Below are 72089 nucleotides of genomic sequence, written 5' to 3'. Positions count from 1 at the left end.
CGTATGTGCAGTTGACGGACTTTGAGCGAGGGCGTATAGTGGGCATGCGGGAGGCCGGGTGGACGTACCGCCGAATTGCTCAACACGTGGGGCGTGAGGTCTCCACAGTACATCGATGTTGTCGCCAGTGGTCGGCGGAAGGTGCACGTGCCCGTCGACCTGGGACCGGACCGCAGCGACGCACGGATGCACGCCAAGACCGTAGGATCCTACGCAGTGCCGTAGGGGACCGCACCGCCACTTCCCAGCAAATTAGGGACACTGTTGCTCCTGGGGTATCGGCGAGGACCATTCGCAACCGTCTCCATGAAGCTGGGCTACGGTCCCGCACACCATTAGGCCGTCTTCCGCTCACGCCCCAACATCGTGCAGCCCGCCTCCAGTGGTGTCGCGACAGGCGTGAATGGAGGGACGAATGGAGACGTGTCGTCTTCAGCGATGAGAGTCGCTTCTGCCTTGGTGCCAATGATGGTCGTATGCGTGTTTGGCGCCGTGCAGATGAGCGCCACAATCAGGACTGCATACGACCGAGGCACACAGGCCCAACACCCGGCATCATGGTGTGGGGAGCGATCTCCTACACTGGCCGTACACCACTGGTGATCGTCGAGGGACACTGAATAGTGCACGGTACATCCAAACCGTCATCGAACCCATCGTTCTACCATTCCTAGACCGGCAAGGGAACTTGCTGTTCCAACAGGACAATGCACGTCCGCATGTATCCCGTGCCACCCAACGTGCTCTAGAAGGTGTAAGTCAACTACCCTGGCCAGCAAGATCTCCGGATCTGTCCCCCATTGAGCATGTTTGGGACTGGATGAAGCGTCGTCTCACGCGGTCTGCACGTCCAGCACGAACGCTGGTCCAACTGAGGCGCCAGGTGGAAATGGCATGGCAAGCCGTTCCACAGGACTACATCCAGCATCTCTACGATCGTCTCCATGGGAGAATAGCAGCCTGCATTGCTGCGAAAGGTGGATATACACTGTACTAGTGCCGACATTGTGCATGCTCTGTTGCCTGTGTCTATGTGCCTGTGGTTCTGTCAGTGTGATCATGTGATGTATCTGACCCCAGGAATGTGTCAATAAAGTTTCCCCTTCCTGGGACAATGAATTCACGGTGTTCTTATTTCAATTTCCAGGAGTGTATGTAATAGTAGTGAGAAATTCGTAGTTGACGTAAAGACGAAACTTCTTATTGTATCCCAAAAGCTAGGTATAAAGCCAAATCAGTCAGATTTCGTGCAAACCGCAATTTATCATTTCGAGCGAAAAAGATATAGAGTCGCTTGTGTTGTCTATGTGTGCTATGTCTCATTCGTATACAACATTGCCAGTGAGAATTAACAGTGAGTTACTGCTACCGCTGCTTTATCTCTCTCTTCAGGAACATGAAGTCAAATTAAAACCAAAAATTAAGAAAAAGGACAGTTTACTTGAAAAATTCGTCGAATCGACGTAGAAAAATCTGGAAAAATAGGAGAGAATAATTTTCAATGTTACGTCCGAAACGTCTTCTTACCATCTGCAGAAAATAATTCATTGCTTTTGCTGGGCAGTCGGCCCGCCCATAATGGCACCCCTGTGTTTAGGAGTGCGACGAACCGTAATTCAAATTCCACACTAAATAAAAAAAATTCAACCCTGTTACTTATTTTTCAGAAAATTATCGGACAGTTTAATTTCCGACAGCTCTTTATCATTTGAGGTTTGTAAGCGGGACACCATTTTTAAACTTCAGTCATTTCTTCATTGTCAGCTTGCATGACCACATTTTACGAATTTGATCAAGCACGCCCGAAACGGACACCGTTTGCTGAACACCAGCCACGGCCAATTCTGATTCCATTCTAGTTCTGTCTAAATAAAACAACAATGTGCCTGGTGTGGGGAAAATATTTTGTCATCCAAAAGTCACTTCACATTATTGTAATAAGTACATGGAATAAACAAAGAACTGTTTCACTGTCAGCAAAATATGCAAATTCAAAAATTATCAAGTGGTTCAAATAGCACTGAGCACTATGGGATTTAACTGCTGAGGTCATCAGTCCCCTAGAACTTAGAACTACTTAAACCTAACTAACCTAAGGACAACACACACATCCATGCCCGAGGCAGGATTCGAAACTGCGACCGTTGCGGTCGCGCCGTTTCAGACTGCAGCGCCTAGAACCGCTCGTCCACCCTGGCCGGCCAAAAATTATCATAATAACTGTACTATTGGAATTGTTATAAAATATTTAATGTCAAAAAATTAAAGTATCGGTTGATGGAAGGCGACTGTAGGGTAACATCATCCACTGCCCTCATTTTCCTTCCTCTGTAAATCGCTTGTGTAATAATTACATTTCCGCAACAGTTTAGCTGTCGATATGAACTGCAAGTCAATAAAAAAATTATTCATTGGAGCATTTTTGGTATTATTTAAGTGCTTATAATTCACGTGTGTGCACTTTGGACTTCCTCTTGTCACGGCAGCTTCTGGTTATTCGCCGATTCGAGGAAGAACTGTACAAAACATTGTTATAAGCGGCAAAATGAGTTAAGTTTTACATTTTTATTTAAATATTCGCACTGCACCTTAGCAGCTAAAATACTGACGGTGCAATTCTTTCGGTGTATTCTTCCTAAGTGAAAAATATTAGAATAGGTTTCGGCGTGTAGAACTGGACCATTTCCTTGTCAGCATAATGGCCTTCTCGAAATCCATACTGTAATTAACTGAGTTTACCATTACCACACAAGAAGTGACAACTCAACCTGTCAAAAATATTCGGAAATGATGTAAGAAGTGACACTGTGTGGTAGTTACTGATACCTGTAGAGAGTCCGCCTCAATAGCTGAGTGGTCAGCGTGACGGATTGCCGTCCTATGGGCCGGGCTTCGATTTCCGTCTGGGTCGGGGATTTTCTCCGCTCAGGGATTGGGTGTTGTGCTATTTTCATCATGATTTCATACCCATCCGGCGCGCAGGTCGCCCAGTGTGGTGTCAAATGTAATAAGACCTGCTCCACGGCGGCCGGACCTGCCCCGTAACGGGCCTCCCGGCCAATGACGCCAAACGCTCATTTCCACTTCCTGTGGCGTCACCCTTGTTTCAGTGTTTCCGTGTAAATACCTTGAGTTAGTGATACATTACATAAATGACTAACGACATTACATATTATAAGGCCACAACTCTTTAGTGTCTTATTGAAGGAGCGGTCTCAGGCGCTGCAGTCATGGTCTGTGCGGCTGGTCCCGGTGGAGGTTCGAGTCCTCCCTCGGGCATGGGTGTGTGCGTTTGTCCTTAGGATAATTTAGTTTAAGTAGTGTATAAGTTTAGGCACTGATGACCTTAGCAGTTAAGTCCCATAAGATTTCACACACATTTTAACATTTTCTTATTGAAGATACTATCCATCACAAGTGAACTCTTACTTTTTAGAGTCATTTTTCTTCTTCTTTAGCGTTCTGCCTTACGGCAGATCTTGTCATGGGGCAAGCCTCGTCAGAGAGGTCCACCGCATGAGCGTCTAGGGAAGTGATTGCAGTGGTGGTTTCACGTTGCCTTCCACTGATGATGATGAAATGATTATAGGGCAACACAACACCCAGTCCATGAGCAGAGAAAATTGCCGACCCAGCCGGGGATCGAACCCGCGCCGCCGGCCGGAGTGGCCGAGGGGTTCTAGGCGCTACAGTCTGGAACCGCGCGACTGCTACGGTCGCAGGTTCGAATCCTGCCTCGGGCATGGATGTGTGTGATGTCCTTACGTTAGTTAGGTTTAAGTAGTTCTAAGTTCTAGGGGACTGATGACCGCAGCAGTTGAGTCGCATAGTGCTCAGAGCCATTTGAACCCGGGCCCCTTGGCGTGACAGACCGCCACGCTGACCACTCAGCTATCGGGGCGGACTTTAGAGTCATAATGATCTTCCTTGTATCAGATGGTTATGTGAGATTAATTCACCAAATGTCCTCTGTATTGCTTCTTCAGTTTACTGTTTTACTTTCTCTTCTTAACTGCTTTCTCCATTTCCACACCTCTTTTAAAAAGAAGTTATTAAAAATATGTACTACACTTGGACTTTCTTTTACTATGCTCCCTTTCTCTTTAATAGAAATGATGTGATTTCTATGGTTTCTGTTCTTGCATGTCGTTTACCAATATTTCATACTGAATCAATTTTATAAACCGATACATCAAATTCAGATAGGATATGTATACTCCTAGATTTTTTTACAACTTTTCTTAATATATTACTGCGCCGTTCATGATAAGAAAGAGATTCTCGGTCATTACTTGTTCTGGATATTCTATACAAGTCAGCTTATCGCTGCGAAAGGACTCTGATACAACTACGGATCGAAGATTTCTGAAATGACTATGCGTTATTACATTTAATTATCTTTTTAGGAAGGCTATTTCCAGAAACTCATTAAAAAGTGTGTTGGATTTAGAGTTGGCATTAGGCTCACTGCAAATGCCACCCACTCAAAGTTTTTAATCTTTCTTTAAAATCCTGAGCAGCTTTGTCGTTAAGCAGCCACACTCTTTTCTTAGAGTTTCCGTGGACTGTACTTGTAACTCAGTTATATAACGTGAATAGCTCTGCATCGTGATCTGACAATCCGTTTATAAGCACTAGACATGCATCTCGTTAACTTCTGCTTGCTGAATAACTCCTACAGAAAAATTTATGACTGAACCCAAATTATAAGTGGTCAGTAGCACTTCTAGATCACGTTTCCTACCAGATTTTTTCAATAATTTGTCATTAAAATCACCAAAAATTAATAATCCCTTCCTTCTGTTGACAGACAGCACAAGGGTTCATCAAAATTTTTTATGAAAATTTCCCACAGTTGTCCGGTAGAGGTCTGTAAGGCGTAACAGTTACAAGTGTTAGATTTCCCACTACCACCTCACAAGCACAAGCTTCTGGATTCTGATCAATACGGAATTTACTTATCTTCACATTTTTCTACTGATATACCTTTTTGTGAATGTGACAGCTCACCTTTTACCATACTGGATCTACATAAATATGTTGCTGTCCCTGTGGTTATATAGTGTTCAGACAGTAACTGACATCAATTTGTTTTCAGCTAATGAGACATTACAAATTTTTGAACTCATTTATATTCCCCACCCCCCATCCTGTTGGAGCAACTTTATTTCACGTTTTCCTTTACTAGAACTATTACTAGAACTAGGAATCTACTTTAAGTTAATTTCCTTTAATGCTGTCCGACCGAATTTCGAATTTGACCTAACGGCAGTGTTTCACCTGACTCCAGTAACCCAATAACCACAGGGATTTGTCTTTGTGTGCTAGTAGCCTCCCTTACTTTTTCTGTTAACAGATCCGTTAATTCGTCTTCACTCCTTCCATTCAGTTGTAGTCAAAGAGAAGTACATCCTCATATTCCCATTGTAACTACTGGAACGCCATCAATGAGAGATTATGCATTCATCTGAAGAAGTTGTCTCGGTTCCATGTTTACTCGCTTTGCAACAGAATTAACCAAAAGATGGCCAGGACGCCACAGATCCTCCACACAACCCACATTTCTGTGCTCAGTAGCTGCTCCTATTTATTTTCAGTTCCTTTATGTTCTTATAGACAGGCACAATTCTGCGTCTATAAATACAAGTTAGAGGAGAGGAACGTAAAGCAAGAATTATCATTCATAGAATCAACTTGAACAGAGTCTACAGGAGTTGTTTTCAATTTCAATGAAACGCCTTATGTTTCTTGTCATCGAATGGAAAATTTTGAATTGTTGTTAAGTTTCAATTTTTCCCAGACAAACAGAAGTTTTCTTTCAGATAAACATTCTGTGAGAACAGGTGGACGGTGTTAGTTGATGGCTTTTCTAGCTTGTGTATCGAATAGTGTTGATCGGGAGCTTTTTTTTTTTGCTGAAATAAAATAACTGTTGTATGAAGCAACGTTGAATGGTTAAATACGTGCTATGTAGAGTCAATTAACTCACATGTAAATTCGTTTCTTTTCATCTCTAATTACTTAAGAGACACTTCACCATTTCCCAGTGAAATATCAAGAAGTCATTCCACCGTTGTGAGTGAATATGAGATAGTAAATTATTACCTGAGCATTAAAATTGTTTTCTAAGGCGGCTTCTGCGAGATCGATTGCAATTGCCGCGCACTTCGGCGTTCAGCAATTTCCTGAATCTATCCCATCTTAACCGCAAATCCTCTTACGACATTTACTGGAACAAGCTGCTTATAAACTTTCTGGCGGCTTAAGAGATTAATTCTGAAACTGCACTGGCCGCCTGGGGGCAAATCTAACCACTTCTGCTGTATGCACCGGAGGAGCGCCGAGCAACTTCTTCGATAATAGTAAGCCAGGCCACGGCACAAGTCTGATTACCGTACAGCAAACACCGAAAGTTGTAGTCATGACAGACGAGTGTGCTGTTAAGTCTCTCACCAAATTATACCGGCAGATGGCGACGAACTACGGAGGGTATGAACATAACATAACGGAACGTTAACAAATGAAGAATCCATTTCTAGGGTCATTAATTGTGAACTAATACCGTCTTTATGAGGAACTGCAGATGTTTGTGGTTATCATCACGTTTTCCTAAGAGAGTTTTCCTGGGAGACTAAAATAAGACAATACGTAGTACAAAAATGCTTCGCTTTCTTGTCATTACTGTAACATTAAAAAGGCAGTCACATTATCAATCTATAGCTGGCAGTTAAGCTATGTACCAGATTCATTTCACATCATGTACTGGATTTTCCCCAAATTCTTTGTTCAGCTTCCCAGGTCTCTATTGCCACTCATCTTCGCTTTATTTATTCTTAACCCAAATATTGGGTTAAACAGTCTACTCCACTCAACACTTCTTCAACGCCATTCTTCCTTTCTGTTGGAAGAGCTATTTCTTCTACCAACTTTAATATTTTTATCTGTTATCTACGCACTTTCATTATTCTTCATCATTAATATTTTATTTCCTTTACTTTTTTTGCGACAAACAAGTATCGGTACGCTTGAAACCTATATTAACGTTTCTTAATAAAGTATGAAAACTGATGGGTGCATGTACAACAGATGTCCAGGTCATTTTCACGACTGTCGTAATCATATCTTCCACTTCAGTCTCGCTGCAAGATCCATTCACTGTTTTCCCGTCTTTCACAACAAAATCCTTGATGCGTTCCTCCACTGTTACTGTTAATTCATTTTTTTACATGTATTTTCATTTTAAAATTGCAGTCTCAATGCCTTAAGTCAAATTTCGCAATTCAAATTGAAATCCAATTTTCTGCTGGAGGTACACTGAAAGCTAACTTTATTAAAAGCACTCTCCAAATACTCCACACCATATTTGCTGTTCTGTTTGTGCCTCACGCAGATATTGTCCTAAACAGTAATATCTGGTACTTTGGTACTTCCATTACAACGTCGTAGGTACTTAATCTTTTAGCAACCAATATCGGAAATATACAATGAAATATTTGCGAGTGTATAAAACACTGTTAGTCAAATAAAAGAATTATTGCTTGGTGCGTGAAATCCTAATTCACATAGAAGCAGTCACATATAAGAAAATCTTTCTCAAGTTGCCCACAACTACAGGTCGTATATAACGTTCAGGTAAGAAGTAACAAGGAAGATCTATAATCTTTGCTCGAAAGGGCTGTCCATAGGTCAACTGGATGCTTTCTTCAAAAAGGAAAGAACGTTAAACTACGATGTATAAAACCTCATAACACTAGGCCTTAGGTATCTTGTGAAAGGAAAAGGGAAATTCATATGTTGGCAACAACAATCAGAGATCCGGCATTAGCTGCACACTACAAAAATCATTAGAAAAGTTATTCAAAAATCAAGAAACATGCATATTACATAAAAAATCATTCATGTGGACAACAGACTTAAGTCTGCTTCGAATGTAGTGAAAAGAGTGACACGTAAATAGTGCACATAAGAGAATAATGTAGACAGAATGCTATAAAGGAACAGTCACATGTAGCAGGTAGGTCTAATAATCATTTCTTATGTTGTACAAAAGGTAGGAAAATCAACGCAGTATGTTGGAAAACCAACATAAAATTCAGTCAAATGGATGTCTCACCCACTTTTCCTCCTCAAATCCAGTCAAATACAAAAGGTGGATTTGATGCTGTCTCCAACAAATCCTGTTCTGACATATCTAGCTCATCACTAACTCGTAGCATTTTTCTTGAAAGACTAACATATGCCATTGTCAAACACTTCTGTAAGAAAGATAAGGGGGGGGGGGGTAGGATATTAATATCTGCCTACCTGTTTCATTACTGATATTATTTTCCAGAATTTTTCAGAAGGTGATATACTCTGGATCAGTATCCCACCGAAGCAACACCAGTGCTACACCATGGCTACCAGTGCTGCACCATGGCTACGCCAGGGGTGATGAACTGGTGCTGCGTCGATTCAGCAGAACAGCGTTGTAGTGGGAGAAGTGCCCGTGAGCTCGATGACCAGGCGCTATGAAGGAAATGAGGACATTCAGGATGCAACTCATTCACTGCGCTGGCGCTGCGCAGTAGGCCGGCTAGCATCTTTTAAAGCCGAAGCAGTGACATCTCACAGCTCCGGTAGGGCCTCTGAAAGAGCTGACAGGACTGGAAAACCAAACCAAGTGACGTAATCGTTGCAATGGTGAGTCCGGTCCACTGCAGCCTGTTATGATTTCTGAGCTGGGCAGGCCGGCATTTGAGTAACACTAGCTAACCTGGCTCCCATACGTATGTACGTCCTAATCCCTACACTAGTATCCTTAGTAGAACATAGTTTGGATTGCAGAAGAGCTAGTCAACTTAAAATGCCTTTTACGTATTATCTCACGAAATTTTACACGCATTAAATAACAAAACACCACCAGTTGATATCTTCCGTGATCTTTCTAAGGTATCTGACTAAGTCCTCCAAGATAAACAGAGGTTCTTTGGAACTGAAGGTATTACGAACGAATGTATAACAGCGTACATTGAGCTGACAAAAGTCACGAAATAGCAATGTGCACCAATACAGGTGGTGGTAGTATCGCGTACACAAGATGTACAAGGACAGTACATTAGCGCAACTGTCATTTGTACTCAGATGATTCATGTGGAAAGGTTTTCGACGTGGTTACGGCCGCATGGCGGGAATTAACATACTTTGAACGCGCGATGGTAGTAGGAGCTGGATATATGGGACAATCCATTTCAGAAATCGTTAGAGAATTCAATATTCGGAGAGCCACAGTATGCAGAGAATCCCAAATTTCAGGTATTACCTCTCATCACGGACCGAGAGCAGCGACTTGTGCGTATTGTTGTCAGTGCTAACAGACGAGCAACGCTGTGTGAAATAATCACGGAAATCAATGTGGATTTACGACGAATGTATCTGTGCTCTGAAATTAGACGTTAGTAGGCTGTGGCATCAAACGACTGATGCAAGTGCCTTTGCTACCGGCAAAGACATATGTAGCACCTCTCCTGTCTCCGTGACAATATCGGTTGGGCTCTAGACGACTGAAATACCGTGACCTGGTCAGATGAGTCCCGATTTCAGTTGGTAACAGCTGATGATAGGGTTTGAGTGTTGAGCACACCCCACGAAGCCATGGATCCAAGTTGTCAACAAGACACTGTGCAAGATGGTGGTGGCTCCATAATGGTGTGGCCTGTGTTTACATGAATAGACTGGGTTCTCTGATCAAACTGAGCCTATCAAAGACTGGAAATGGTTATGTTCAGCTACTTGCAGACCACTTGCAGCCATTGATGGACTTCATGTTCTCAAACAGCGATAAAATTTTTATGAATGACAATGCTTCATGTCTCTGTGACACAATTGTTTGTCATTGGTTTGTAGAACATTCTGGGCGGTTCAGGCGAATGATTCTGCCACTCAGATCGCCCGACACAAATCCTACCAAACGTTTATGGGACATAATCGAGAACTCAATTCGCGCACAAAAGATGCACCAGCAACACTTTCGTAATTACGGAAGGTTGTGGAAGCAACATGGCTCACTGTCTCTGCAGGGGACTTTCAACGATTTGTTGAGCTCGTGCCACGTCGAGCTACTGCACTACGGCAGGCAAAACGAAGTCCGATGCATTATTAGGAGGTATCCCGTAACCCTTGTCACCTCAGTGCATATAACCGTAAGAATACAGAAAGGTATCTAGTGGATTCTGTTAAATAAGCATGAGACATTCTGTTACCAGGGAGATTTAATCTTACGTCCATCACTGTTCGTCATACTACTTCCCATCTAATATAAAACGAAGACCACACGGAAAGAAGTCAATTTTATAGATTTTTCAGGAGGGCAATTTTAAAGTTTAAAACGTTACATTTTCATTGGTTATTGAAATATGCTTTTGTAATTTATACAGTACATTCAGCTACCTTTTCTTTGGGATTCCTTAAAAGTGGAAAAAAATATTATTAAAAATTGGACCCTGTATGTCTTTTTATCTACATGTCTAGTTTTTAATTTCTTTGTATAATGAACTAATTATATTGTAAAAGTCATAATGTAATGTGCTATTGGGATGATATTTCACTATAAAACTTACCTGCAACTCCCTTTGTAACACCTATTTTTGACCTATTTTGTATCTGCATCGATATTTCTATGTCAATTTGTAGTGATGCTTATGTATGATGTATCTGTCATGGAAATTCTATGACCATGTATACATGTTTCTGTAATGTGAAACTTTTGAAAGATGTTGTTTAAAATGCGTTTGTGAATTTAAATAACTAGTGGAATTATTGTTATGTAATGTACTGTAAATGATTGGTCCATAGTTACGGAACGTAGTGTTGAATGTAAAAGATGTGGGGAAGCCTCGCAGCTTTGGAAGTATCCTGTCAGAGTGGTAAGGGTGTGGTTGGCGCACAAGTGGTAAGTCGTCCTTTGTGGCGGGTAACGAGTCTGGGCTGAGAAGTGCTGTGGTTAGGCACCTCGCTAGGAGGAGTGAATCATTGTGGCTCATATTACTGGCGTTCTGAGACCACAAGAGCTTTAAGAGAGTACTTATGGGCCTCGGATGTTGCATTTGGTGATACCATTATCATGGCATGGTTTTTGGCCCTGTAAAAATATAATTCCGAATCCAAGAAGATATGTAACAGGGTGAGGCCAGCAGTATTGCTATGATTGCATCGCCGCCAGGTTAATAGCCATTGCAAATTAAGCCACCAGTGCCACCAGCCTTCCACTAAATTGTTTATATTTGGCACTCTGTAAATGTACCAGGCATTTGTGAAATTTGGTTGATTTTATAATAATAATTGTGATGTTGCTGAAAACTCTATCTTACGCCCGTGGTTATCCCAAGTCGGTTACAACACATACATTACAAGATATTAATAGGTAATAGGACGTAATTCCAGTAATCAGCATAAATCACAGTTTTTATAAACCACAGTCTTCATTTCTCACTTTTTACTTATTAGAAACAAATAACACAAGACGTGTTTGTAATTCGCTGCCGGAAGGGAATATTTGTGTAGCACCCTCGGGCCTCTGTGTCACAGAACGCCTTCAGTCTGACATATCACGATACTTTTCCTTGGTGATAGGAAGCAGTCCCGAAATATGTGACATGCGAACTCTTATTAGCATGGTATCTCAAGAGATTTGTTATAATAAAGGAGGACCTGCTAGTTCCATACAGTGATATAATCTAGTTTCATTTAATTACTGTGACTAAAGCCTTTACCAGCCTACTTTCCTCACAGGGTGTTCTAGTTCCTCTTCCATTCGTCCAGCAGGAGCACTAATAACTGATGTAAGCCAATATCCTTTGTTTAGCGTCACGATATATGATAAGCCTTGGATGGTGACGTTCTATCTCCATCTCCGTAATAGCTTGCGATGGGAATGGATAAAAAATGGTTCAAATGGCTCTGAGCACTATGGGACCTAACATGTAAGGTCATCAGTCCCGTAGAACGTAGAACTACTTAAACCTAGCTAATCTAAGGACATCACACACATCCATGCACGAGGCAGGATTCGAACCTGCGACCGTAGTGGTCGCGCGGTTCCAGACTGAAGCGCCTAGAACCGCTCGGCCACCCCGGCCGGCGGGAATGGACATTTTGGTCGGTTGCAAGAAATTAGTCCAGTCACGTATCATTGTGCCATCAACTTCAACAACCTGAAAGGGAGTGGGTTTCGCACGCGCATCTTTGGGAGCTCAGCTTTTGTTTTACATCTGATGAGACCCATGGCTTTGTCACTTTCCAGGTATGAGTGTCCTCTTACTGGGAATATCACACGAATTGATTCAAATCGCTTTGCATGATGGACAAGATAATGGATGAACCTGAAAAGGGTATAGTTTTTGTTTCGATCACCACATGAGTCTCAGAAAATTGCCACATTTTTAACCTCTGGGTCTAGAAACGAAGTAACATAATGAAGCAGGAAAGAAACTACTTCATTTGAACCTTTCTTTCTTATAGTTTCATGATAAACATAAAACACTACATTACTATCTGAGAGTTGCTGCCACTGTCACTGACGCCTTTGTCTCGCAATCTTCACAGGGTCGGCGCGGTTAAAATCTGATTTAGTTTGAAGGGGTGGCCAGATGCCCTTGCTGCCGCCACCCCATACCCCCCAGGAGGAGTCAGTGCACCCCAGCTCTCTGCGTCGAGTGTAAATCATGAAGTAGTGTAAACGCATATCAGATGTCTGCGAATCGTGTAACGGAGGTGGGACGTGGGGACCAGCCCGGTATTCACCTAGTGGGATGTGGAAAACCTCCTAAAAACCACATCCAGGGTGGCCAGCAACCGGCCTACGTCGTTAATCCGCCGAGCGGATACAGTCTGGGACCTGAGTCCAGGAAGCAGCGTATTAGCGCTCTCGGCTAACTGGGTGGGTCATCTGAGAGTCGATCTGTGTGAAACGGATATAGACAAAGCTGTCGCTTGTGATAGACAACGCTGGTGCTGATGTTTGGACATGGAAGATTTCGTTGGAAATCCATACATATCAATTCTGTGTTTGTAAACTTTCTGCTTCTCAGTCGAGATTGTCTATTACGCTGATAGAATGCATCAGCTTTACGGCGGTGCAGTTCGTATTCAATCTTCTCTCTCTTAACATCACTTTGAACGTCTGATCTTCCCTTTCCATCTGTTGCAAGTGTGAGTTGTGCCTCCATAGCTTTGAAAGTTACTGAAAACTTATCACAAGTACTGCATGTATCACTTCGATAGAAACCAAATAACATATTAAATTTTGTATTAAATATTTTACGTCAAGTTTCATATGATATGGAACAAGTAGAATGTGCCTCTTGAAACGTCTTGAACATCTTCTTGATATGTGAGTTCTTCATTTATGCTGTAATGACTGGACCATCCTTTAAATGACTTGATATTTTGCTCTGTTTCTGTTGAAAGTTGAACTTGGTTTCCGTGTTCCCTCGCTTATCAACTGGCGCCATGCCTTCATTTTTGAAGGAATTCCTGAGTGTCTAATATTTTCTTTGAAATACCATGCAGTGCTAGAAAGGCCTTTTGACACACAGACAATTCTGTCACAGTCTTGTCCCTTATTATTCTGACCTTATAATGAAATGTATAATCACGTAAAGTAGCTACTGTGTCATCTCTGCGAGGTCTTCGGCGTTGTACATTGTCAACATAAATCAGTCGTATCAGGTGACAACTTTGCTCATTCCAGTCCTTCAGCAAACTGAAACTAGATATTAATGTAGACTCCTCTACATCAGTTAGTATATCAGTACAATTCTTCTTGCAGTGACAATACTCTCCTGTTCCATGTGACATTTTTCTTAGCTTTTTAGATACTTCAAATTGTCCACCGTAGCTCTGTCTTTTTCTAGACTTGCCACTGCAGCTTGACTCTGGATATTCCAACACCAGTTGAAACACCGACCTCAGCTGGTTTTACACGAAATTCAGTTCTATGTACCAAGTCACGGAAGCTGTAGTGAGCAAATATGCAAATTCCCTGCGAACACTTCCGCCCAACTGCTGGTTGCACGATATGTTGAGACGAAGTAATTTTTTCTATTTTCTTCATTTTTCTATATTTCAACATTGTGCAGCATACTCTGGTGTCTGATACACTTAACGATTTGTGGCTGATGGTATGATCTGATGTTTCCATGAAATAAATGTGTTCTCTTTAGATCTTTCGTGAATCATTTATAAAGAGCCCAACTTTAAGCTCTGGTCCGTCGAAGTTTCAGTAATTCATCGTGAATATTATGCCTTTAGTACTGAGTAACCGTTCAGATAAAAAGATTGGAGTAAATTATAATAGTCTTTTGAAACGAAGTTGTATCTGATGCGCTTTTTTGTAAAGTCGGCAGATTTTCTGATTTAGAAAACCCGTACAGACCATTTATTAATTGAACTAAATGAAACCCACCAATTTAGCAACCACACTTCATTGTTTCGGTAGATGCAAAGAAAAACAACAAAGTTTTGGCTCCCGCTGAAGACACCATTTTGCATTCCTTTTCATGCAACTGAATTGAGAATAAAACCCAAATGGAAATCGAATAAGCAGAAACGAATTCGAGATCGACACGGGGCACGGAGGAATGAAGACGGTGGAGCAAAGTATTTACGCAAGTACTATTTACATTTCTTTTTTCAGAGTAGCTTGCTCGTATCAAGCAGCAAGAATTTCCTCACCATTTTGCAGTACAATCTGTGGTAATTATTGTTGGTATTGGTGTTAGAATTCTTGTAGCCTGGGACAACAATCACCCCAGGGCACAGAGCTTGCTTGTGATGTTAATTCATAATCACGCCACTAGTAACATTGCTTCATACAATGATTTGCATTTGTAGTATAATTATTAAATGTTCATTCTAGGTAAGTGTGACTGAGGTAATATTCATTGATCGGGATATAGTGATAAGGAAGAACCCGATACTGTGGGGGAAGGCGGGTACAACTAATAGTAATCCCTGTGAATGCATCATTGTTGATGTTTAGAAAATTGGATACCATGTTAGGTAGGGTAAAGGACTTTACTACTAAACCAGATATTATGTCTGCTAAACACGAGGCTATAGCCTTTAAACAGGCTACTATGCAAATGAATTGTCTGATTTACAGAAAAATAATGATGCGATGTCCACCGCATTTGCTGAACTATCCAGTTAGCAGAATGCTATGGCAATTGCATTTAATGAACTATCTCATTATCAGGATGCTATAGCAACTACATTCACTGAATTATCCAATAAGTAGGATGCTATGGAAAATGTAATCATTGGGTTATCTGATAAGCAAGATGCTATGGCAATTAAACTAGAGGAGGTTCAGTCCGTATAACTCAGTCAATTTTAGTAAGTCGTTGCTAAAGGAGTAATTTATCTCGTGGACTGCTATGAAAGAAGGACAGCTTGTACAACTATCAGAGGTTAAGGAGCAGGGAGTTACAAAGAAGCTTTCTAACAGTCCAGCAGGTGAAAGCAACTCACGTAACTCAATTGTGGACAAGCTATGCAGAGACATTACCGAAGAATAAAATTAAGGTCTATCGCTACTTAGCCGTGGCGACAGCTCCTTATCGATTCTTCCCTGCCTCCTGTAATCGTATGTGTCTATGTCGCCACATTTCCCTCTGTGTGTCTATTCTCCCTGTGAAGCAACATTCCTGGTGGTGCATCGAGGAAGCGGCGGAACGCGGAGGGAGGCGGTACGACGAGGGCAACCGAACAGCTGGGTACGGTGGACCAGGACGACCAGCGGCCCCGACTACCACCGGCAGCTATATTTCTCGCATGCTCGTTTTGGTCGCCGTCTTACCGTTTCTCGCCTGCTGCAATTTTTAGGAAGACGGCTTCCTGTTGAATGCAATCCATACGTTTTGAAGTCTGTTGGTTTGTGATTCAGGCGATTCAGTGCTATGCGCGACTGGGTATTTAATGCTGCCCTTACAATACTCAACTTGGCTTCGCCTTTTGCACCTTTCACGCACAGCGATCGTACTACGAGAGCGTCTAGCTTTGTCTGGTCTAGGTGACTTCCTGAAGGATTGAATTTAATGTGATTACTGAGTAAGCCCCCTTTTTTATTTATTGGTATTTTTATTAATTGCGTATTTGTGCCTTTCGGTGCCTCTCTAAGAGTAGTTTTCTGAGTTATTTATTCCATGCATAATTTGGTATCTTAAGGTCATTTACTGTGGCTGAAGGCAGTTATTTAACTAGTGTTATTTATCTTTGTATTATGTTACCGATTACTTTGAGAATTGCCATGTTTTATTAAAATGTTGGTGGCCACCCTTCTTTTAATAAGAGTGTTGTTAATTTAATTTTAGTCCTTTAGCATTCTTTACACAATTTTGTGATGCTGCTGGGTCAGAGTTTCTTATAGATGGTTATATAAAATTCTGATACATCTGAAATGTTTAATTTTCCATGTGAATACCTGAGTCTGAAATCAATTAAATTTTCTTTTTGTATTTTCTGCTGCTAGTTACTTCAGCAGTTGCCTTTTTTTATTTGTGTGGGAGTGGATGCAAATCTTGTGTGTCTAATATTCTGTTATAGATTTCCTTGCTTAGTGTTGCGTAAGCATCTAATGGGCTTCAGAATATACTGTAATATACGCTGACAAACGGCTTGGTGACTTGACAGTTATTGGCTCTATTTGTTGCTGAGTCTCTGATTATAATTGTGGCTAGCCAGTTGATTAAAGCTTGAGGCTGCCTTTAATTCTTATGCTCTCTTTTCTTGAATAGACATCTTTGTTACGAGAGTTAAAGGTAAGTTGCTACTCTTTTCTACGTTTTTGCAAGGGCTGCATTTAAAATTTTTAAAACGATTCTTTGGTCCTCACTTATTAAGTTCTTTTTTTTACAGCACTAAGTTGCCTCAGCTTGTGGCCGACTTCTCTTCACCTCACGGGCACGGGGACCTGTTGATGTTATACACCGCCTTGTTGTTTGTTAACTTGTGTCATGGCGCGGGAGATTGGCCGAAGCACAGAAATTCAGGCCACCTGTTGGAACGAGTAACTTAAGTTCTCTTGTGTATCTTAAGCCCTGTATTCCTAATCGAAACCGTACCCTTTCCCTCACAACACCTTGCTTATTAGAGTTTTAGTTTTAAGTTAGTGTACTGTACCAACTTTATCTCAACCATTAGGGACTCATAGTTTATCTGAAGGTGTTTGTCTTAACTGGCTTTAGCCTGATCTGCCAATGTACTGCTTTCACCTTGTATCCTCTAGAGGCACTTAAGCGTTATTTATTTAACAAAAAAATTTATAACAAAATGGGCGCGGGAATATTCTGCTTAAACAATATATACGATTCTTTTTTGTGTAAACAACTGTTAATGCTAGTATGAAATAACATGTTGCCTTTTGTGAAATAACTGTTTGTACTATAATTGTAGCAGTTTCTGCAGTTAGGAGCATAGCTTGGTCGTGTGCAGACTGAATGTGGGTATAGGCCTCGAGTCCTCATTTTTACCATTTTCTTAATGTGATATTCTAATGTTATTTGTTGTGTGTATGAAATCTGTTATACATTTTTGGCATATTTGCTCTTTGGTTGTTGTTTGTTAAGACCGAATCTGATCATTACTGTATTTAATATTATTTGTTGTTATTTGAATGAATGTAATTAAACGACAAATGACATTACTACTCTGGGGTACCCTCTCACGCTTTCTTATTCTTCCATCCTGTGTAAAGGGGTTATCAGCTATGTCATAGAACAGTGAGTGATCAACTGAACGAACTACGAAAAGAACTGACTGAAGATAACACACCGGTAAACGATAATAACTCTATTACATAAGTGTTGGTGGAAGACTATGCCCGATATAGTGCTTAACCAGAGGCACCGTGTTCAGCCAGAAGCGACAGCTTTTGTGACGCATAGGATGATGTCTGATACGCAAGCTGTGCCTTGGCTAACGAATGTAATGATGGAAGAGAAGCACATTCAACATCGAAAAATCCAAGCATTTACGCCTGATACAAAGCATACCCCACCATTGTCTTTACATGAGATTTCTGTGAAGCCATGTAGAAATCTTACTCTGAAGCACAAAATATCGCTTTCACGATAGGTTATACACAGTGACTGAAAAGTAACTGCACACACTTCGTGTATACATCAAATTAAAAGTTAAACGTTAAATAAAGTTTTGTCTGGAACGGCTTTATTTCAGAGCTATGCAGTAGAATAAGTATCACAAGTGCAACACAATCAACTCAGAATTAATTCTTCTCAGAAAGCAACGACACGAAGGGGCCCAAAATTCAACTCAACTACATACAGTACTTTTATCACAGGACATGTTCAAAATAATGTCAGTATAGACGAAGACAGAGACGTGCTCGACCCCTTACCGCTCTCGGAATGTTGCAGGCTCTGTTGATCTGATTGTGCATAGTTGCACAGCTATTTTCAGTTCGCTGCTGTAGTTCTGTTACATTCTCGGTTGTAACACCACACACGATCTCTAGGAGACTGTCTCAAACGCAGATACCCAGACGTTGGGATCTGAAGATCTGGCGGGCCAAGCAACTGGTCCTGCATGATCTGCCCACTAATCCGGATAACTAGCTTTGAGATACTCTCTTGCCTCCCAGCTGAAACGTCCAGGGGCACTGTCGACAAAGCAACATCAGTCGTTGCGCAGGTGAAAACGACGCGCCAAACGCCTATACTGGCCTATGATGTAATGCCTACCACAAGCGACATTATACATCATGACTCCGAAACAAAGCAGTTTCAGTCAAAACTTTAACATTTTACTCTCATTTTGATTCATACGCTACAGCCATGAAGTGTGTACAGTTATTTTTGAACCACCCTAAGTATTGGGGATGCATCGTTGTGGGCAACAGAAATTGCTGAGAACTGTCAGAGATATAGTCATTCTGACAAGCCATTTTTAGTGAATTATTGGTACTCGGACATACAAAAGAGAATGAGGAAGGGACTGTTTCATTCGGGATATTTCCAACTACCAAAAGGGGAACTTAAGGAAATACACTCCTGGAAATTGAAATAAGAACACCGTGAATTCATTGTCCCAGGAAGGGGAAACTTTATTGACACATTCCTGGGGTCAGATACATCACATGATCACACTGACAGAACCACAGGCACATAGACACAGGCAACAGAGCATGCACAATGTCGGCACTAGTACAGTGTATATCCACCTTTCGCAGCAATGCAGGCTGCTATTCTCCCATGGAGACGATCGTAGAGATGCTGGATGTAGTCCTGTGGAACGGCTTGCCATGCCATTCCCACCTGGCGCCTCAGTTGGACCAGCGTTCGTGCTGGACGTGCAGACCGCGTGAGACGACGCTTCATCCAGTCCCAAACATGCTCAATGGGGGACAGATCCGGAGATCTTGCTGGCCAGGGTAGTTGACTTACACCTTCTAGAGCACGTTGGGTGGCACGGGATACATGCGGACGTGCATTGTCCTGTTGGAACAGCAAGTTCCCTTGCCGGTCTAGGAATGGTAGAACGATGGGTTCGATGACGGTTTGGATGTACCGTGCACTATTCAGTGTCCCCTCGACGATCACCAGTGGTGTACGGCCAGTGTAGGAGATCGCTCCCCGCACCATGATGTCGGGTGTTGGCCCTGTGTGCCTCGGTCGTATGCAGTCCTGATTGTGGCGCTCACCTGCACAGCGCCAAACACGCATACGACCATCATTGGCACCAAGGCAGAAGCGACTCTCATCGCTGAAGACGACACGTCTCCATTCGTCCCTCCATTCAGGCCTGTCGCGACACCACTGGAGGCGGGCTGCACGATGTTGGGGCGTGAGCGGAAGACGGCCTAACGGTGTGCGGGACCGTAGCCCAGCTTCATGGAGACGGTTGCGAATGGTCCTCGCCGATACCCCAGGAGCAACAGTGTCCCTAATTTGCTGGGAAGTGGCGGTGCGGTCCCCTACGGCACTGCGTAGGATCCTTCGGTCTTGGCGTGCATCCGTGCGTCGCTGCGGTCCGGTCCCAGGTCGACGGGCACGTGCACCTTCCGCCGACCACTGGCGACAACATCGATGTACTGTGGAGACCTCACGCCCCACGTGTTGAGCAATTCGGCGGTACGTCCACCCGGCCTCCCGCATGCCCACTATACGCCCTCGCTCAAAGTCCGTCAACTGCACATACGGTTCACGTCCACGCTGTCGCGGCATGCTACCAGTGTTAAAGACTGCGATGGAGCTCCGTATGCCACGGCAAACTGGCTGACACTGACGGCGGCGGTGCACAAATGCTGCGCAGCTAGCGCCATTCGACGGCCAACACCGCGGTTCCTGGTGTGTCCGCTGTGCCGTGCGTGTGATCATTGCTTGTACAGCCCTCTCGCAGTGTCCGGAGCAAGTATGGTGGGTCTGACACACCGGTGTCTATGTGTTCTTTTTTCCATTTCCAGGAGTGTATTTCGAAAAATATTTCAATAAGACCATGTACTGGGATAATCAGTACCTCAAAGAAATATTGTTCGGATTTCTAAAGCTAAATTACCTATTGCAGTCAATGTATCTGAACCTAAGATTGAAGAAATCCTTTCAATGTTAGATTCCATTGATTTGATAAATGAAGAGGATAAGGTATTTTACTGAGTGAAAAGCTCCGTAAGAGCAATAGAAGCAATGAGAATGGGGAATTCGATCATGTGATTGTGAATGCACGACCTAATGGACAGTAGTTGCACGTTCCAACAATGGCAATAGAAATACGGGTAGAAATGGCAGTAACGTTAAGCAGTTCTTTAGGAGAAAACCTAAATGGCATGATGATAGGTTTCAACCTGGCTGTTCTACTTTTAACAGTAGCAATAGTCAGTGACAAAACTAATCATGTGATCAAACTACATCACAAAACACGGTGAGAGCTGAGGCTGAGAGGACGGGAGCTGATCAAGTAACTCAACTGCCCACCACACAATCTGAAAACTGAATCGGACCCTATTAAGCACCGACAGAGTGGTCATGGAATGGGACAGAGGTGTAACAGAATATATACAACTTATCCGGTGCGAGAGGGACTTGGACACAAAGGAAGAGTTATAACACTCGACAGTGTAAAGTAACACAGAATACTGTATATCAAGCAGCATTTGAGGCCTACACAGAGAATATCTCTACGAGGATTATTTTATATACAGTGGCTACTCCGAGCGTGATATCTGCAGACATTTATCGAAGATTACTTACGTGAGAAAACTGAAGTGCCCACCTTGCCTGTTAGCAACTGTTCTGGTAGCTTTTGCCACTAGACCACGGGATATTAAATGGTAGGTCCACCTACCAGTAAGGCTGTAGCAATAGTAGACACTTAACTAGTTGTAAGTGCATTAATAGAAAATGTCTTATCATGATTGATTTCCTTCAAGATAGGCGGACTAAAATTGACCTCTCTGTGGGCATTCGCTTATCTATACTGGACGGCAAGGAAGCGTCGGTGAAATTACTGAAATCTCAGAAAAACCGTGACAGGTATTGCCAAGGCATAAAAATTTAGTACAGAAAACACAAACCGCACAGCAACGAGTGGTCAACCGTGGTATTGATTTAAATGGACAAATTAAAATTAAAATGTTAGTGTTGTATTACAATATATTAAAGTGTTTGAAGAGAATCTGGGAGTGATAAGAGGCTATATTTACCATTTGAGCATGAAGCCATATGAACCTTTCTGTTATCCATGGTATCCCATTCCTCAAAATAAAAGGGCTAAGCGTTCATCAGGCTCTTAAAAAATATTTTGAGTAATGTAATAGACTCAAAGTAACTGCAAGATGAAAAGCTATGTGGTTCTTGATCTATATATTTGCATATATAGTTGAGTCTGTAAGATGTCTGTTTCTTCCAGAAATGGTTCTTAGTATTATAGCAATTTTAGTTTGTATAAATATCAAAATAAGTTCTGACTTGCAAACCAGTACTCACATGTATGCAAGTGCTGTACAGTTTTTTGTATTAACGCCACATACCTCTATAAAGATCAAATGTCAGTTTTCATCTACAGATTAATGACAAAGAGAAATAATGTGCCAAAGGATTGACATACAGACAGCAAAGAAAAAATAATGTATTGCAGCGTACACAGAATCTTAGGTCTTTCGTTACACTCGAATAATATATAAGGTTGTATTAATCTGTTTTATTGTTAGACAGAGAATAATTTTTGCCAAGCAATATTTTGTGTGTCAGTTGCAAGAAAGACTTGTTCCTCGTAGATATACACCATGAGCTACCATTATGGAAGTTACCAGTGATTTAACATGAACAATGATACAGTAGTAAAAAGCATATTGAAAACTTAATTCACAGCAAATTTCCAATCTTGAAGCTAGTTGAATACTGCAAGTTGTGAGTGAAATTCTATAACGTTAACGAGAAAATAGAAGGTATCCACTTAACCCTGTTTTGGAAGATCCTTTTAGCCCTAAGCCACCAGGATGACAGCATAAGAAAACATTTATAGTGAAAAAAAGCAATATGAATCAGCAGGTTTGCTATGTACTTCACGCTTTTATGAACAAAACATTGTGTAAAATATAAGAAACTTTACACATATTAACTGACAAAGTGACACGAAACAAAATTAGTTACGTAGACAGCGCACAGAACATTGTGCAATAGATACTTTCAGTACACTGTAGTGTCAAATTGTAATGAAAAAATATTGAAATTTGGGCTTGTATGGATGAGGGAAGCCCATTTCAGAAAAGAACACTATTGAACTGTCGGTCTCCTGTGAAATTCTTTCATTCATTCTTTCATTCTGGATCACAAATTGAGTGAAACCGAATAATTATGTTACACTCGGATTGCATTGTTGGCAACACGCACCAAATCAGTTGACAGTGTGATCCGACGCGAGGCAGCAGAGATAGCAACGTAACTCATACTGGTGCTCTTAAAGTGACTGTTGTAACAGAGTAGTAGTAAAAATTGCAGAGCAAAGTGTATATGAAACTTTAAATCAAGGAATGTAGTAACAAGAATGTCAGTTAAAATCCAGAGGGGTACCTAATCATGATTAACCTCATGGTAGACTTTGTTTTTAGTTATATTAGTTAGTCTTTAGGAATGCCTCTACATCCTTTCGTGAATGAACTAAGTGATGTTTTTGACCACAGGAAGATTAAGTTATAATATTTCATTGATTCCACGTTTGTTTGACTCTTTCATGTAGCTCGCCCCACACGATGCGGGATGGCGACTCCAAATATACCTTCAGCTACAACGCAACCCTCCGTTTAACAACAACTCCCATTACGTGAAACTTCACGCTCCATTCAATCCTCCCTGTCATCCGTTAAACAAGATAGAAAAATGTACTGTACTGTCTGCTCCGTCAGTCAGTTAGAAAGAATATCTGATACCCTATTTTATATGCAGACCACGTATGCTATTTGTGAGCACCACTACTGTGAAGGTGAAAGACACGAGCATTGCATACATTCTATAGATACGACAAATTTAAGGGAAAATTGTACACGATACATTTAAAAAAAACCTATACACCGAATCAAACGAGTATTTTAATCCAAACGTACCAATTACTGAAAGTAATAACCCATCAAAATATAGTTCATTTATATTGTATCAGTGTATATTAACCACTACTGGATATTCATTCTCATGGTTTACCTGAAACTGATTTACATATTTAAATGAAATGTAAACGTTTAACTGGAAACTTTTAATTAAATTCAAATATTGTATATCCTGATCCAATGAAATATTTATTGGAGTTTTAGGCCTATCCCATGGTTTTCAGGTCAATTTCTCATACTATCGCACACAAATGGATAGGCAAAGCAATAGAGATCCAACCTACGAACAGTAAAAGAAGAAATTGTCAGAGCACCAAGTTACGTAAATAAAGATTACTGTCATTATCTGAAATATTGAAAAATTAGATAATACGAAAAACTATGTGTTCTGGGAAGAGATTATAAAAGTAAACTCTGACATTGTTACTACAAAAACGTCTATGTAAAAAGAACATTTTTAACGAAAACTTTTCTGCTAAACGAAAATGAAAACTGTTGAAAGTTCGACGTAATCCTTTTAAAAAAAGGACATTTTCAAAGAGAACTTTTGTATCAAAAGCAAGTGAAGACTGTTGAACTTCTGACGTCACTGATGTCTAAAGCATTTTCAAAGCACATTCTTTATCATCAACGAATTAAAACTGTCCTGTTTATGAAGAAATCCCTTATATTACGCGCTCTTAAAGAGCATTGTTATGGGACACACACAAAATAATTATTGTATCCAAATAAATCATATTTATCAAATGGTGTTAAAACATGAAAATCTCTCAAGTCCTATTGAAAACAATGTATAAAGAAAGTAAATATTTCTGTTTAATTATAAGAATGGATAGATATCTGTAATATAGACTATTACACATACCTCACCACAGGGGGCATATAATAGAACGCATATGAATAACTGAAAAGTAATTAATTACAGAGACTGTTTTACGCTGATAGCTGCTATGTCAGGAAAGCTATATTGACCAAACGTGCATGACTTCGTGCGAGCACTTCTGTCTACTCGTTGATATATTTCCACTCTGCACAATCTGCTGTGATGTCCGATGTACTTTACGATGTGGTGCTGAAGATGTTATCTCGTGCTTTCATGAAGTAAATATGTCGTCTCTAGAGCTTTCTTAAATCGTCTATAAAGAACACAACTTTAACCTAAGGTACGTGGAAGTATATGTTGTATGCCTTCAGTGTTGAATAACCTTTTAGACAACAACAATGGAGTAAATTATAGTAGACTTATTAACTACACCATACAGAACGCACACTGTAGTCATCTCACTTCTTTGGTTCAGTAAATGAAAAAAAAAAAAAAAATAACATAGGCTATAGGTGGAAAATCTGAAGATCTTAGGTCTCCAAATTGACTTAAATTTAAACTGGAAAAACATTCTTCAGATCTTAGAGCAAATCCTTTAAGCAACATTTATATGTCGAAATATTGAAAATCTTGGGGAGAAACAAACAGTAACTTTCATCTTGTTTTTTCATTCAATAACGTCTCATGGAATAAATGTCTGTCGGGACCCAACTTCAAGAAAGGTTTCCATTGCTCTAAGCGTGCTATACGAATAATGTTTGATGATAACTCATAGCCACCTTCTAAACAGATGTTTAAGGAGTTACACCTGTTGACTACTGCTTGACATTATAGGCATTCCCCCATGAAGCTTGTCGTAATGCACCCACTGCAGTTCAAAAGATACATTGAGTTAAATAATTAAAATAAAAAAAGAAACACTGACATTCATTATTCCGTATTAAGGCTTCCTTAATCCAAAAAGGGATGCACAACGCCAGCACCAAAATTTTTGGTCACCTATTTCAATGATATAAATTTTTTACAGACAGCGTTGATAAATTCCAAACAAACTGCTGAAGTTTCTCATAGACAAAGCCTATTCTGGAGACGAATTTCTGTTTATGTAATATTCAAATCGTGGTGTGTAGGAATTACTAATGTTCATCTATGAAAACGATTTAAATGGTCACCATGTAGTCGTAATGACATATGAAGGTAAAATAACTTCCCACACCACTAAAATTAATTGTACGAATGATTCGTGGAACATGAAACTAATGAACACAAAGAAAACTGAATATGTGATAGTGGCTGCTGATGAACAGGTTCATCTACTAGTGTATACTTGCTTGTTCCTCTTTCAAGTATCTAAGTTAACTATAGCTGTAACTGGAGAAGGCACAGAAGATAAGGAAAAATAATACTGAACAAAGGAAACGTGTTATTCAGAATGAAACTCAGTCCTTTGGAGAAATAAATTCACAAACAAAACGAAAATATTAAACATTTTTAGAAAGTCTTCTATACACTACAAGCATACTATTTCCACTAAGTCTTTTATTTAAAATTTCCTGGATACTCCAAGCACAAGATCGTTTTACTTTTTGTGTTACGGCAGGAGAAATGAAATGCTGGCTTATTGTTATTTCATTTAATTCTGACCTCACTCTACATGAGGTACCTAATCGTAGAGGTCTAGGTACTATTATTCACGAGTAGTAACACTGGCTGTCATGTAACCATAGACTTTGAAGCGAGGAAGAAAGTTGTTTGTTGCGATCTTCAACCCTGAGACTGGTTTGATGCAGCTCTCCATGCTGCTCTATCCTGTGCAAGCTTCTTCATCCCCCAGTACTTACTGCAACCTACATCCTTCTGAATCTGCTTAGTGTATTCATCTGTTGGTCTCCCTCTACGATTTTTACCCTCCACGCTGCCCTCCAATGCTAAATTGGTGATCCCTTGATGCCTCAAAACATGTCCTACCAACCGATCCCTTCTTCTAGTCAAGTTGTGCCACAAACTTCCCTTCTCCCCATTCCTATTCAATACCTCCTCATTAGTTACGTGATCTACCCACCTTATCTTCAGCATTCTTCTGTAGCACCACATTTCGAAAGCTTCTATTCTCTTCTTGTCCAAACTAGTTATCATCCATGTTTCACTTCCATACACGGCTACACTCTATACAAATACTTTCAGAAACGACTTCCTGACACTTAAATCTATACCCGATCTTAACAAATTTCTCTTCTTGAGAAACGCTTTCCTTGCCATTGCCAGTCTACATTTTATATCCTCTCTACTTCGAACATCATCGGTTATTTTACTCCCTAAATAACTCCTTTACTACTTTAAGTGTCTCATTTCCTAATCTAATTCCCTCAGCATCACCCGACTTACTTTGACTACATTCCATTCTCCTCGTTTTGCTTTTGTTGATGTTCATCTTATATCCTCCTTTCAAGACACTGTCCATACCGTTCAACTGCTCTTCCCAGTCCTTTGCTGTCTCTGACAGAATTACAATGTCATCGGCGAACCTCAAAGTTTTTATTTCTTCTCCATGAATTTTAATACCTACTCCGAATTTTTCTTTTGTTTCCTTTACTGCTTGCTCAATATACAGATTGAATAACATCGGGGAGAGGCTACAACCCTGTCTCACTCCTTTCGCAACCACTGCTTCCCTTTCCTGCCCCTCGACTCTTATAACTGCCATCTGGTTTCTGTACAAATTGTAAATAGCCTTTCGCTCCCTGTATTTTACCCCTGCCACCTTCAGAATTTGAGAGAGAGTATTCCTGTTAACATTGTCAAAAGCTTACTCTAAGTCTACAAATGCTAGAAACGTAGGTTTGCCTTTTCTTACTCTTTCTTCTAAGATAAGTCGTAAGGTCAGTATTGCCTCACGTGATCCAACATTTCTACGGAATCCAAACTGATCTTCCCCAAGGTAGGCTTCTACCAGTTTTTCCATTCGTCTGTAAAGAATTCGCGTTAGTATTTTGCAGCTGTGACTTATTAAACTGATAGTTCGGTAATTTTCACATCTGTCAACACCTGCTTTCTTTGGGATTGGAATTATTATATTCTTCTTGAAGTCTGAGGGTATTTCGCCTGTCTCATACATCGTGCTCACCAGATGGTAGAGTTTTGTCATGACTGGCTCTCCCGAGGCCATCAGTAGTTCTAATGGAATGTTGTCTACTCCCGGGGCCTTGTTTCGACTCAGGTCTTTCAGTGCTCTGTCAAACTCTTCACGCAGTATCTTATCTCCCATTTCGTCTTCATCTACATCCTCTTCCATTTCCATAATATTGTCCTGAAGTACATTGCCCTTGTCTAAACCCTCTATATACTCCTTCCACCTTTCTGCCTTCCCTTCTTTGCTTAGAACTGGGTTGCCATCTGAGCTCTTGATATTCATACAAGTGGTTCTCTTCTCTCCAAAGGTCTCTTTAATTTTCCTGTAGGCAGTATCTATCTTACCCCTAGTGGGATAAGCCTCTACATCTTTACATTTGTCCTCTAGCCATCCCTGCTTAGCCATTTTGCACTTCCTGTCGATATAATTTTTGAGACGCTTGTATTCCTTTTTGCCTGCTTCATTTACTGCATTTTTATATTTTCTCCTTTCATCAATTAAATTCAATATTTCTTCTGTTACCCAAGGATTTCTATTAGCCCTTGTCTTTTTACCTACTTGATCGTCTGCTGCCTTCACTACTTCATCCCTCAGAGCTACCCATTCTTCTTCTACTGTATTTCCTTCCCCCATTCCTGTCAATTGTTCCCTTATGCTCTCCCTGAAACACTCTACAACCTCTGGTTCTTTCAGTTTATCCAGGTCCCATCTCCTTAAATTCCCACCGTTTTGCAGCTTCTTCAGTTTCAATCTGCAGTTCATAACCAATAGATTGTGGTCAGAATCCACATCTGCCCCAGGCGTATTACAATTTAAAACCTGGTTCCTAAATCTCTGTCTTACCATTATATAATCTATCTGATACCTTTTAGTATCTCCAGGATTCTTCCAGGTATACAACCTTCTTTTATGGTTTTTGAACCAAGTGTTAGCTATGATTAAGTTATGCTCTGTGCAAAATTCTACAAGGCGGCTTCCTCTTTCATTCCTTCCCCCCAATCCATATTCACCTACTATGTTTCCTTCTCTCCCTTTTCCTACTGACGAATTCCAGTCACCCATGACTATTAAATTTTCGTCTCCCTTCACTACCTGAATAATTTCTTTTATCTCGTCATACATTTCATCTATTTCTTCATCATCTGCAGAGCTAGTTGGCATATAAACTTGTACTACTGTAGTTGGCATGGGCGTTGTGTCTATCTTGGCCACAATAATGCGTTCACTATGCTGTTTGTAGTAGCTAACCCGCACTCCTATTTTTTTATTCATTATTAAACCTACTCCTGCATTACCCCTATTTGATTTTGTATTTATAACCCTGTAATCACCTGACCAAAGGTCTTGTTCCTCCTGCCACCGAACTTCACTAATTCCAACTATATCTAACTTTAACCTATCCATTTCCCTTTTTAAATTTTCGAACCTACCTGCCCGATTAAGGTATCTGACATTCCACGCTCCGATCCGTTTTACGCCAGTTTTCTTTCTCCTGATAACGACGTCCTCCTGAGTAGTCGTCGCCCGGAGATCCGAATGGGGGACTATTTTACCTCCGGAACATTTTACCCAAGAGGACGCCATCATCATTTAATCATACAGTAAAGCTGCATGTCCTCGGGAAAAATTACGGCTGTAGTTTCCCCTTGCTTTCAGCCGTTCGCAGTACCAGCACAGCAAGGCCGTTTTGGTTAATGTTACAAGGCCAGATCAGTCAATCATCCAGACTGTTGCCCCTGCAACTACTGAAAAGACTGCTGCCACTCTTTAGGAACCACATGTTTGTCTGGCCTCTCAACAGATACCCCTCCATTGTGGTTGCACCTACGGTACGGCCATCTGTATCGCTGAGGCACGCAAGCCTCCCCACCAACGGCAAGGTCCATGGTTCATGGGAAAGAGGAAGAAAGTAATTAAAGTAACTAACGTAAATTTCACCTCACTCTTCGTCACTCGCCATGCGATGTCGACCACCTGGGACTATTCTCAGACTTTATAAAGGCCCTGATATCATATCGCACAGCTCTTAGGTCCCTCTAATACAGTTCAATTACAAGGCGACGACATGCACATCACATAAACACTCGTTATGCGTAAAAACTTGATTATAAATGATTCTGACAAGTGTAAATAAACGGTACTGATGGAACTTGGCGGGTGTGTACAGGGGCAATACGTGTTTTTTTTTTTTTTTTGTGCCCAATTTCACTTTTGAGAGGTAAAAAACACCCCAGAAGGTATGTTCGAATCTTAGATTTGGAGAGAAAATCTTAGAAACGATGATTTATTAGAAATGTTTCTCATGTAAAAGTTGATATGTAATTAACCTTCTTGAAAACAGTACAATCGAATTTTGTAATAATTTGAAATTTTGCAAAATATCCCGCCACCAATAATTAATTTCGAAAAATGAAAACTTTTGTTACAACATAAATTGTAACCTCCCCGCAAAAAATTTGAAATTCAATGATTATAAAAAATGTGCCAAATGTCGTCTTCCCACAAAAGTGAAAAATAAAAATGAGCCAAGCGTAACCTGCTTGCAAAATTAAAGAATAATAATGGCCCAAATGTAAACTCCACACAAAAATTAAGGAATGATAATTGCTCATTAAACCCACAATAATAGTAATTAAATAATGAACCATGAACTGAATGTAACATCTCAACACAAATAATTAAACCTGATAAATTTTATAAGGGCAGCTGCGCTGACCTTCGGCCCTGTGAAATAATTAAACCTGATAAATTCTTACCTCAGTAAAACTGCATTTATACCTGCTCTTATTTTTCGGCATAGCTTCATGCGATGCTGGCTGATATTTAATTTTGATTCTTGGAGGGAATGCATAGGGAATATTATTTAACTTGAAATGAATCTTTTTCTTTAAAAAAATTACTTTATAGAAAGTTATTATTGGGGCATCATTTTTGAACAAATTAATTACAATTAACATACGTTATTAGCTGAGCGCAATGCTGCTTCATTACCTTCTACAATAATATACATATCGTCCACCACATTCCTGACCAGACTCGTGGGCAGAGCACACCGCGGACGCATGCCGACTCGCTACACACTACTGCCGACTGACTACTACTGCAGACAGAGTGCAACTCGCAACTGAACACTCGCGCGGTCAAGCGCAGACTAGCAACGATAAATAACTCTCTGGTCAGAGATTCTGTCATGCCTCACCATCGCTGGTAATGAATACATATGAAACGTACGCGTTTCATAACCCTCCACTGGGGGGCAAAAATTTGGCAGCGATGGCGAGTCATTTGGACTTGCCATCAGCAACAAATTTTTTCTTAACTAATTAACTTTACAATTACAGAATATATGCAGATATATATAGGTGTAGAACATGAAATAAATATAGTGCACATGCACTGAGTACCAGAACATATCAGGCAAAGACAACTTATATGCAATGAGTACCAAACATATTCACAAATGACAAAAGTGCACACGCACAGTAGTATAGAACATATCAGCAAATCACAAAAAATGTTTATGCAATGAGTAGAAAACATGTTAACAAAATGACAAAAGTGCACATGCGCTGTAGTTCAGAACATATCAGCAAATCACAAAATGTATAGACATGAATACAAATCATGATAACAAAATCATTTTTAATATGTTACAAGAATTAGGATATTAAAGGGAAGGATTGCGTCATGGTTGTAGCACTTTAGGTTGCATGCAGCTGCACTGAAAGTCCATATCTTTCTACAGACGCACAACACCAAGTGAGGCAATCTAAAGTTCTTTTCCCAGAAGTATTAATCAGCGTAGCCAAGACACTGAAATGCCGTAGTAATATTCCATGTTATCCTTTTGGTAGTACATTAGGTACACCAAACAGTGGGACCATAATAGCACCTTCATTGCTCATGGTGGTGGACAGCATGTCGTGTCAATACCATGTTCTTGTCTGTTACAACAACGTAGAATTAGTGCAAAAACCAAATATAGTGCTCCATGATCATGAGGATATACAGGACAAACGGATATTGCAGTAATTCCAGGTAATTAGGTTAGAAGGTGAAGGACATTAAGTCACATACTAGTCTTCATTGAGAATTACACTAGTAATGGGTGGCACTCATTGCCCAGTTATTGAACATTTCTGTACCATGTATGTAGTATTACAGAATAATGTTCATGAGTAACTTTACAGAGAACATTTGCACTCATTGCCTAATTGTAAACCATCAGAAGTCATTTACAGAGAACATTGGCACTCATTACCTAATTACAAACCATCAGAAGTCATCTACAGAGAAAATTGGCACTCATTGTGTAATTACAAACCATCAGAAGTCATAATAGTATTACAGAATAATGTTTACATAATAATAATCATGAACTGTTTTTACAGAGAACATTGGCACTCATTGTCTAATTACAAACCATCAGAAGTCATCATAGTATTACAGAATAATGTTTACATAATAATATTCATGAATTGTTTTTACAGAGAACATTGGCACTCATTGCCTAATTGCAAACCATCAGAAGTCATCATAGTATTACAGAATAATGGTTACATAATAATATTCATGAATTGTTTTTTGAGAACATTGGCACTCATTTCCTAATTACAAACCATCAGAAGTCATCTACAGAGAAAATTGGCACTCATTGCCTAATTATAAACCATCTGAAGTCATCATAGTATTACAGAATAATGTTTACATAATAATATTCATAAATTGTTTTTACAGAGAACATTGGCACTCATTGCCTAATTGGAAACCATCAGAAGTCATTTACAGAGAACATTGGCACTCATTGGCTAATTACAAACCATCAGAAGTCATCTACAGAGAAAATTGGCACTCATTGGCTAATTACGAACCATCAGAAGTCATCATAGAATTACAGAATAATGCACATAATTAACCTAATTAAAGTAATCATTGCCATTCTTTTTTTTTGCTAGCAATGCATTGCGTTAGGTAATTACTGGGGAATGAAAATATTTGCTTTTAAATTATTGCTGCAAATGAAGATCTGTAACGTCATGCGTCTTGAGTCAGCTGTAGCAAGATTATGAAACAAGTAGAGTATTTGTAATTACATTCATAAATGACATGGGTTTAATGAACAACTGCTTATAGCACATTAATATCATAAATAATTTCTCATGCAAAATATACAAAAATGGATTATTAAACTGAAAGAAGAAACGCATTTTATGCTGAAAAGTAGTTTACTTCGAATTAACAGGTAGTGAAATGTGTATAAAAAATATGTGTGTTCCCTAGCTGTCCTTTCCAAAACCTTCAGTCATCCTACTATGCAATATAACACATACTGTCAAAATGAACTGCAACAAATACTTAAATAACTACATAGCATAAATACATAAACTTCAACTTCATCCTCATCTGTAAAGAAAAAAAAAACTTCATTATACATCACTTCATTATCCATATTATCATAACTCCATTATTATCATCACCTGTAAAGAAAAACTTCATTATTAATAGTAGCATATTCTTCATCATTATTCATCATCATTCATTATCATCTGCAAAAAAGTCACTTCATTATTCATTATACAATTATTCCTTATTTCTATCATATTTCATCACTAAAACTAAGATGTGAAGTTCTGTCTGACAGCCTGCATCAATCGCTTCGTATTCTGAAAGAAAAAATTAGTTAAGACTGCTATTCTACGATGTGTATAGTATATTCTTGTTAATGCTTGTTAATCCTGATCCATTTACTCTTCCTCAGAAGTTTTTTGCATCTTCTTTCGTTTATTCCGTAGGTGAAATTCCCATTTCTGTTTAATTTATTTCTTTTACACGTTTTTTCTTCCTGAAAATGATGAACAAAGATCAATGTCTTGCATTTAAATCATATACCCATTAAATAAAAACTGGTTTATAGTAACATAATTGAGCATACAGCATAGCATGACAGAAAACGTAATACGTCAAAAAACATAGACAGTGTTCAGATGCAAAAAATGTACACAGAATATCACAATGCAGTAGCAAAAAATGTAAAATAGTTTCGATGTTGAGATATCATAGGGCAAAAATGTCAAAGTCAACTGGTGTGTGTTATATCTTAAATATTTCATAGTACATGCAAACAAAACAGGAAAACAATCGTACATATATAAAAAATGTTGACACGAAATGTGACTTTCTTTGTGTTCAGCTTGTATGTTGTGTAGTTAATGGAGGCGAGAATTAAAGACTTTAATGGAGAAAGAATTTAATAAAATTAATATGTCACTAGACAAAATTGCATAATTATTCATAAGCTATGTAAGTTTATCTGGTAAAATATGCACGGGCTAATGTGTAACGACAAGAAAAGCGACCTGCTAACCTTACCTTGTCGGGCACTTGCCCAGAAAAATACGACAATCATCAGTAAGTAGTCACATAAATATAATTGCATAAGTGGTCATAAAATGTGTAAGTTCATCTGGAAAAATGTTTCTGATGTGTAACGACAAGAAGAGCGACCTGCTAGCTTTACCTTGCCGGACACTTGCCAAAAAAAATACGACAATCATCAGTAAGTATTCATGTGAATATAATTGCATAAGTGGTCATAAAAATTAGGAAATGGCACTACAGCATGTTAAATCATAAAGTATCTTCATTCAATAAAAGGTTTAATATTCGATATGTGGTGGTTTCCTTTGGATTTTCTGATTCTCAAAGTTTCGACGAGTACAACATTGGGGTGAGGAATGCTGCGAATCCGATATGGACCTGCGTATAGAAGTTCAAATTTACTGCACCTACCTTTTATTTTGTTGGATAAATAGTGTGTGCGTACTAATATCTTCTGTCCAACGTGAAAGTCACGGTGTATATAAACCCTTTTTTTGTTGTCTTCTCTGGCGCTTTGCGGCACGTTTGATGTTGTTCAGCGCAATGTCAGTTATTTCATGGTGTCGTAGTCGACGAGATGTAGGAAATGTTACTAATTCTTTAATTTTGTTAGGTGGTTCAACATTTTTCAGTATAACAGACGGAGATAGCATAGTGGATTCATTTGGTATGGAATTAATTACATCCTGGAATGAGTGTATGTGTGTGCCCCAATCAATATGTCTTTTATGGCAGTATGTTCTACACAGTTTACCAATTTCCTTCATTAATCGTTCACAAGGGTTCGAAGAAGCATGGTACCTGGATATATAGATCGGAGAAATGTTTCTAACTCGTAACATTCGTGTCCATATAGCAGATCGAAACTGTGGTCCATTGTCGGAAATTACTTTCAACACATGCCCTACATGAAATAGAAAATGTTTTACAAATGCCTTCTAAACAGTTTTAGCAGTAGCTTTGCGTAACGGGGTGAAGGTAACAAATTTTGAAGTGAGTTCAACAGCGACAAAGATGTAGAAAAAACCTCAATTAGTTCTGGGAATCGGACCAAAAATGTCTACAGCGGCCATATGTATTAATTTATCATGTACAATGGGATGTAATGGAGGAACATGAGTTGTTGTGTCTGACTTAGCTTTCTGGCAGATTTTACATGACGCTAAAACTCGTCGTATACGTTTCTCCATGTTGGCGAAATAGCAGTTCTGTCTCAGTATAAGAAAACATTTTCTAGCTCCGTAATGTACGTAACTTAAATGAGTATACCAGATTAATTTGTTAACAAGCTCGTCAGGAATGCATAATAACCAATTATTGCTGTCAGGATGAGAGCGGCGAAACAGAATGTCATTGCGTACAGTGTAATGGTTTGTAATCGTAACATTATTCCTATCTTGCCAGAGGTGTTTAATCTCTTTTCACACGTTGTCTTTATTCTGCTCTTGTGCTATGTCCTGTGATGACGACGAAATGAAATTTTCAAATGCAACTTGTTGAATGTACATGACGCTGAAATTTGCTTTGCAGAAGTTGGTTGCGATGTCTTGCTGATTGTTGCCGAGAGAACGAGATAGTGCGTCTGCTACAACATTTTGTGTGCCGGGAATGTGAACTATTGTAAGATTAAATTCCTGTAGATAAAGTTTCCATCTGCTTAATCTATCGTGTGTAAATTTAGCCGAAAGCAAAAATTGTATCGCTCTGTGGTCTGTGTAAACGGTGGTATGTCTTCCATAAGGAAAATGCCTAAATCTTGTAAAAGCCCAAACAACATATAATGTTTCCAGTTCTGTAACAGAATAATTTCGTTCAGCAGGTGACAGAATGCGACTTGCAAATGCGATGTTTTTAATTACTGTTGAGCCATCTTCTTCAATTTCCTGAAGAATATGTACGCCTAAAGCCGTGTTGGAACTGTCGGTGGCAATAGAAAAATTTCTGGTAAGATCTGGGTGTGATAAAAGTGGTGCATTCAACAAGGCTTCTTTCAGGTTCACAAATTCAGAATGTGCTTGCCTATCTCAAAACCAAATAGTGTTTTTACCTGTCAATTGGCATAATCTAGGTGTGTCTAAAGCAGAGTAATGAATAAATTTACGAAAAAAGTTAATTAAACCCAAAAAGCTGCGTAGTTGTTTCTTCGTCGTAGGAACAGTAATGTCACGTAAAGCTTGAAGTTTTTCCGGATCAGGCGCAATGCCTTCTGCTGAAATTACGTGTCCAAGAAATTTTATAGAAGTTTTACCAAAGTGCGATTTACTGAGATTAACTGTGAGTCCTTGTGCACGAAAAGTTCGTAACAGTTGTTCAAGAATCAGATTGTGTTCAGACCAATTAGCTTCAGCAATAAGAATGTCGTCTACGTACGTTGTGATTCTGTCTTTAAGTTCTGTAGGAAGTATTGTGTTCAAACCGCGAATAAAAGCTGCAGAAGAAATTGTTAAACCGAATGGTAAATTACAAAATTTATAACAGTCACCAAAACAGAGACATGCTGTGTACTTTCTGCAGTTTGGATGGAGCTGAATTTGCCAAAATCCCGATTTCAGATCAAATGTAGAATAAATAGCAGTACCGTGAAATTTCTGTAGTAGTTCTTCTAGTGTCTGCGGTCGATCTGTTTCATTAATAATTATGTTATTGATGTGACGTAAATCAAGCACGAGGCGAAGTGAGCCATCCTTTTTCTTAACAATATAGGGCGGGTTTATGTACGGACTAACTGCCGGATCGATAATTCCATGCTCGAGCATATCTTGCAATTCCTTCTTAACTTGTTCTCTGTGGATATATGGAATGGGATAATACTTGGCTTTAAATGTGTCGTGCTGTTTGACTTGAAATTAATACATGAAACCGGACATAGTACCAGGAACATTGTCAAAAACTGGAGCTTGCTGTAAAAGAATTTTGTGTAGTTGCGTGCGTTCCTCGTCTGTATTCGCACTGCTCTGTTTAACTTTATCAGAAATCATCTGCATAACGTCGTAGTCAGCTTCGTCTGGAGTATTATAGTTATGTACGTACGTATCTGTGAACAATGTGGAATTACAGTCTATGCTACGTGATACGGAAATGACCTCTGTGCGATTAATTGTTTGTTCTTCTGCAGATAATGAGTGCTGAAATTCTAAAGCCAATTGCACATTTTCATCCTTCAACATTAAATACGAATTTTGAAAATCAATAACTGCGTCGTGTTGTACCAGAAAATTAGTACCTAAAATAACGTCTGTTGTCAATAAAGGAACAATCCAAAAATTTGAGTGAAATGTGTGACCTGCAATGCAAAATGATAAATGAGTCTGTAATTTAACGTCTACTCCTTTACTCGATACTGCTCCTTTCACTTTCGTTTTGCCTAATGGTAACGTAGGATAGGTATTCTCTTAGTTACACTTGTTGAAAGTTTCTTCATTTATTACTGACATAGGTGATCCGGAATCGATTACTGCTGAAAATTTCGATGAACCAATTTTAATTTCGATGACAGGATGTGAAATGGTTTTCTGAACAACTGGTCTTTCCTGCAAAAAAGTGTCTCTGATGTCGTCAAAAGTAATTACATTTTCGTGAACAACATTCTGAGTGTCTAAAGTAGTGCTTGTGTTACTGGAAGATGCGACCTGTACAGTATCTAGTCAAATTCTATCTGACGTGTTATTATTTTCGGGAGGATACTGTGGCATTTCCACTATTTGAACTGTTCTGTTATTTCTTCCAGACGTATTACGCACTGGATGATATCTACTGTCGGGTTCATTCATGAGAATATGTTGTTGCTGATCATTTTGCTGCTGGTAAGACCAACTGTTATTAAACGTATGTTGATAATTGTGCTCATTGTTTTTACGTCTGTCGTGATAGCCATTCTTATACGGCGCATTGCGATAGGAATTGAAGTACTGTGTTTTCTGCACGTAGTTATTTCCTTGCTGGCGTGCGTTACTATTTGTTGTAGCTCGGACTATACGTGCACGCGGCGAAACATTAAAGCTTGGCTGACCTTGCACACTGCATTGTTGGTTAGGTATGCTAACCGGCTGCCTTTCATGCTGTTGCGGAGAAAAACCTCTATTGTTATCAAAATGTGTTTGCTGTTGCTGATAATTTTGACGATACTGATAATTAAAATATTGTCTGTTATTAGAGTTCTGGTGGTTGTCGTTCCTAAAGCGTCTATTACCTTTGCTATTGAAATTGCGTGGCTGATCGTAATTACTGTAAGTTTGTTGGCCTTGGTTACTATATAAAAAATTTTGTTTATAAAGGAATAATCCGATTGCTGCACTTCCAAAAGCTGTAACAGATCTCTGAATGCCGAAATGTTTTCCTTCTGCTGGCCCATTAAAAGTGACACTCTTAATGACTGTGGTAATTTAGAAATACATAATTGAATAAGTACAGATTCACTGTAAGGTTCACTTAGGTACTGGTTTTGGTGGACCATGTGCTCAAAAAATTGTGTGACAGTGGAAAAATTTGAGTTCTCATAATTTGGTAAACTAATTAATTGATCCTTAATTCCGCACTGTGCCGTCTTCGACCAGTACGCTGACAGAAAAGCATTCTGAATTTCTTCTACCGAATAACATTGTCTCGCGATCGGTCTCATACGAGTTGCCAGTTCGCCTTCCAAAAAACTGCAAATAAATTCAAGTTTGTGTGTTATGGGCCAAGTCGGTGGAATAGCAAAGCTAAATTGTTGTATCCAATCCAGGGGGTGAATCTGTGTTCTGTCATTTTTAAATACTTTAAATTTTCTCACTGATGGAAAATGTTTGTAATCAAAATTATCGTTTCTGTACGTCTGAACAGGTTCAGGATTGTATGAGAATCTATTTGTCTGTGACTGTTCGGTATCTAACTCGCGTACTCTCTGTAGATTACCTAAATTATACTGGCTGTGTGATTGTGAGAAATGTTCGGAATGTGCCGTACCTTGGTGACATGTTAAACGTTGAAATATTTTTCATCTCTGTTACTTCTTGCTGTAAGGTTGACAACTTCCTACGTAATGTATTATTAGACAAATCTATGTCACTGATTGTCTGTTGTAGATTTTGGAATTCAGGTGTTTGGTTAAACGACATCGGTGCAGTATCGTCTGATTTGCTGTCATTATTATTTTCTATAACGTCAATACGACTGGCCAATTCATCATATTTTTCAGTCAGTATTTTTACCTCATCATCGTTTTTAGTGTCAGAAGCATTAATTTGTTTTTGTATTTTACGTGTGGTTTCGCTCAATTTTTTAACGTCTGGTTTAATGAGATCGGAATCCTGTGTTAGTTCTAATTGCTCGCGTCTGTCTGTCACTGTCTGAAAGTCTGTTGTGAGTGTGTCTGTTTTCGATTTAAGATCGGAAATTTCATCACGTAATTCTGTGTTCAACTGCTTGATGGTATTAATTTCGTCGGACACTGTAGCAATATTGTTGTCTATGTATGTTTTTGCTTTCGCGAACAATTTACGTTTGTTTTCTTGTCTCTGTGCTGTGATTGTTTCCATGACTTGTCGTTTTACTTTATTCTGATCCTGTATAAATTTACGGAAACGCGTATCACTGTTTTGTAGGTGTTGATTAAAACGTTCATCAATTTGACTGTTCTGTTGTTCGAATTTCGCGTCTATCTTTGCATCCAGTGTGCGCGAAAGTTCTGCTGTCATCAATTTAAACTCGTCGCGTAACTGTGTTGCTTTTTCAGAGCATTGTTTAGCGACACCACTAATTTCGTCTCTAAGTGTTTCTGTTGTAGCTGTTTGCATATCCCTTAATTCCTGAGCAACAGATTTAATTACTTCACTACTTTTCCTGGCACAAGCCTCAATTTCCTCGCGTAAGTGTTCCTTAGTATCATGACACTGTGCGGCAACGGCTCTAATCTATTCACTAAGCTGGACAGCGCTCATTACAACAGAACGCCCCGCGTCATCAATTGTCGTTAAATTAACAGAGGACACAATCGAATTCGTTTGTTCATCACTAGGATCAAAATCAACATTTGTGGTCGGTACACACTGATTGTCAGTAAACGGAGGATTGTCATCATTATACTGCATGTCGCAAGTACTATCGGTCAAGTTATTTACGTCGGTTATTTCACTCATTATTCCTCGCGATGTACTATTAACAGTTTTTCGAGGCATTTTTACACAAATCACAATTATTCAATAATGAAACAAAGACAATACAAAATGCAACAAACACAAATACAACAAAGAGCAACGAATTGCCGATGATCTGTGAAAGAAAGAGACAAAATCGGTAAATGCGTTGCGCCAAGTGCTATTACATTTAAGTAAATAAGAGCAGATATGTAACTACTTCTCAAAAGATTCTCAAAGAAATACGATCCTGGTCCGGATGTCGCCAAGTGTAACCTCCCCGCAAAAAATTTGAAAGTCAATGATTATAAAAAATGTGCCAAATGACGTCTTCCCACAAAAGTGAAAAATAAAAATGAGCCAAGCGTAACCTGCTTGCAAAATTAAAGAATAATAATGGCCCAAATGTTAACTCCACACAAAAATTAAGGAATGATAATTGCTCATTAAACCCACAATAATATTAATTAAATAATGAACCATGAACTGAATGTAACATCTCAACACAAATAATTAAACCTGATAAATTTTATAAGGGCAGCTGCGCTGACCTGCGGCCCTGAGAAATAATTAAACCTGATAAATTCTTACCTCAGTAAAACTGCATCTATATCTGCTCTTATTTTTCGGCATAGCTTCATGCAATGCTGGCTTATATTTAATTTTGATTCTTGGAGGGAATGCATAGGAAATATTATTTAACTTGAAATGAAGCTTTTTCTTTAAAAAAATTACTTTATAGAAAGTTATTATTGGGGCATCATTTTTGAACAAATTAATTACAATTAACATACGTTATTAGCTGAGCGCAATGCTGCTTCATTACCTTCTACAATAATATACATATCGTCCACCACATTCCTGACCAGACTCGTGGGCAGAGCACACCGCGGACGCATGCCGACTCCCTACACACTACTGCCGACTGACTACTACTGCAGACAGAGTGCAACTCGCAACTGAACACTAGCACGGTCAAGCGCAGACTAGCAACGATAAATAACTCTCTGGTCAGAGATTCTGTCATGCCTCGCCATCGCTGGTAATGAATACATATGAAACGTACGCGTTTCAAAATTAAATAAGCTTTCAAGCTACATTCATCCATGTGTAATTCAGTTGGTCTCTGAAATAGCGTTTTTGGAAAATAAGCTGCACACAATGCGCTGTCAGACTGTTTTCGACATATCTCATTAAAATATTTAAACATTTATTATTAGCCTAATTTTACTCATATCTCTTTTGTAGTTTAAATTGTTATTTTACGTTTTACAGTATTTTTGGTTTTGATTTTTAGTTTGCCGTTTCCCGTATGTGTTTCTGTTAACTGAAAGTAATAAGCAATCCATTGTTACGATAAAATATCGTTACAGCAATGCTAATCTGTGAATAATTGCTTAAAATGTAACTTTTATTACACCATGCACGTAAAATAAACGAAATTTCTTCACATAATACACACGACAGAGAACACAATACAAAACAAAATTCAGCAGGATTTGAAATTGTAGTGAGCGACCCTCCAAATACCATGATTTGTATCAGGCATATTTCAGGACATTGGTAAGCCTTGGCGAGGGGAGCTGCTAACGCACTAGTGAATGCGGCTTGATTATATTATTTCTCAAGTCGAGACTGACGTTACAATCATTCAGCAGAACAATGTCTGAAAAATCTTCTCACAAAGTTCTTCTAACGTCGAAAGCTGTAGACGTCTCTCGACTGTACCTGTGTGTTCGAGCCCTTTGGGATCACCAAATGAACAAATTCCTTGTCCCGGGTACGATGGTAAAAATGGTTTTTCACACCCACCATCGGCCTTTGCATAGTTTTAAAAGAAACTAGTGGTGAGTTTAGATCAAGAATTCGGGTATCTCAATTTGAACCCCCAAATGTTCTTGTGACATCATCTAAATGTGATAAACAAGCATCTGACTAGGTCAAAAGATATCTGAAAGATGTGTTCCTTCCAAGTGAAAAAAAAACTGTATTATGGTTAGATTCTTGGGACTTACAGTATGAAAGAACCGCATAGGGCATCGTACCTGAGTTTATTGAAGTTGGGAATCTTCCCTTGTTAGTAGGAACAGACTTGATCTCTTCATCTTCAAACTAGAGGATGCGGGAGTGGATGGTTGGGGCAATACTTGGATAGCAACTCTGATTGATGAACGATAACCTTCACAAAACACAGTGCCTGATGTTAAACTAAAAGCAAAATTTATAGTCCCTCACTTGCATTTGCATGATAGCCTGCCTTAAATGAGATTATAGTGGTATATCAGTGGGAAAGAGATCAGGGACATGGACGTGAAAGTTGTGAATCAATGCAAAGAGAATAAAATTCCTGAAGTAACATCAGAATTGACATATGCGACATGTTAACAAAAAGTAATAGTTCCAACTCCACCACTTGAGCCACGCTAGAGCAACGGACTGTTCTACAGAACCTTTACAGGATAATTAATAAATTCTATAATTAATACTGTATTCGAATACTGTCATAGAAATTAGGGTACATTCTGTGTATAATCGTCTATCCCACCCTTAAGGAAAGCCTGTGCGCATGGTATCTTCACTTTGTGCGTAAGTGTCAGTCAGGCCGCAGAATCGTCCGTACGTCAGTAACAGAGGACCAAATTTCAAATCCTATAACCGAAATCACGTTCACACTTCAACACTACGATTTAACCGCTGCAGACAATAACTTTAACTGCGCAGTTGCTAGCTCTACCTTACATCTGAATGAGGCTTATCGCTTGAAGTTATCAATCTGTTCATTCCCAGAAATCTATTTAAATCCATTTCATTACTCCCGAAAATTGAGGAGAGCACTGCTTTCAGATAAAGATCAAATGGTTCTCAAATAAATAAACACCAATACTTACGTCACATGGCCCATACTGGTATGAACAAATGGAAAACTCAAACTCAAACATCACTCTTGAAAGTAAATCGAAAAACTCCACTATCTGATACGAGAAACACTCGTGAGAGCTTAAAGAAATTAATGAAGCAACTTCCTAACAAAAGACAAGTATCTGCCCCCACTAAACGAAACACACACTACACCAAAGCCTGTTCCCAGGAACAATCATGCTTACCACTTCGGCAACCGGACCAAGAGCCAAGAGTGTGGCTGTAAAGTCGCCTGCCAATGGCCGTTGCAGTGACCTGCTTCTTTCTTTTTCTGGATAGCAAATTAAGCAATTTTTTCAGCTTTTCAAGTAGACCAGTCGAAGGCGGGTACTGTAAAGACCAGTCTTTATTTAAGGTAGTGACGATGGATTTTATTATCAATAGTCCGGTGAGAAACAAACAGGAACTTTTTGCCTCGAAAATACCAGGCTGGCCGCCAAGGAGATGGGTGATAAAAGGCAAGGAAGCCATTTTCAGGAATCTCTAAGAGGGACTGAGGAGACCATAAACTATGAATGTTCAAAAGTGAGAAACGCCATTAGATGTAAACAACGCAAATGTGTATATCACACGTACGAATAAAATAACCATAATGTGCTCACCTACTGCCGACGCCGAACATCCCTGTTAATCGTAAAGTCAGACGGTGATAGAGCACACGATTACTGACGTGCCACTTAGAGCACAACATGTTAGCAACTACACATCTGGAGTCATTTGCAACTTTATACGTACTGTACCTGAGTATAAACGGTGCACGTGGTTCCAGAATTATTTCCCTGCTTAACTTTTCCACTCCTGTGCTGGAGGGGAAGCTTTGGTTGTTAGTAATCACAAAATACGAGTTTACTATTCTCCAGCATAGTTCAGTTTTTTATGCAATTGATATCCTTTGGGTCATCAACACTGCAATACGTTTTTGTGCCTGTATTTCATTGTATGTATCTGTCCTGTTTTCGTTACAACCATGAGTGATTGTTTTAGACGAATCTGCTTATCTGTGGTAACCTTTTTCAGGTTTATTGGTTGTTTGAAACGCACAGTGTCTAGAGATGAGAAAATAGTTGCGTTGCCTTAACTACAGTACTGTCTAAATTCGAGTGGATAATAAAAGGATGGTTGTGTGCGAAGTAGTTAAATCATAAACAGCCATGTAACACAAACCCAGTGATTCGCAATAGGATGAACAAATTACGACACCCATATGAACTATATTCGAGTGGAACAACAAATGGAGCGACCTCGTTATAAATTTCCAAGATGTATGGAGTTGTACGAGCGATAGTACGTCGTTCGATGGCGTATTAATACTGATCGCTGTTGTTTGTAAAATAACCTGCATTTCGCAATAGGTTAGATTCTTCGTTCTCTTTATCGAAATAGAGTCATATCGAATAATCGGCGATAAAGTGAAAAGCACTTTATCAGACTAAATTTCTTACTGCAGAAACGTATATACGTTCCCAACTCATAACAATTTTCGCTGTTCTGGAATTCACTCCGATCTTACGATTTACAAGTTGCTTACTTTGTGTCTCCATGGCCACAGGCCTGACCTGTCTAAGATACGTTTTACTCAGGTTGGCCTATTCTTGAAATTAGCCGTTATATTGTTTAATTTGTTGTTCGACTTCGTTTGGACAAGTTCTAAATTCATTCCCGCGTCTTTGAAGTTAGCAGGGATTTCTTCTCTTAAAAACTTTCTGCTTGAGAAATGTCAGGAGCGTGGTGCCTGTTTACCGGTTTGCGCATTACGTTAATACCTTAGCACCTCATTAATTAAGACGGAGGAGGCGAGAGATAGGAGTTTCCTCAGAGCCGGACAGCCCTCCCGCCAGAAAGAGGAGAGAGGAGGGAGGAAGCGATCTCGTAAAAGCTGAGCTTCTTTCCTGCGGCCTGATCTCGCGAGCGAAGGCGGTAAGTGCGAAGTTCTTCCAGAGAGGTCGACCGGCCTGTGTCTTCACTTTTCTTTTAACTTTATCGAATCTTGTGACTTCACTGAAACTCTACGATGGAACCCATTGTAAGAAGTAACATGAACAAACTTTCGGCTGTCTGTAGGTTACTTTTCCAGACCCATCGCAATTAATTGGTCTAATGAAGACTAATTTCTCAATGAAGTACTCAGATACACATGGCAACAGGAAATCAAGCTACACACCGACTAGTGCCACAGAGTTTGTGCTCCAAACAAAATATCAAAGACAACAGAAAAAGCACTCTCACGCAAAGTGACAATTTCTTTTCTACGCTACAGTGCAATTTTTCAAAGTGGTTAATTACGTTGCAGAGAAAGTGCAACTGGTATACTTTAAGAAATATTCAAAATAAGCTGGCCGCTGTGGCCGAGCGGTTCTAGGCGCCTCAGTCCGGAACCGCGCTGCTGCTGCGGTCGCAGGTTAGAATCCTGCCTCGGGCATGGATCAGTGTGATGTCCTTAGGTTAGTTAGGTTTAAGTAGTTATAAGTCTTAGGGGACTGATGACCTCAGATGTTAAGTCCCATAGTGCTTAGAGCCATTTGAACCATTCAAAATAGTTGTTCAGAGAAAAAATTAGCCATAGAGCAGGCATAAAAGCCGTGTTCGATAAAAACTGAGGGAGGTGGCGTATTGCTTACTAGAATGGACTTTCATTCGAAAGGAGCAGTTTTTAAATCCCATCAATCCATCCATATGAAGGTTTTTCACAGTTTCCGTATACTGGAGGAGGTGAGTATCAGGATGGTGCCTCTGAGAAGGACACGGTTGATTTGCTTGCTCACTCTTATTCTGTCCGACGTTATGTTTCGTCTCTTTTGAACTCGTCGACGCCAGGATGTTAATCCTACTTTTCCTGTTATTTCTTTCCATGGTTTTTCTGTCGTGTTGCATAAATTACATCAAAAATTGCTTATACTCTTCCACCATCTCTAATGATATCTTCATAGATGAAGCTGCTCTCTAGTTAGGTCGAAAAGTCGATATCCAGTCGATACCTACATCTGCCGTTTCTTCCACACCTCAGTGGGACATAAAATGTATGCTAAATCATACAGTGGTAAAGGTTCTTTGAAACAGTAATACTGACTTCATCGAGTTATAACTCTTTTTGCGGTTATTTCTCACATAATGAAATCTCATAGGCGAAAATGACGATAAGTGGGAGGACCACGAAACAAGTCAGCGTAAAGAGATTGTTTCTCAGTTGCATCCCACACTTTGTAAGTCCTTAACGTTTTTCATATCCTTTGAATCTTACTTGTCACCATAGGAAACCACTGTTTCAGTAATGTGTTAAACACATGTAATTAATCTGCTAGGAATACGCAACAGTTTACTACAATTTCACTATTTGTAACGGTACGACCCTAGCCAGGCTCGCCACGAGTCGGGACGCGCACGTGTCCGTTAGCGGGAGGCTATTAACAAAGAACTAAGCCATAGATAATAAAAATCTGTGTATGTCGGTGCAGATTCCTGACCAATTTTTAATCACTCGCTCAATGGTGAACTTATTTTGTTTGGGGGTTCCTCATCCAATAAATGGCCGGCCGGGGTGGCCGAGCGGTTCTAAGCGCTACAGTCTGGAACCGCGTGACCGCTACGGTCGCAGGTTCGAATCCTGCCTCGCGCATGGATGTTTGTGATGTCCTTAGGTTGGTTAGGTTTAAGAAGTTTTAAGTTCTAGGGGACTGATGACCTCAGAACTTAAGTCCCATAGTGCTCAGAGCCATTTGAACCATTTTTCAACAAATAAATGCGAATTTGCTCCACAGTAACACACCGTGAAAGATACACTGATCAGCCAGAACATTATGAACCACCGACCTATTATCGGTATAAACCCGTCCAGGCGATAGCAGCGTTACCTGGCAAGGAATGACTGCTAGTCAGAAACATGCACAATGCATGTAGTATCAGTGAGCGTGCTGTCCGTATGTAGAATGGAGAAGGCGCGCAAGCTTGTGATGGCCCGGAGGCTCGGCACGCACATTTCGGAGTCTGCACGACTTGTCAGGTGTTCAAGGAGTGTTGTTTTGATTGTCTTCAACAAATGGTGAAGCCAATGTGAAATGAAGTTTGGGGTTTGGAGGCTGCCGCTCATTACGGATGTCGGACGTCGTAGGTTGACCAGACTCGTAAAACAGGACAGGCGGAGAGCTGTGGGGGAACTAGCATCAGACTTAAATGCTGGTCAAAGGACAAGTGAGTACGAACACACAGTGCACCGAACACCCCCAACGATAGGCCTCCGCAGCCGACCCATACGTGTGCTAATGTTAATGCCATGACATCGTAAATACGACTGATATGGGCAAGTGACCATCTTTACAGAAAGTTGGTGCAGTGGCATAACGTTGTGTCTGTTTTGAATCCTTATAATTTCTTCCTCACGCCGATGGAAGAGCGCATATCCGACGTCTTCCGGGATAACAGTTCCTTGACACCCCTACTGCGGGATGGAGACAAGCAGGCGGCGGCTCCATTATGACATTTCTTCGACAAGATAAGGCCAATAGTGCGATGGAGTGGTTGGCGGAACACAGTGAAGATTTCCAGTTGATGTGCTGACCCCCAACTCGCCAGATCTGAACTCGATTGAACACATCTTGGAACGTCAGAACTCATCGCCACCTCCCAGGAATTTATAGGAGTTAGATGACTTGTGTGTTCCCGGATGTGTGGCCAACTCCCTCCAGTGACCTGACAAAGCCTTATGGCTTCCATGCCACAAGGTGTCGCCGCTTTTATCCGTGCCAAAGGGCTGTCAGGTAGATGGTCATAGCGCTCTAGCTGACCAGTGTAGATTCACGACATACTTAACAACTGTATGCCAGAGTCTAAGTTCGAATGCTATCATTGCAAGAGGATTTTATTATTTCCTCGAAATGCCTGCACCTTTCAAATTCAGACAAGAATTCAAACGGCTCTCCTTTTTCTTTGAAGAGAAGCAGTGCTACAAAAATTACTGTGTTTCAACGGTTTAGTCAAGATAGGAAGGGAAACCTCTTTCTGCAAAGGATGTGGTCTATTCTCTAATTCACACCAGGAAATCCTTGACCACTCTTCGTGCATTTGGTGCCAGCCCTATTTTTTGAGGTTGGAAGCTCACAGCCGTGCGGGCGTTCAGAAATCCTAAAACCTCAGGTCGCAGCCGTCTCAACGCCAGTCTGCCAGCTGCTTTTCGGATGTTTGAACCCGTGGTCTATGGGTAGCGTCTTTGACTATTAATCAAAATGTCCTCCGTCCGGGGTTCTAACTTCGCCACTGTTCAAGTTTTGAATAAAAATCACCAGAAATGGCGCCCGATGACTTCCGACATAAGAAGTCACCCTCGCCCTGCCAACGGCCTTGTCAAAGAGGGCGGACCAGCGGACAAAGGTTCAAGGGACGCTCTCACCCTTGAGACGGAAACTGCCCCTAAAGGCGGACGAATCAGCAATAATCAACGGCATGAGGATGCAGAAGGCAACAACTACACTGAAGACATATAATGTGTATTCACAGCACATGTCGCTTATAAATGAAAAAAGTTTCATGATGATCTTTCGAGTGGCAAAACATCCGGACTAGTCCCCCATTCGGATCTCCAAGAGGGAGGTCAGTGAAGTGAAATGGAAAAAGACAAGAAAAAATGGTTCAAATGGCTCTGAGCACTATGGTACTTAACATCTGAGGTCATCAGGCCCCTAGACTTAGAACTACTTAAACCTAACTACCCTAAGGACAGCACACACATCCATGCCCGAGGCAGGATTCGAACCTGCGACCGTAGCAGCAGCGCGGTTCCGGACTGAAGCGCCTAGAAGCGCTTGGCCACAACGGCCGGCGAAAAAGACAAGAATTTCTGGTCAGATGAATATAGGGTAACGTAAACAGCAGCGGAAAGTGGTACAACGAGAGTAGGATTCGTTATGAATAGGATGATAGAGCAGAGTGTGAGTTACTGTGAACAATTCAGCGATAGTATTGTTCTCATCAGAAACGCCACCTAACCAAGTCCGACAGCAAAATTTCATGTATACATGCTAACATCGCAAACTAAAGATGAAGAGAGAGAGAGAATGTATGAGGATATTGAACGGATAACTCACTACGCGTACGAAGATGATAATTTAATAGTAATGGAGAACTGAATACGGTTGTAGGCTAGGGACTAGAAGAAAGGTCTACGGAATAATAAGAGATTGATAGTAGTGACGAGAGAGGAGAAAGACTAATTGGGTTCCGCAACAAAAAACGGTTAGTAATAGTGAATACGCTGTTCAAGAATCCCAAGGGGAGGAGGTATACTTGGAAAAGGCCGAGAGATACAGGAAGATTTCAGATACATTACATCATCGTAAGGTAGAGATTCCAAAATGGGGTATAGGATTGTAAGCCTTACCCATGAGCACATATAGACTCAGATCACAATTTAGTAATGATGAATAGTAGGTTGAAGTTTATGGACTAGTCAGGAAGAATCGATGTGCAAGGAAGTGGGATACGGAAGTACTAAGGAGTGAAGAGACGCGCTTGACATTCTCTGAGGCTGCAGATACTGCGATAAGGAATAGCTCAGTAGGCAGTTCAGTTGAAGAGGAATGGGCAAATCTAAAAACGAAAATCAGAGTACTTGGAAAGAAAACCGTAGGTACAAGAAAGATAACTTTGTAGAAGCCGTAGATAACAGAGTAAATACTTCAGTTGATCAACGAAAGAAGGAAGCACAAGAAAGTTCAGGGAAATTCAGAAACAGAGAAATACAAGTCACTTGGGAGCGTGATAAATAGGAGGTGCAGGGAAGCTAAGGCAAATGGCTGCAGTAATAATGTGTAGAAATTGAGAAAGAAATGATTCCCGGAAGGGCACACTCCGCATATAGAAACGTCAGAACATACTTTGGCGAAATTAAAAGCAAGGCCGGCAACATTAAGTGTACATCAGAATTCCACTGTTAAATGCAGAGCAGAGAGCGGATAGATGGAAAGAGTACACTGAAGGTCTCTACGATGGGGAAAACTTGTCATACGGCGTGATAAAAAAAGAAACGGGAGTCGACAGAGAAGAGATAGGGGATCCAGTATTACAATTAGAATTTAAAAGAGCTTTACTTGACTTAAGATCAAATGAGGCAGAAGTGATACATAATATTCCATCAGAATTTCTAACGTCACTGGGGAATTGGCACCAAAACGATTATTTACGTTGGTGTGTAATATATGTGAGGCTGGAAATATACCATCTGACTTTCTGACCGAAACATTATCCGCACAATTCCGAAGATCGCAAGAGCCAACAGATGCGAGAATTATCACACAATCTGCTTAAACGGTCATCTATCCATCTTGCTGACAGAAATACTACACAGAAAAATGAAAAAGAAAATTGAGGATCGGTTACATGACGATCACTTTGGCTTTAGAAAGGTAAAGACACCAGAGAAGCAGTTCTGACATTGCGGTTGATAATGGAAGCAACTCTGAAAAAAAAAATCAAGACACTTTAATGGGATCTATCGACGTATAAAGTGTTCGACAATGTAAGCTGGTAGAAGATGTTCGAGATTCAGAGAAAAGTAGTGGTAAGGTATTAGGAAAGACCCGTAATATACAATATGTAGAAGAACCACGATGGGACTAAAAGAGTAGAAGGCCAAGAACGAAGTGTTCGGATTAAAAAGGATATAAGATAGGGTTGTAGACTTTTTTCGCCACTCTTCAATCTATAAATCGAAGAAGAAATGATGGAAATAAAACAAATTTTGAAAATTCGGAGTAAAATTAGGGGTGAAAGGATGTCAACGATAAGATTCGCTGTTGACATTGCTATCCTCGGTGAAAGCGAGGAAGAACTACAGGATCTGTTAAATAGGATAAATAGCATAATGAGTACAGAATACGGATCGAGAGTAAATCGAAGGAAAACAAAAGTAAAGACAAGTAGTAGAAATGAGAATAGCGAGAAGCTTAAGATCAGGATTGCGGGTCATTAAATAGATGACGTTAAGGAATTTTGCTACCTAGGCAGCAAAGTAACCCATGGTGGACAGAGCATGGAGGACATAAAAAGCAAACTAGCATTGGCAAAAAGGGCATTCCTGGCCAAGGGAAGTCTGGTAGTATCAAACGTAAGGCTCGACTTGAGGAAAAAATTTCTAAGAAACATGGACTGTCGGAAAACCAGAACAGAAGAGAACCAATGCCTTTGAGATGCGCTACTACAGACGAACGTCGAAAATTAAGTGGAGTCGTAAGATAAGGAATGAGGAGGTTCTCCGCAGATTCGCTGAGGAGAGGAACATATGAAAAAAACTGAGAAGAAGAAGGGACAGGATGATAGGATACCTGACAAAACATCGGGAAATAACTTCCATGGTACTAGAGAGACCTGTAGAGGGTAAAAACTGTTGAGGAAGGCAGAGATAGGAATCCGTTCGGGAAATAATTAATGACGTAGGTTGCAACTGCTACTCTGAGATGAAAAGGTCGCCTAATCAAAGCTTTCGGGAGCTTGGTGATTCAAAAACAAAAACAAAAACAAAATTGTACCAAAGGCTGCAGTGAGACGATTCAGACGCACACACGATGTACCCTCGGCACTGGCATTTTCGGTCACATTAAGGTTTTCCTGCACGTTACCTTAACCTCCGAGCGAGGTCGCGCTGTGGTTAGCACACTGGACTAGCATCCGGGCGAATGATTGTTCAAACCCGTGTCCGACCATCCTGATTTAGGTTTTCCGTTATTTCCCTGAATCGCTTCAGGCAAATGCCGGGATGGTTCCTTTGATAGAGCCCGGTCGACTTCCTTCCCCATCCTTCCCTAACCCAATGGGACCGATGACCTAGCTGTTTGGTCCCCTCCCTCAAATCAACTGACCAACCAACCAACCTTAATCAGAAGGTACAAGTGTCGATCGTATACAGGCGCCACCGTTTGAATCCGGCGAACACCACTACGCCCGGTTGTTGCAATGAGATTACACTCACCACCTTGCGGTAAGGCGTCATCGCAACCACCCACGTTTGTCACCTTGATCGCTGCCCAATGGGTTCTCTCTGTAACAGGTAAAACGTCTGTCCAGGAGGAGGAGACTAGTGTTTGACGTCCCGTCGACAACGAGGTCATTAGCGGCTGAGCGCAAGCTCGGATTAGGAAGGCTGGGGAAGGGAATCGGCCGTGCCCTTTCAAAGAAACCATCCTGGCATTTGCCTGAAACGATTTAGGGAAATCACAGAAAACCTAAATCAGGATGGCCGGACGCGGGACTAAAGCATCGTCTTCCCGAATACGAGTCCACTGTACTAACTACTGCGCCACCTCGCTCGGTTAAAATGTTTGTAGTTTATCTTGTCAATGAAGTGTGATCTCCGCTATATGTTTGTGGCACTTAACGTAGTTGGGGAATGGAGGGCTAGGATTTATTGACTCATAACCGGTTGAGATGATTGTTTCTTTTCTTTTTAAATCTTTAATAGAAAATAAATTCTACTGTATCTCGGGATGTCTGCTTTCTGGTCGCTGGGGTCGGCGCCGGCGCAGCTGTAGAATGTTTGCGGGTGGAATTCAGTAAGACACGACAAACAGTCCACCCTGAAACAGAGAACTGTATAAATAATGTGTCCTTTCCTAACCGACAAACTTCTTACGACAACGTTGCAGATTTAGCAGGTGGAAAATTTTTTATCATTCAGTGGCAGCATCCAACAAGAAAGCGTCTATGAATTGCAAGAATGTTAACAATCTATTAACATTATTCAGTTTCCACTGAAGCACGCACATTCCCTCAAAACATCATAAACACATACCTCCAAAAAAATAACTCAGTCTCTGATGAACGGCGACTTATAATCGAAGGAACCAATTTGTATTCTCTCTAAATTTGACCGATTGTCACGCACTGCCACATATGCAAACACACCCAACACAAGGCAGCACAGATACACAATCAACCCAAGTAACAAACGGTGAAAACCATCAGTAACAATGTCAGGCAAATCAAACACAACAACTCCACCAGGTCTCCAGTTATTGAAGTGATTGGTACCATAATCTCATTACATGATCCCAACACCACAACTATTTGTTGCGCTGTGACCCAGTTAGAGTGTCCGTCACGAAATTAGACACATCAAGATCACGCTGTGATTCACCCGACTCGTAGCTTTGATGCCACATACACACCCTTAACAGTGCAGCAGGTCAGTGCCACTTGGATGTACAGTGTTCCTGTGCAATATCGTGTGTTACGTGTGGTTTCAATCTTCCACGGAAAGGTGCTGACGCGTGTTTGGTGCTGCTACTGCAGTCGGTCTGCACAAAGGGCAAAAAGACAACAGAAAACAATCTGAAATGGTTGTATCGAATGCACTGAAGTTTTTTACTGATCTGACCAACAGTGAAGAAACCAGGAATAAGATAAATTTTGCTCAGGTTCATTAAATGACAACAAAACCTTGTATTTCGTAATCGTCTGGGGTCCATATTAACAGTGCAGTAACGTCGGCATAATATCTATATGTGAACATGTGTTTCGATTCTCCAAGAAAGGAATATAAATGGAAACGAAAATGTGTGGAATTTGAGGACTCTGACAGAGAGTTAGTGTGTAGCACTGTACTTAGATACTACGGCAGAAGAGAGTATCCAGAAAGTATCCAGCACCAAGAAAAATACAACAGGGTGTGCTCGGTGAAAAATTAAGTATTCCGGTTCCAAGACCTCCGTTCTTTGTCTTCTCAGCTCACTTGGCTATGAGTTCATAAAGTGTGATGATGGATGAAAATTTTTAATGGCATGCAGGGACACTGCAGCAGGAAGAAGGGAGATTTGTGTGCAGTGCACTTATTGTGGACTGAGAACAGTAGTCTTGAAGCGTACTTCGGTTAAAATTGGATTTCTCTAAACCATACGCACAAATATATATTGCTCTGCTTCAATGGTAATATTCGTCTGAAGTATTCAAGTTATCTTAATAAAAATAATTTGATTATTGTTACTCCTTAAAAGTTTTGCTGTCAGTGTAAGCTATATGCACAGAAAGTGATCTTAATAAAAATAATATCACTGTTATTATTTATTAAAGGTCTTGCTTCGTTACAGTATAAGCTATCTGTTGCAATGCGAGAAAGTAACTTGAAAGTGCCATCTGGTTCCCAATCTGTTTAAATATTCGTAATGGCAAGAATACTGTCTGAATTCAACACTCTGAATCATCAAACTTTTGTACTGATAAACTAGACCTGGAAAACTCAATATTCCTTTTTTTTATTATTTAATTTTGGCTTACCCGTTGCACAATGGAAATACCATGCCAGTGCTCTTGTCCTGAAAGTGCGTCGCATTTACTGAGCTACAACTAACTACTGAGAAGCGCCTGGTGCAATGCCCTCTCTTTGTAAAAAAGGCAAGACATACTTGGTTCACAACAAATATAAGTAAAAATGATGACTCATAATGTGGCATGGACTCTGGATACTTGGGACAAATTATAACAGCAAATTTAATTAGTTTTCTGATTATATAAGTTCTGTATTGAAAAATTATCTCTTTCTTTGTTTCACAAACACTAGTACACAGAAAAATTACAGTTCTTGAGTGGACAAACGTAAGAAGACGTTACATCAAATGTGATATTTTCAAAAATGCAATTCGTAAAAATGACATTAAGTACTGTGCAGTTATTCCTACCAACAAATCCAAATTGAAAATTATGCATGGCTGTTTATCTTTCCATATACTCAAATCTCTGGATGTCTGAATCAAGAATGTGTAAGTACAATAAAGTACAAAATCCGAAATCAATTACCTCAAATTAAATCCTCTTCTATTTCCCATCCAAATGAACATAACAAAATTCTTCAATCTTTTTCCTCATCCTAAATAATTAATCAATTAATCAACATGATCCACTTCCTCAGAATATAACTAAAACCTTACCACTCGACTCATGCCGTACAACTACTCACGGCATACCACTGCGGACTGCAGTGTCTCCTCATCTCACGATTAACAGTGTGCATCATCTCCCGCGCATCTTCCAAAGCAGAGATGGTCGAAGCAAGCCTCCAGGGGACACAGCGTCTCTGATGACAATGCGTGCTTATAATTTCAAAGAATACAAAGGCGGTGACGCGTTCATGACACCCAAATAATAGAGAAATACCCAGGAACTATCTATAGCCCCCTATCACAACCCATCTGAATGCCCGAACAGAATTTTGCAGAATGAGATTTGTAATTGACAGGTTAATCTGCAAAATTCGTTAACGAAGTTAAAGTTTTCTGAGTAAGTACTACAATCATCATGAGAAAGTACATAAGTCCAAATAGTACAATAACAATAGTGGTTACAAAAGGAATAAATCGTCGTGCACAGGTGCACATAGTCATACACATCAGTGTCGATGAGATACAAATGTGGGAATCTTTACGGCACAGAAATGCCGTGGTTAACCTTGTATATCTTCTTGTTATAAATTCCCACTACTTGTTTTCATAACATTAGTTGCTGCAAGAAAAGCACACTGCACATTGTCTGTGAGTTTTCTTGGTAAAAAATTAGTTTCGTCACAGGTGTCAGATTTGCGCTGGACTAGTTTTTGTAGACCTGGCATTCAACGGATAGGAGCGTAGAAAATTTAAAAAGAGATTGAAGATAGATATAACAGAATTATTGAAGTTCGGTGGCAGGATAAAGAAGACTTCCAGTCAGGTGCGTACAGGGATATAACAACAGAATTAAATAGGGATAGTGTAGGAGTAGGTTCAATAATGAATAAGAAAATAAGAATGAGGGTAAGTTACTAAGAACAGCATAGTGAACGCATTTATTGTAGCCTACGTTGACACTACGTCCACACCCATCACAGCAGTACAAATTTATATGCCAACTAGCTTCACAGATGACGAGGAAATTGAAGAAATGTATGTTAAGATAAAACAAATTATTCAGATAGGTAAAGGAGACGAAAATTTAATAGTCATGGGGGACTGGAATTCGATAGTAGGAAGAGAAGGAACAATAGTAGGTGAATATGGACTGGGGAAAGTAATGAAAGAGGAAGCCGTGTGGTAGAATTTTGCACGGAACATGATTTAATCATCGCTAACACTTGGATTCAGAATCAGAAAAGAAGGTTACATAAGTGGAAGAGACCTGGAAACACCGGAAGGTTTCAGATTGATTGTGTAGCGGTTAGAGAGAGATTTAGAAACCCGATTTTGAATTGTAAAACATTTCCAGGAGCAGATGTGTTCTGTGACCACAATTTATTGGTTATTATGAACTGTGGATTAAAACTAAAGAAATTGGATAAAGGTAGTAAATTAACGACGTGGAACCTGGACAAGTTGAAAGAACAAGAGGTTGTTGAGAGCTTCAGAGGGAGAATTCTACAACGGTTGACTAGAACAGAGGGAATGAATGCAAAAGAAGACGACTGGGTAGCTTTAAAGAAATAAAATAGTGAAAGCCGCAGAGGATCAAATAGGTAAAAAGCAAAGGCCTAGTAGAAATCCTTAGATAACACAAGAGATATTGAATGTAATTGATGAATGGAGAAACTTTAAGAATGCAGAAAATAAAAAAGCGAAAGCGAATACAAACGTTTAAAAATGAGATTGACAGGAAGTGCAAAATGGCTAAGCAGAAATGGCTAGAGAGCAAATGTAAGGATTTTGAAGCACACTTCACTAGAGGAAAGATAGATATCGCCTACAGGAAAATTAAAGAGTTCTTTGGGGAGAAAGAGAAGCTGCTGTATGAACGTCGAGAGCCCAAATGGTAAACCAGTTCTAAGCAAAGAAGGGCAAGCTGAAAGATGGAAGAAGGGTATAGAGGGTCTGTATAAGGCATATGAGCTTGGAAGCAATATTGTAGAAAGGAAAGCAGACGGAGATGAAGATGAGACCGGAGATATGATACTGCGAGAGGAATTTGACATAGCTCTGATAGATCTAAGTCGAAACAAGACCCCAGGAGTAGACAACATTCCAATAGAACTACTAATAGACTTGTGAGAGCCAGCCATGACAGAACTCGTCCGTCTGGGGCACAAGCCGTATGAGACAGGTGAAATACCCTCAGACTTCAAGAAGAATGTACTAATTTCATTTCCAAAGATAGCATTTGCTGACAGGTGTGAAAATTACTAAACAGTCAGTTTAGTAAGTCACTGTTCAAAAATACTAACACGTATTCTTTCCAGAAGAACGGAAAAAATAGTAGAAGCAGATCTCGGGGAAGATCAATTTGATTTTGCAGAAATGTAGGAACACTCGAGGCAATAAGGAACCTCCGACTTATCTTAGATGATAGGTTAAGGAAAGGTAAACCTACATTTATAGCAATTATAGACTTAGAGCAAGCTTTTGACAATGTTGGCTGGCATAGTCTCTCTGATATTCTGAAGGTAGCAAGAGTAAAATACAGGGAGCGAAAAGCTATTTACAACTTGTACAGACACTAGACGTCAGTTATAAGAGTCAAGGGCCATGAAAGGGAAGCAGTGGTTGAGAAGGTAGTCAGACAGGGTTGCAGCCTATCCCCGATGTTATTCAGTATGTACATTGAGCAAGCAGTAAAGGACACCAAAGAAGAAATAAAAACTTCGAGGTATGCCGTTGACATTGTAATTCTGTCAGAAACAGCAAAGGACTAGGAAGAGCAGTTGAACGGAATGGATACTGTCTTGAAATGAGGATATAAGATGAACATCAACAAAAGCTAAACAAGGATAACGGAATGTAATCGAATTAAATCAGGTGATGCTAAGGGAATTAGATTAGAAAACTAGACACTTAAAGTAGTAGATGAGTTTTGCTATTTGAACAGCAAAATAACTTATGACAGTCGAAATAGAGAGGATATAAAATGTAGACTGACAATGACAAAAAAAGCGTTTCTGAAGAAGAGAAATCTGTTAACATTGAATATAGATTTAAGTGTTAGGAAGGAATTTGTCTAGAGTGTAGCCACGTATGGAAGTGAAACATGGACGATATACAGTTTATATTAAAAGAGAATAGAAGCTTTCGAAATGTGGTGCTACAGAAGAAAGCTGAAGATTAGATGCGTAGATCACGTAACTAATAAGGAGTACTGAATAGAATTGGGGAGACAAGGCGTTTGTGTCATAACTTTACCAGAAGAAGGGATCGGTTGATAGGACACATTCTGAGACATAAAGGGATCACCAATTTAGTATTAGAGGCAAATGTGAGGGTTAAAAATCGTAGAGGGAGACCAAGATATAAGTACAGAAAGTAGATTCAGAAAGATGTAGGTTGCAAGAGTTATTCGGAGATAAAGAGGCTCGCACAAGATACAGTAGCGTGGGGAACTGCATCAAACCAGTCCTCGGACTGAAGACAACAACAACAGTTTTTGTAGTGTCTTGGGTAGAGTACTGTCGTCGGTAAAATATATGCAGTAGAAAACGGCAATAACATGGCTGTAGACAGTACAGCAACAAGGTACTGTAGAATCGTCTCTTCAAGTGAACATTGTTGAAGACTCAGTGTAAGATACAAATTGTTTTCATTGCACTGACATCGATAACCATAGCAGAAACACATTAGCCCTTGTGTAGTTTGCTAGGAGCAGACTCAGCTGAAACTGTATCAGTCTATTAAATTCTTGCCGGCAAGTCAAAGACAAAGATATCTCATAACCATGTTGATGAGAGTAAAGTTCCATATTTAACATGAAAGTATTTTTTTAGTGCAATTGAAGATAGCTATGCTGTCTCTGTTGTGAGATCTTACGTTTTTTTGCTTAGTCCTACCACAGTGCAGTTGTCCGACCATAAACCTCAATTTTATGTGCAATCAAAGGATTACATACAGGTAAATGTTCTAACGTATTACACACGTTGGCAAACATAAAAGTTACAGGATCAGTCAACAGTGCTGAGTCAGAGTTTTACAAATCCTAATGCTAAACAAATGACGTAATACCATATGCAATACACAGTAAAAAATGTAAGTTCGTCCCTGTTAGTAAAATAAAATAATCGCAGAAAAGAAGCATTGACATACAAAAACATCATCAGTGAAAAACCATGTAACAAATCTCATTTACAAAGGAATTACCTGTCTTATATAGGCATGAATTAACGTTTTTCTAGTTAAAATTATCTGATATACTGTGAAACACATCTACAATAAATGTATCTAAGAAATGCTACTTTCTACAGAATTTTACGATATCATCTAATAACTGGGAAGGGAAGTGGAAGAAAAGGAGAAAACGGGTTCATTTTATTGTGCACTGCATGCTATTTGTTCCTCTTGAAAGAAATATGTTATTGCGGAGTCGGTCGTCAGTCTGTCAAACATAACATAAGTAAAATTTTTGGACACAAAGGTTTCTGATCTACCTATGTACTGTCTAAGAAATCTTATGTAAGAAATATCTGCTTAATGTACTCCAGATATATGTCAGGTAGAGGGTATGCAATAAAGAGTTGGATTTACAAAGATTTCTGCTAAACATCACAGATAAACAGAAATCATATGAAACAAAGTTATGTTGACTTGGTGAGAAAAAATAACTGTAAAATTAGGGTAGAATCTCTCATAACCAAAATGAACAAACAGTTATCTACAGGCAAAAAAATTCGTTTGGAACATCACGACAAAGCAAATATAGCATCATCTTTGCAACCTTATCAAAAACCTCCATTCTCAATGCATACGAATTACTACATCTGAAAAATTAGAAACTGTGCATAGTAAACACATAACACGTTCCCTAACCATGTTCGCATCTTCCCTCGTATCATCAATCCATCGCTTGAAAGTATATCACATAAAGACACTTAACTGTACGAAAATAAAATCTCCATACCAGCATGTCATAGCCACTACTAAAATTCCTTCAATACGCCATCATTCATCTTCTAATCAATGTAATTGTACCTAAAACGTTTCGTGATCTTGCTGATAAATGCTGCCTTTACCACAATTCGACTCTGTGGTCCTTGTTTATGATAGAGAATTCTTAAAACATTTTAACAAGTCTTTCAAAGAAATGTCGCCTGATCTGCACAAGCGTCCAGCCTCATTAACCTTTAACTGTAAATTCCACTGTATAACACTGTCTCCCAGTAAGAAACATTGTTAGGTTGTTCTCATACCAGTGAAACAATTTATTTTTTAATGTGTTTCATCTCTATTTCATTTTATTTCGTTATCCTGGTTATATCTTTATACTGATTATATGACTAAAAATAAATTGCATGACGCATAATGTATGAAATATTTATCTTAAATTAAATCCTCTTCTATTACTCATCAAAATAAACATAATGAAATATTCTTTTCAAAATGCTTCAGTCCCTTTCCTCATCAATCAGTAAATCAACATATTCCACTTTCTCAGAATATAACTACAACCGTACCACTCGGCCTGTGCCGTACAACTGCTCACGACACACCACTGCCGAAAACCGTGTCTCCTCATCTCACGCTTGTAATGTCTACAAGATTACATCTCGTTGTTAAACCTTAAGCTGTTATGTTCTCCGTTCAGTTTCTTAATTAACGGGGATCCACTGCAAGTTGGAATTATGATGCCTTCCGTGGTTGGGACTGAGTCAGATCATTGTTATACATACGTCAGTTTGCAAATTTTCCCCTAAAGAGACAGAAACAATTGCTGAACCCTAAGAACTCTATGAGGAACTACTGAACGCTGAAAGGCATAATCAGTCTTAAATGATGACGATGATGTGAGAAACTTTCTCCTTATGTAAGGTGAACTTTAGGTATCGTAGTCAACTGCTGAGCAAAACTGACTGTTGGTTGGCCCTGTGTTGCACATGAGGACAGTGTAGTGAACCAATACTTCAAAAAATGGTTCAAATGGCTCTAAGAAATGTGGGACTTAGCATCTGAGGTGTTCAGTCCCCTAGACTTAGAACTACTTAAACCCAGCTAACCTAAGGACATCACACACATCCATGCCGGAGGCAAGATTCGAATCTGCGACCTTAGCAGCAGCGCGGTTCCGGACTGAAGTGCCTAGAACCTCTCGGCCACGGCGTCCGGCTACTAGTACTTCAACTTCATGAAATACAAAATTTGAAATAAAGCAAATGATTCTAATTAAATGCCAAAAGAAACTAATTGCGCTCAGTGTAAACTATATAACTTAAACTGAGAACCGAAGTATATTATGAACGTTGCATGACACGAAGAGCAATCTTTCATTTGGAATATCCACACAAATAAATAACTGTTCTACTCGGAAGAAAGTAACTGTTCCAAATTACCGACTCTAAATTCTTCTGGTTGTCAGGGAAAATCTGTTGCTGCACCTGGCGTAAGGTTCTTGGAGAGTATATATGAAATTACAGTTTAGTTCACAGTCCATGTCATGCATCGAAAACAATCTGTATAGCCATGGCTACGCACACACCATTCCCCTGCTCGACAGCCAGCAGTGGTGTCTCTCTACTTCCGCACTAATACTGTTATCGATTGATATTACTTCTTATCGACACAAGTTCTCTCTCTCGGAGAGTATATATGAAATTACAGTTTTTTATGTTTATCAAGCAACTACTGAGGAGTTGCTTAAACGAACGGAAGAACTGAAAAAAGAATTTTATAGCACAAATTGAGTACAAGAAGGATCCGTTGATAAGAATACATCCTGAAGCATGAAGGAACCGCCAATTCTGTGATGGAGGGAAGTATGTGGTATAATAGTTGCAGAGAGAGACCAAGAGATAATTATTTGCAAACAGGTTCAAGTGGATATAGGTTGCAGTAATTATTCTCAGATGAAGACGCTAACACAGAAGAGAGTAGCCTTGAGAGATTATTCAAACCATTTCGCGCTTAAGGCCACAACAACAAGAAACTTATCCATACTGATACGCAATTTAGACATAAATAAAATTATTTTAGCAACTATTTGTTGTCGTGGTCTTCAGTCAGAAGTCTAGTTTGAAGTAGCTCTCACTGCTAGTCCAGTCTGTGCAAGCTCCTTGATCTTTGCAAAACTACCGCAACTTACATGATCTGAATCTGCTTACTGTGTTCAAACCTTGGTCTTCATCCAGTTTTTACTCCCCCGCCCCCCACACACTTCCTTCCATTACCGATCCCTTCTTTTAGTTAAGTGGCGCCATTAATTTCTTTTTCACCCCAATCCGACCCAGTACCTCCTCATTTGTTATTCTATTTACCCACATAATCTTCAGCATTCTTCTACAGCATCACACTTCAAAAATTTCATTTGTTTTGTCTGAATTACCTATCGTCCATGTCTCTACACTTCAAACATATACCATCAGAAATTACTTCCTTACACTTACAGTTTCACAAGACATTTACAAATTCCTTTTTTTCAGAAATGCTTTTCTCGCTAATGCCAGTAAGCATTTTATAACTTCCCTACTTCGGTCATCGTCAGTTCTTTTGCCATCCAAATAACAAAACTCTTCTGCCACTGTTAGTGTCTCACTTCCTACTCTAATTACCTCAGCATCACCTGATCTAATTCAACTATATTCAGTTACCATTGTTTTACTTTTGATGATAATATTATAACCTCTTTTCCAGACGCTGTTTGTTCTGTTCAACTATCGTTCCCAGTATTTAGTTTTCAGTGACAAAATTACAATGTCGTTGGCAAGCCGAAAAGTTTTTACTTCTTCTCGCTTTCGAAAAAACTCCTGTGTTCCCTCACAGCTTACGCAATATACGGCCTGAATAAAATAGGGGACGGCTACAACACTGCCTCACCCCCTTCTCAACCGTGGCTTTATCTTCATGTCTTTTGACTAATATAATTTCAGTCTGGTTTCCGTGAAAGCTGTACATTACGTTTCACTCCCTGTATTTTAGCGCTGTTACCCCAAATTTTCAAAGAATGTAGATCAGTCCACGCTGTAAAAATCTTTCTCTAAATCTACAAATGCCTTATACGTAAGACTGCCTTTGTACAGCTCATTTTCTAAAACACGTTATAGGGTCGTTATTGCCTCAGGTGTTCCTAGATTCCTCTGGAATCCAGTTTCTACCAGTTGTTCCACTCTTCTGTAAATAATTCGTGTTGTTAGATGATCTATGGATTGTCACCCGTGGAGTGTGAAATGAGACATCAGGATGACAGTAGATTTGTTTAATACTTCTTTATTCGCGCCCTTGGCTGTAATACATCAGGAACAACTTCGTGGAGGAGTACAGTTGCCTCTCACGAAAAAGAAAAAACATCTGGCATTTCTGACATTGTAAAGAAGGAGGTCGAGTGTAGCGTCACTCGAATGCCACTGTCAGCAATGTCTCCAGAAGCAATGATGATGATACCGTGGCAGCGCAGCTGACAGTTCTACAGAGTGGCCATGACTCCCTCCAGCGAGTGGGTCTCTTTCTGCTCTGGCACCGACTGCTTTCGTGACTCAAGGCAGGCTGCCCTTTCCCGTGGCTGAACAGCAGACCTCGAACTGCATTCCAGAATGTCACTCCAGATGTCACAGGCTTGTCGTGCAGGCTGTGATACTTAGACGAGAATATTAGTACACGTATGGCTGAGTTCTTACATGCTCCAGAGTATGTTCGTTTATGGGTCAATGCAGATAATCCAAACACTTCTGTAGTGGCAAACGAGGAAAGATTTCTGTCGTTCCACTAGTGTATTGCAGCATCGGCCGTTGCTATACTGTACCCAGCTGGCTCTGCTTCGCACTGCCTATCGACCATGTTTTGCTTCGCAACATATAAAACTCTTGCCTGCGTCTGGCTCTGTAGCAACTCACTTCCGCTCTGGCGTACTTCTAGCTGAATACGGTAGATATGCTACATTTTTCTCATTTTGTATCAAGACCGGGCTTATTGAATCGACGAAACAAGATTATCTTTTACACTGCAGATCTTGTTTTGCCTCTTAAGAATTGTTGTAATTGCTTCCCTTAACCCTATCACTTAGTCTTACAAATTTCTACTCGGCCCCTTGTCCTACTCCTTAATTCAAATATTATGAAACTTACTTCATTACTAGGTCTCTCACACAATAATTCCTAGCTCTCTATTCCAAACTTACAAGTTAAAATGGATCAATTATCCTTAACAGTATGCCCTTGTGCATATATCTTCCTCGAAAAATAAGCGAAAAATATACCTATTCCAAAAAGCAGAAAAATAAGCGAAAAATATACCTATTCAAAAAAGCAGATAAAAATTCACTTGACGCCTGCCTGAGAGACGATCTCCACTCATTCAAATTAATAATATAACTGTAGACCAGATGTGGCTTAAATTCATAGAAATAGTATCGGCAGCAATTGAGAGATTTATACCAAATAAATTAATAAACGACGGAGCTGATCCTCCTTGGTACACAAAACGGGTTAGAACTCTGTTGCAGAAACAACGAAACAAACATGCCAAGTTTAAACAGACGCAAAATCCCCAAGATTGGCGATATTTTGCAGAAGCTCGAAATTTAGCGCGGACTTCAATGCGAGATATTTATAACAGCTTCCGCAACGAAACTTTGTCTCAAAACCTGGCAGAAAATCCAAAGCGATTCTGTTCGTAGGTGAAGTATGTTAGCGGCAAGAAACAATCAATTCCTTCTCCGCGCGATAGCAATGGAGATACTATCGAAGACAGTGCTGCCAAAGCAGAGTTACTAAACACAGCCTTCCGAAATGCCTTCACAAAAGAAGACGAAGCAAAAATTCGAGAATTCGAATCGAGAACAGCTGCCAACATGAGTAACGTAGAAGTAAAGATCCTCGGAGTAGTGCAGCAACTTAAATCAATTAATAAAAGCAAGTCTCCTGGTCCAGACTGTATACCAATTAGGTTCCTTTCGGAGTATGGTGCTGCATTAGCTTCATACTTAACAATCATATACAACCGTTCGCTCGACGAAAGATCTGTACCCAAAGACTGGAAAGTTGCACAGGTCACACCAATATTCAAGAAAGGTAGTAGGAGTAATTCACTAAATTACAGGCCTATATTGTTAACGTCGATATATAACAGGATTTTAGAACATATATTGTGTTCGAATGTAATGAATTACCTCGAAGAAAAGGGTCTATTGACAGACAGTCAACATGGGTTTAGAAAACATCCTTCCTGTGAAACACAACTGGCTCTTTATTCACATGAAGTGCTGAGTGCTATTGACAAGGGATTTCAGATCTATTCCGTATTTCTGCATGTCCGGAAGGCTTTTGACACTGTACCACACAAGCGGCTCGTAGTGAAATTGGGTGCTAATGGAATATCGTCTCAGTTATGTGACTGGATCTGTGATTTCCTGTCAGAGAGGTCACCGTTCGTTGTCACTGACGGAAAGTCATCGAGTAAAACAGAAGTGATTTCTGGCGTTCCCCAAGGTAGTGTTATAGGCCCTTGTCTATATAAACGATTTGGGAGACAATTTGAGCAACCGTCTTGGTTGTTTGCAGATGACGCTGTCGTTTGTCAACTAATAAAGTCATCAGAAGATCAAAACAAACTGCGAAACGATTTAGAATAAATATCGGAATGGTGCGAAAAGTGGCAGTTGACCTTAAATAACGAAAAGTGTGAGGTCATCCACATGAGTGCTAAAAGGAACGCTGTAAACTCCGGTTACACGATAAATCAGTCTAATCTAAAAGCCGTAAATTCAACTAAATGCCTAGGTATTACAATTACGAACAATTTAAATTGGAAGGAACACATAGAAAATGTTGTGGGGAAGGCTAACCAAAGACTGCGTTTCATTGGCAGGACACTTAGAAAATGTAACAGACCTACTAAGGACCTACTACGCTTGTCCATCCTCTTTTAGAATACTTTTGCGCGGTGTGGGATCCTTACCAGATAGGACTGAATGAGTGCACCGAAAAAATTCAAACAAAGGCAGCACGTTTTGTATTATCGCGAAATATGGGAGAGAGTGTCACAGAAATGATACAGGATTTGGCATGGACATCATTAAAAGAAAGGCGTTTTTCGTTGCGACGGAATCTTCTCACGAAATTCCAATCACCAACTTTCTTCTCCGAATGCGAAAATATTTTGTTGACACCCACTTACATAGGGAGGAACGAAGATAAAATAGGGGAAATCAGAGCTAGTACGGAAAGATATAGGTGTTCATTCTTTCCGCACGCTATACAAGATTGGAATAACAGAGAATTGTGAAGGTGGTTCGATGAACCCTCTGCCAGGCACTTAAATGTGATTTGCAGAGTATCCATGTAGATGTAGATGTAGAGGTAGATGTAGATGTTGCCTTTACGCTCAGGGCACCCAGTCCACTGGAACGTGAACGAATGCTGAGTCTGAACCCAGGTCTGCGCTTTGTCTTCTATGTACCGTTTCTACCTACTAAATCAAGAACTATGCTGAACAGAACAAGTGCCTCTCCATGTTTGGTATGGCTATAGTCAGTATTGTCTTTTTCTGCTACTGATTTTCCCAATATAAACTCACATAGTTCAATAAGGCTTCAGGGAGACTCGTCCCTCCTGCTGGTTCAGAAACGTGTTTATAGACTGAATTAATTTTCGCCCTTTTTTTTCTTGACTCATCAGCATTCTGACTGGTTTGATGCGAATACCTCTCCTGCGCCAACCTCTTCATCTCAGAGTAGCTCTTGCAAACTATGTCCTCAACTATTTGTTGCATGTATTCCAGTCTCTGTGCACCTCTGTAGTTTTTGCCCTCCACAGCTCCCTCTAGTACCAAGGAAGTCATTCCCAGATGTCTTAACAGATGATCTATGTTCTGTCCCTTCTCCTTGTCAGCGTTTTCCACATCTCCCTTTCCTCTTCGATGCTGTGCAGGACCTCCTCATTCCTGACATTATCAGCCCACATAATTCTCAACATTCGTCTGTTGCACCACATCTCAAATGCTACGGGTTTCTCTTCTGTTTCAGCTTTCCCACAGTCCATGTTCGGGAATGCCCTTTTTGCCAGTGCTAGTCTGCTTTTGATGCCCTCCTTGCTCCGTCCGTCATCCGTTATATTGCTGCCTAGGTAGCAGAATTCCTTAATTTCAACATCTACATCTACATCTACATGGATACTCTGCAAATCACATTTAAGTGCCTGGCAGAGGGTTCATCGAACCACCTTCACAATTCTCTATTATTCCAATCTTGTATAGCGTGCGGAAAGAATGAACACCTATATCTTTCCGTACTAGCTCTGATTTCCCATATTTTATCTTTGCGATCGTTCCTCCCTATGTAAGTCGGTGTCAACAAAATATTTTCGCATTCGGAGAAGAAAGTTGGTGATTGGAATTCCGTGAGAAGATTCCGTCGCAACGAAAAACGCCTTTCTTTTAATGATGTCCATGCCAAATCCTGTATCATTTCTGTGACACTCTCTCCCATATTTCGACCAATTCGGATCTTAAGTTTCTCGCTGTTCTCGTCTCTGCCACTTCTCATTACTTTCGACTTTCTTCTTTCAATCCACGTTCTGTACTCATTGGACTGTTCATTCCATTCAGCAGATCATGTAATTCTTCTTCACTTTCACTCAGGATAGCAATCATCAACGAATTGTGTCGTTGATATTCTTTCACTTTGAATTTTAGTTCCACTCCTGAACTTTTCTTTTATTTCCATAACTGCCCCTTCGATGTACAGATTGAACAGTAGCAGCAAAAGACTACATCGCTGTCATACAGCATTTTCAGTCCGAGTACTTGGTTCTTGGTCGTCCACTCTTGTTTTTCCCTCTTGGCTCCTGTACATATTGTACATTACTCGTCTCTCCCTAGCTTACACATATTTTTCTAAAAATTGCGAACGTCTTGCACCATTTTACATCTTCGAACGCTTTTTTCGGTTCGACAAATTCTATTAGGGCCCTAGAGTTTGCCTTAAGCTGGTTAGATTTGCAGTAGGCAGCACTTGCATGAATTCCTCTGGCAAGTACAAACGAGGCTGCGAAATGTAAAAGTGAATTATCCCTGAATTACAACGGGCAGATGAAAAGTAGACCCCACTGTCTCCCACACTGTTCCATTTTATAGCAAACCACTCCCATTTAATTCTAGCCTCTTTGCCTTACGGAAGCTTCACCTGCTTGTAACAACTATCCACTACTCCCCTCTTGTAAAAGGTAGAATACAACCAACGTGGCTCGACCTGATGAAAGTACAGTTCCGGATCGATCACTTCTTTATTACATTCTCTTACTTCCTTTTGTCCGATTAGCAGTTTCACTGTGCAGGTATCCTGCTCCTCTTTCATTACCATATTTGGGCAGACAGTGGTTTCCACTCAGTAGCATTTTTGTAACTTTCCCTCCTCCATTTGTACTTACCTTCTCTTACCTTTTGCAATTAATAATAGTCGCTGTGTTTTTACTCTTGCAAATTTCTTCAATGCCCTTACTTGACAAGATACACATGAACTAGGTAGCATTCGTTAAGTGGCTGTTTCCCAAATATATCTTCTACGAAATGCAGCCATTTTGTCGTTACTATTCCCCTATCTAAGACTTCTACTTAGTTTTGTAGTTACCTTATATTCTTATTAATTGCCTCTTCTGTAGCTCTGGCAGACTGCACTACTTCGCCAGACAGTTGTCGTAGTAGTAGTGTGTTATTGTACACGCCCTTCTCTAAACTTGCAATCTGTGTCGTGTGCCAGTCATTCAAGCCTTTGTTGCCTTTTTACCACTGCTTAACCTCGTCTACAGTGTCATTCACCCTTCGAATATCCATGTTATTAGCAGTGCCAAATATTCACTGCTTAACCTCGTCTATAGTGTCATTCACCCTTCGAATATCTATGTTATTAGCAGTGCCAAATATTGTTTTTATAGGCGACCTCCAGCGTCAGTCCAACCCCTCCGTCTTTGCGTGTGTGGAATGACCCCCAGTACTTGGGTCATCTCACTCCTTAATTTCTCGTACGCCTCTCTCACATACCACGGCACCTCCTTTGAGTATAATGCTTCTTCCAATCCTCTGACCTCATCGCGCAACTTCCATTCTGTGAATACCACCTCTATCACCCAGAGATGACTGGGATCACTATGTCTTTACACTTGGCGAACAGCACTCTCCCTTCCAGGTGCTGGTTCTGTAACGCTTCCATCCCGACGAAGATCATTAGTCCGCTGATGAATCGCGTCATATCGGCATCTCTGCATCTCACCTACGGGCAGGAATACCTATTTCCTTCTTCCCCCTTAAATTTATTGCTGCGTCACAGTTGCTTATACCAATTACACTAAATCTACACCTGTTGTTGTTGTGGTCTTCAGTCCAGGGACTGGTTTGATGCAGCTCTCAAGTAAAGCTGCATGCCCTCGGGAAAAATGACGGCTGTAGTTTCCCCTTGCTTTCAGCCGTTCGCAGTATCAGCACAGCAAGGCCGTTTCAGTCAATCATCCAGACTGTTGCCCCTGCAGCTACTGAAAAGGCTGATGCCCCTCTTTAGGAGCCATACGTTTGTCTGGCCTCTCAACAGACACTCCTCCGTTGTGGTTGCACCTACGGTACGGCTGTCTGTATCACTGAGGCACGCAAGCCTCCCCACCAACGGCAAGGTCCGTGGTTCATGAGGGGGGAATCTACACCTAACCTAAAAAAAATATTAAATGACCATCTCCTACGCCTTAATTCACACGGGTTCCTTGCTACCATTTCATTCACAACCGCTTGTTTATCTTCCACCACCTTTCTCCTCACTCTCCCTTTCGATCCACATCTCTTATTACTGGGATAACTTCTGGACTCCCTTAGTTATGTTTAAGTAGTTCTAAGTCTAGGGGACTGATGACCTCCGACGTTAAGTCCCATAGTGCTTAGAGCCATTTGAACCAACAACCATTTTAATGCTACATAATCTGTTATTCCTCCAAACTTTTTACCGTTCAGATAAAATTTGAAATATATTCTTCCATAAATAAAGCTTAACATCTTCTCTGTTGTGGAATAAATTCTTTCAGCAGAATTTAGTTGTCTTGATACATAAGCTACGGAATGCTCCACCCCTTCTACCTCTTGTGACAACAGACAGCAAGCTGCATGGTGCGATACACCGCATGATAATTCTCTCTTAAAATCCGTAAATACGAGTATCAGACTCGCTGTTAAAATTTCTTTTAGCTCCTAAAAAAGCGACTTCTAAAAACTATTCCAACTCCTCTATAAATTCTGCTGCAGGAAATTCACAATTTTTTTTTTTTTTTTTTGAGTCATCAGTCTTCTGACTGGTTTGATACGGTCCACAACGAATTCTTCTTCTGTGCGAACCTGTTCATCTGAGAGTAGCTCTCGCAGCCTATGTCCTCAATCAGTTTCTGGATGTATTTCAATCTCCTCTACAGCTTTTGCACTCTACAGCCCCCTCTAGTCCCATGGGAGTCATTCGCTGATGTCTTAACAGATGCCCTATTGTCCTGTCCCCTCCTTGTCAGTGTTTTCAACATATTTCTTTCAACTCCGATTCTGCCCGGATCCTTCTCATTCCTGACCTTATCTGTCCACCTAATTTTCAACATTCGTCTGTAGCACCACATCTCAAATGCTTCGATTTTCTTGTGTTCCGGTTTTCCCACAGTCCTTGTTTCACTACCATACATTGCTGTGCTCGAAAAGTACATTCTCAGAAATTCCTTCCTCAAATTAAGGGGTCCGTGTTTGATACTTCTCTTGGCCAGGAATGCCCTTTTTGCCAGTGCTAGTATGCTTTTGATGTCCTCCTTTCTCCTTCTGTCATATCGTAAGTATAGGTGGGGTGAAGACACACAGGATTAAATAGAGGTCAAATTAATCTGGGGTCTGTCTTCACTCCACTTTTATTTATGATATGACCTAAGTATGCTACCTCTTCCATCACAAAATTACTATTTTCTGTACTCATTGTTAACGTCACTTATTCGAATCCTAGAAACATTTCCCTTGATCGCTTCATATGCTATTTCGTATCAGTTCCATAGAAGATTTTTGTCATCGAGACACATTAAGCATTGCTGTGGTTTTAAACCTCTAATTGCTCCGTCCAACGATCTCTGGAGAGTTGCAGTTGCATTCTTCTCAATTAGTAGTGTCCCCAGGGTGCCAAAAACTGTTTTGTGTTCATCCTGCGGTGCACACTCTATCTGGTGGTAATCACTCTTCAAATCCATTGTTTAAAAATATTTGCATTGCCCTAAATGACTCTAGGTTTCTGTGATTTTTGACAAAAGATGGGCATCTGCTATCGTTCTTACATTTAGGTGTCTCTAATCACAACAGAATCTATATTTTCTTGTTCCAAAAAAATGGTTCAAATGACTCTAAGCACTATGGGACTTTACATCTGAGCTCATCAGTCCCCTAGAACTTAGAACTACTTAAACCTAACTAACCTAAGGACACCACACACATCCATGCCCGAGGCAGGATTCGAACCTGCGACCGTAGCAGTCGCGTGACCACCGCGGCTGGCTTTCTTGTTCCATTCGTTGATTTTTTTGGCATACCTCCCCCCCCATGCAGTATTACTTTCTTTAGTTATTCCATATCTAGGCTGTTGATCGATAAATTCCTCCAAAATTGGCTGCAAGAACCTAGGGATTCAGTACGATTTGCGGCAGACTGGTGATTAATTTCCTGTTGGTATGCAGTGCTGTGTAATATGTGAGTCTGGTAACGGCCATTTAAAAAAAATAAAACTTTAAATTTCAAAAGTAGTTTTTCTATGCGTTCCCTCTTGCTTCCCTCTAGGTGCTTCAATTTTGTCCAGTAACGCAGTTTCAATGGCGTCCGGCGATTGTCCATGGCTGACATCCCTCATGGCCCACTCTTCTTCCTTCAGCATTTCCATATTAACTATTAACAACCCATTCGTTAATTTTTCGTCCTATGCGCCAAAGTTATCTATAAAAACAAGTTCTTTCTTTTCATCCTTTCTTTCTTGTTCGCTTACAATACCTCTTTTAACTAAGCAATTTGCTGATCTAATACTTTATTCTCTTCTAACGGTTCTACCGCACGCAAAATTCCTACCACCACACTGACCGAAAGTGATTTCCCAGTGCCCTTAGGTACACAATCGTGCGAATCAAATCTTAGTGTGATCTTTATGGTTTAATCTTTCATGAGAGACCCCCTCGCGACATCGCTGAATTGACAATGGCTTCACCGAACTGAAACCTCGTGTTACCGAAGATCGATTATGGCACAACTGTGATCC

Source organism: Schistocerca americana, chromosome 5 (assembly GCF_021461395.2).
Source record: "Schistocerca americana isolate TAMUIC-IGC-003095 chromosome 5, iqSchAmer2.1, whole genome shotgun sequence".
Lineage (NCBI taxonomy): Eukaryota > Metazoa > Arthropoda > Insecta > Orthoptera > Acrididae > Schistocerca > Schistocerca americana.
Note: the sequence above shows the minus strand (reverse complement) of the source record.